The sequence below is a fragment of the Cannabis sativa genome, chromosome 5, assembly GCF_029168945.1.
Source record: "Cannabis sativa cultivar Pink pepper isolate KNU-18-1 chromosome 5, ASM2916894v1, whole genome shotgun sequence".
Classification (NCBI taxonomy): domain Eukaryota; kingdom Viridiplantae; phylum Streptophyta; class Magnoliopsida; order Rosales; family Cannabaceae; genus Cannabis; species Cannabis sativa.
In genome coordinates, this window is record NC_083605.1 from 2,560,927 (window position 1) to 2,618,835 (window position 57,909).

Sequence of the window (57,909 nt, forward strand, 5' to 3'; positions counted from 1 at the left end):
GCTTGGGACACTTCCAAACTAACTAGATTGTTCGATAGAGATACTGTTTCAGCTATTTTGAAGGGAGGCAATCCGTCGGGCCAGGGTATGGATAAATGGGGTTGGACCTTAGAGTCCAGCGGGAGGTTTACAAGTAAATCTGCGTACCTTGCTCAAGCTCTGGAAAGAGCCGGCCACTGTGAGGTGGCTCCTTCGCTCTGGAACAAACTATGGAATAGTAAAATCCAGGAGCGGCACAAGATTCTTTGGTGGTGCATCTTCTAATCGGCGCTTCCTGTCAGAGCTATTATTGGGAGGAGATTCCAAAATGAAGACTCCAGATGCCCCTTATGCGAACAGGGGGAGGAATCTATTGAACACCTCTTTTTAACTTGTGATGTGGCGTTACACTTTTGGCGATCTTCCCCTTGGGGCATATATCCGCGCAGTGACAATGGAATTCGTGTTTGGGACTGGGTGAAGTTTCTCTGGAGTCTTAAAAATAGGGGTATCCGTGAAGATGAGGTCTTTCTCTCTGCATCGATAGTAATGGATACCATCTGGAGGGCGCGCAATGAAAAAGTTCACAATAATCTCTCCCCGGATGTTTCAAAATGTATTGACCTTATTTATACTTCTTTTGCAGATTTATATGCTTCTCTAGTGTCGTCACCGACTCCGACTTTGACAAAAAATTGGAATCCTCCACCTGAGGATTAATTGGATCAAACTTAATTGTGACGTTCGAGTGGGCCTGGCAAGCATGTGCACAGCTGTTGTTGCTAGAAACCACCTGGGTGAAGTGATTTGGATCCACACAGCTCAGTTGGACTTCTCAGATGCTTTGTGTGGAGAAGCAGCGGCCTGTTGTTCAGCCATTTCTCTAGCAATTGATTTAGGTTTAAAGTTTATTATTATTGAGAGTGACTCGAGACTAGTAATCAATGTCCTCAATGGGAAGGAGTCCCATTGGGCCCTTGAGAACTATGTCTCCTTTTGTTCGAGATCATCTCCATCTTTTTCTAGTTGTAATTTTTTGAATATTAGTAGACAATGTAACTTTGCTGCCCATAATGTGGCTAAGTGGGCGTTTACCCACCAGATATTTGGTTGTATTCCGATCTCTGCTTTGCCGGAGAACCTACTTTGTAATGACCGAGAGATTTAGCTTTTGGATTCAATGAAATTCTTCACGCTATTTTTCAAAAAAAAAAAAACAAAAGAGTCATGAGGGGTACATCTTTTTCTTAATAAATATTTTATCACCATTTAACTAACTTATAGTACTAAAGGACAAAATGCATGCCCTTACTCTAGAAATTGAATATTTTTCGTATTGAAAAATTAACTTTGAAAAGATGAAAGACTACCATAAAACTATATTTCATATCTTTCAGCTGGAGTCATTGATCATAATATATATATATATATATATATATATGTATATATAAATTTAATATCAATTATGTGTATTATATACATAATTCTAGCCATGTAGTGACATGTGTGTGCTTTCTATTTTACTTCTAGAATGTATTACTTCTTCTTTATAATAAATAAATACATAGCAGTAGTACCACCCTCACATTCATTAACCTAGTTTTGACATTTTCTTTAATTCAAAAAAAAAAATATTGTTGACATGATTGAATTTATTTATTTAGTAAAATATCATTTTAATCCTCTTTGTTTTAAATAATATTTATTTAATGTCTAGTACTTAATATATTTAATAAGTAGACTTGCACATTACACATAGTACTCTTAGAAATTTAATATATAAATGAGATAAACCAAAATAAATTACAATTTAATTACAAAAATAATATAAAAATTAAAATAAAAGATTAATTACACAAATATTATATTATATAATATATACAGTAATATAATGTGTGTATATATATAGCAAGAGAAAAAAAATTATATATATGGTGTAAATTAGTAGGAATCACTATGATTTGAACAAGATATTAGAACTTTATTTAAAATTTTATTTTCCTTATCTCTAAGCACTAAAAGAACACGTAGAGTTCCCTTAGTGCATAGTGTGTAGTGGTCAACAAAGATAAATATATATGGAGGAACCAATCATAATCTGTCTTCCCATATTATTATTTTAAAAAACTTTCAAAGGGCAATGAAGACCATGACAACAAAGGTCTGTCTATATAAAGAAGGCCTCCTTCCATGGATGCCATTATAATTAATCCATAGCTGCATTATCAGTATCCATGACTATTCATATGACTATTCATGTTACAACAATGATTATGTTTTTCATGTTTCTGGCAGAGGTAGCTCTTATGGGGAATGTTTTTGGCAATGGAGTAGGAGAATCCAACATACTCTGCCATGAAAAAGAGAAGCAGGCTCTTCTGAGTTTCAAGAAAGATTTGGTAGATGATTATAACAAATTGGTGTCTTGGAATGTTTCTGAAGAAGAAGATTGCTGCAAATGGGCTGGAATTTCTTGCAACGCTCTTACTGGCTGAAATTCCGTATTTTAATATTCCCAGTTTGATTATTTAATTAAATGATTAATTAAATGCGGAATAATAAAACTGGTACTGAAAACAGTTTTCTGTAGTTACAGAATGCAACTCTGTAACTCCAGAGAAACCCAGAAAAACAAACAGTGCATAAAAGTAAAAACACACAAGATTTTTGTACGTGGTTTCAACAATCCTTTCAGATTGTTACTAGTCCACGGGGCCACGCCCAGAGATAAGATTCATTAGATCGGTATCAAAAATACAAAGTAATTGACTTATGCATAAATAGACTCCCTCTTATTGTATGCCGCAAGCTTGATGTATTCCACCTACTAACCGAATGTTGATAAAACTCCAAGTGCTCGAACTCCCTTCGATCACCTTGAAGAGTGCTTGAATCCTCCCGATTCAAGGCTTAAAGGCTATCTCCCGAAAGCCTATACAACCATCTCCCGAAGGTTGTGTGCTTGTATCCTCCCGATGCAAGACTTCAAAAGCAATCTCCCGAAAGCTTGTAAATACCCTTCTCCCGAAGGTGCACTGATGTTCTTCTTCGTTGTAGACTTGAATACAGACTCAAGACAATACAAACAACAAATAAACAGAGTAAGAGTAGAACAACTCTTCTCTACAAAACAAAGACACTCTTTTCTTATGATATGAAAGTGAATAAAAGAGTTAACATAACAAAGATACTCTTTCCTTAAGATATGAATATAATTCTAAGTGTGTGAAAGAGATGCAAAACCTAGCTACTATAAGATGTAAAAATAATGAATATACATCTCATAGACAGCTTACATTCGGTCTGAACAAGACCTCAACCCACTAGAAACTTCCCTAAAATAATTCTTCAATCAGTCCAGGAATTTTCGTTTCTGTACCTACAGAATCGTGGGCAGTAACTACAACTTTCCTTTTATAGAAAAGGAAAGTCTAGCTCCGGTTTTCTCTTCAAGAAACCTGATCTAAGAAAATGGGAAACTCAACACAAGATCAGATTACACAGCTGGTTAGATAAAAACGAAATGGGTAACCAAACTTACCATTTTTACCTTTTTTCCAAAAATAGGAAAGCTAGACAACTTTCCTTTCAAGTTTGAATACACCAAATAGGAAACCATATTAATGTATACCAGCCGAAAATATACAATAAATAATAAAATATTTTTGTCAATTAAATATGCCAAAAATGGAATTAACAATCTCCCCCTTTGGCACTTTGATTGACAAAACATTTTATTATGAGAAAACCTGCATCAAGTGTTAGAAACCAAAGCAAATAGCTTTTTAAAGATACAAGAGTATAGAAAATACTCCCCCTGCATGAAAGCTCTCTAACACATAAAACATAGAACTTTTTTTGGACGGAAAAGCTTGCAAACCGAAGAACACAACTTTTTAAACGGAAAAAGTGTTAAACCACAAACAAGCAACTCCCCCTAAAACCAAGGGTCCAGAGTTGTAACAAAGAGTTCAATGAATCCAAAAAAAAAAATAACTACTCCCCCTTTTTGTCTATCAAGGAGCCAAAGATAACAAAAACAAACATGGACAAATTCATAAGTTCAAATAAACATTAATAAAAAAGAAAAAGATAAAAGATTGAACCACTTATTCATCATCATTGGGTCGGAAGTATTTCATGATGCTGTCCATTTTCCTAAGAAGCAAGGCCTGACTTGTCTCCATTCTCCCCAAACGCAAGTTGAATTCTGCCATTTCTGTAGGAGCAGAAGTGGAAGCAGATCCAGCAGCAGGATCATTTGTAAGACCAGGGGAAGCAGACCGAGCCTTTCTTTGAGCAGCTTTTCCTTGAGGAGGCTTCTCAGGAATTTTGAAAGTGGTTCCAACAGCAGGCATCTCAATTGATTCATTCTCAAGAATCAATTCCTCTTGATCAGATAAAATTTTATAGATTAAGTGAGGAAAAATGAGATTGAGCCTAGGTTTCTTACCCTTTCGAAGAGAGACAATTTGCTCCCAAATCATGTCAGCCAAATCAATTTTAGCACCAATTGAAACTTTATACAAAAAGAAAGCAAGTTCATTTGAAACATTTACCGGATTGGAGCAAGGAAACCAATTGGATAGGGCAAACCTCATGAGAGCAGCACGTTGATAGGTGAGTTGAGACATATGCATGGTGTCGGAGAGTTCAATTTCATTATCACCAGAGAGATAACCGAACACCTTTTGACGATCAAACTCCACATCAGTTGGCTCAATTCCCATAGGCAAATTGAGAGCCTCAGCAACATCCTTCACAGTAAAGGAATACCAGTGTCCTCTGACAAAAACTTTGCCAAACATGAAAGAGTCCTCATCGAGAAACTCATCAGTGATGTTAGCATAAAATTCCTTCACAATTCTATCCACATACCCATCAAAACCGATCAAGGTATCTACCCATTGTCTTTCTTTCAACATGTTATACACTCCAAAAGGCTTATGAGCAATAACATTAAAATTTTTCTCCACAGTAAAATTCCTATTCTCATAGAATTTCATATCTCTAGCATGATCATTATAACAAAAATAATGAGAGTGGGGCTTGAAGTTATCAAGAGAAATACCAGAGGGCCTCTTTCTTTTCTGTGGAAGAACAGGATTTGTAGAGACAATGGGCCTTTTTCCTTTGTCCTTCTTTGGAACAGCAGGAGGGACTGGAACAGATTCTGTAGTGACAGGCTCAGTTTCTGGTTCTTCACTCTCGGATCCAGTATCATCAATAACAGGAAGATCTTTGGGCACAAATTCTTCACTTGAATCGGACAAGCCCTCTGAATCATGATCCTCCTCACTTTCTTCTGGTTCAGAATCCGAGGAAGAGACCGAAGGGGGATTCTCCTTGAGATTTTTGCCTTTTGAAGATGAAGAAACCACCTTTTTCCCTTTGGATGCAATTTTAGGTTTAACCACTTCAGGCTTTTTAGGAGTGGAAACCTTGGACCTAGTTCGTGGGTTTTATGCCCTAAATAAAACTCATTTCAATATAATCAGATTTACTTATTAATATAGATCAGAAATAACATTTAATGTTGCATGGTTCACATGATTTATTTCATGATTATATGTACATAATGTATAAATTCATCTGAAACCCTTTTCACATACTTGATCCTGTTTATTGTGCCGTCAACACATTGGAAAGTAAACATGACTATGTGAATAAAGTTTCCTAGATTTATCAGACACAGGGTTTTACTGATATGATAATCTACAACAAGAGTTTACTTGCATTTGGAGAAGTGCTATGTTCTTTCCAGAGCATTGGTTAAAGTAAAGCTCAGATTGGATGCATGGAGTATGCATCGGAAGGGACCGATATTGAACTTTGACTTAGATTTATTAAACTTACCGTAATATCTATTCAAGTCAATATCGCCTAGTTGATCCTAGATCAAATGATCTTAATCCAGATATGATTAGGCTCAATCTTGAAAGGCTATTCGTGTTCTTTGATTTGTTAGTTAAGCCTACTTTTAGGTCAGGGTGATACGTACATTTTGGGAACACGGTAGTTCAATTGAGTGGGAGCGCTATCATAAACATGGAATCTATAGCTTCTATCTGGCGAATAGTAAGCAAAGGATGATCTCCTTCGAGCTTGACCAAACGAACATAAATGGTGGAGTACTCATTTCACATAAGCTGAAATATCATTTATACGGGGTCAAGTGTTTTAAGGAATAAATACATTGTAGGGTGTAACGGTAATTTAATCCCTTTACAGTGTAGATCATTCATATAGAGGATCATTGATCAAATTAGGATTATAACAATGGATAACTAATGATGTGTCTATATGGTGGAACATATAGAGCATTCTATATACTGAGAGTGCAATTCTAAGTTCTATGCGTGGATTCAACGAAGAATTAATAAGTTAGTGAATTTTAGTGTTAAATTCTTGATCTACTTATTGGAAGCTCGGTTATATAGACCCATGGTCCCCCCACTAGTTGAGATAATATTGCTTGTAAGACTCATGTAATTGGTTTTGATTAATCAATTATAATTCTCAAATTAGACTATGTCTATTTGTGAATTTTTCACTAAGTAAGGGCGAAATTGTAAAGAAAGAGTTTATAGGGGCATATTTGTTAATTATGATACTTTGTATGGTTCAATTAATAAATATGATAAATGACAATATTATTTAATAATTATTTATAGTTATTAAATAGTTAGAATTGGCATTTAAATGGTTGAATTAGGAAATTGGCATTTTTGAGAAAATCAGATACAAAAGGTGTTAAAATTGCAAAATTGCAAAAAGCAAGGCCCAATCCACTAAGTTTAGGGCCAGCCACTTTTGTAGGAAATTTAAACTGATTTTTTTCATTATTTTAATGCCATATAATTCAAATCTAACCCTAGTAGGAATGCTATAAATAGATAGTGAAGGCTTCAGGAAAATTACACTTTTCTTCTGACTTTTTCTATTCAGAAAAACTGAGCCTTCTCTCTCCCTATCTTTAGCTGACCACTCTCTCTCTCTTCTTCCTTGATAATTTCGAAATCCTTAGTGTATGAGTAGTGCCCACACACATCAAGTGATACCTCAATCATAGTGAGGAAAATCGTGAAGAAAGATCATCACCAAAGGAGTTTCAGCATCAAAGATTCAGAGAAAGAGATCCAGGTTCAGATATTGATAATGCTCTGCTACAGAAAGGAATCAAGGGCTAGATATCTGAACGGAAGGAGTCATATTATTCCGCTGCACCCAATGTAAGGTTTCTTTAACTTTATATGTGTTTAATTTATCGTTTTAGAAAGTTCATATTTAGGGTGTTAATAAACATACTTGTGAGTAGATCTAAGATCCTGGTAAAATAAATTTCCAACAACTGGCCTCAGAGCCATGGTAATTGATTTACTTACATGTAATTTGGACTTTAAAACGATTGTTTGTATGTTCTTTGGATGGTATCATGTTGTATTGAGTGTTATTTGATGATTGATTGATGATTGTGAAATTTTCGTGAAAAATAATTGTTATTTCGGTTCTGGCATTATTTTTATTGGATAGTATGGAAAAAATTAAGCAAGTTAGCCTTTTACAGAACTCAATTTGGATTTTATTTGAATTAGTTATGATTTTTTGAAGATTTGACAAAATCGGGGCTGTGCTGATAGTTTCCTGCGATCGCAGAACTGTCCGTACAGTTTCGAATTTTTTCAATTTTCTTCAATTTTTCATACTTTTTCATGGAATTAACTTCCAATTTTTTGTATGGTTTTGTATATATACTATTACTATTCCTAATTCAATTCTAATTATCATTTTGAATTAATTTAAATTTTTTTAATTTAATTCAAGATATTAGTGTAATTTGAATTTGAATAGAATTAGTATTTATCTTTTTGCTTAAAAATCTATCTTATTTTTAAATTTGATTATATTTTTTTTAAATTTAAGGTCAGATATTTTAAGATATTTATAATATCTTTTAAAGATATTTATAATATCTTTTAAGATATTTTAAAAATATCTTATCTTTTAAGATTTTTTAATTAAATCTTTTTAGATATTTTGACCATATTTAAATTTAAAATAAGATATTTATAATCATGTAATTTTAAATAGATATAAGATATTTTGCTAATTTTTTAAATTTTGTTATTTTATTTATTTAAATTACATTTAAAAATTTGAAAAAGATATTTATTTATCTTTTCTAATTTTTTATTTAATTTTTATTTATAAAATAACATTTAAAATTTAAAAGTAGTTAGCAAATTTTTGAAATGATATTTAGGTTGGTTGAAACCTAATTTTTCAAAAATTGTAGGTTTAATTTTAAATTTAAATTTTTTAAATTTTCGAATTTTTTTATTTTTTTTAAATTTTCGAAAAATAAATATTTTATTTATTTAATTAATTATTTCGAAATTAATTATTTAATTTAAAATTAAATAAATCCTACATCCAACTATCCAGCTAACCTTGTTGCAGGAGTATGTGTTTTAGCTTATGTGTAAGTTTTTAAAACCTATTATTACTTGATTGCAAATAGCCATGGTTACCTTTTGCCAGATCTAATGATCTGATGGCTCCCTTGATCAAGATAATAATTTGTAACAGGTATATTTACAATCTTCTTTCATCTGTGTATGACCTAGCAACATGATAGGACCCATCCAAAGTGTGTCTGTGTGAGCCTATGTGTTTAATTTTATTATAGATGCATATAGGTTAATGTTGCTAAAATAAATTATCATAGTTATTGATAGAATTTATTTAGGCCCATTTAGTTTTTGGGCCTATTCAATTAATAACAGTTGTTCTTATTAAGGTTAAATTCCTCTCTTTTGGGCCTTGTGTGAGAGTTGGGAGCCATAGAAGTGGGTACGACATACTGAACCCAGCACCCCCTCACACAAACTACCCCAATTGTGAAGGCCCATTTGCCTGATTTGAACAACTGTACTAGGTTAATTACACTAGTTTAACCTAATAAAATTGATTAGCAACATAATTAATTTCATTTATTTTGAAATTAATTTAAGAAAATTATAGTTTAAAGAATTTTTATTCTAAGCTAAACTATATGTATTTTCTTGTATTTAATTAAATATAGAATTATAACCATCTAGATTCTTTCTGGAACTTAATTTAAATTTTTCATTAAATATTCTTATTTAAGTTGATATTTAGTTATCTACAACATACCAACTTAAATCTGAATATCTTTTGAATTTCAAATTTCAAAATTAAGTTGAGGAATTTTAGGCATTGGTTATTAAGATTCTTTAGATATTTTTTAAGTTAATATCTTTTCGAATATTAACTTAAAATGGAATATTTTCAAATTAAGTGGTTACAACTTAATTTTTGATATTTAATTAAATTTAAATTTGAAAAATATTTAAGTTCTAGATTTTTTCTAATACAACTTAAATTAGATATTTTTTCAAATTTTGTGGAAAAGATACTTAGTCAAATAAGATATTTTCTAGATAGTTATTTCTAGACTACTTATTATTTCTAATATTAAATAGGAAAATATTATAAATTGTGAAATTAATTATTTAATTAATTTTGGTGCAATTTATTTTAAGTATATTTTTCCTAGTATTAAACTAGAAATTAATAATTAAGCCTTCTCTACACTTAATTATTTATTTCTTGAATTTAATACATTTAATTAATTTGAAAATTAAATATCTAAGTTGATTTTTATCATCATACTTAAATATTTCTTTTTTCATGACATTTAATTAAATAGAAAATTATTTTTAGTTGAAATTTATTTTTTCAACTAAATTTAAATAATTTTCAAAATATATTTTTTTTATTAATCAATTTTCGAAATTGCATTTCTTAAATGCTAGAATTTCGAATTTTATCTTGAAAAATAGATTAAGTTGTAAATTAATTATTTATTTTAATTAATTCTTGGATCAACTTAAATCAATGATTTTTCATTTATTGATTAATTTAAAATAAATTAAATTAAAGTATATTATTAGAAATTGAATTAATTAGTCAAAGGAAAATCTAGATAGATGATATTTTTGCTTGAAGTATTTTTCTAGTGTATTTAATTAAATAGAAAATTAATATTTAAGTTGATTTTCATCATCATACTTAAATATTTGAAATTTTTCTTATATATTTAATTAAATAGGAAAATTATATTTTTTGTTGTAAATTAATTTTATTAATTAATTTTGGGCCAACATTAAATTAGAATAATTTTTCCAGGATTAATTTTTTATTTTAACATGCATTTTCGAAAATTGTATTCTTAAATACTTTAATTTTTCGAAATGCAATATATATTTATAGAATATTAAATTTGAGTTGTAAATTAATTTATATTAATTTTGTAACAACTTAAATTGAATATTTTTCTAAATATTTATTGGAAATTATTACTAAGATGGAAATTATTCATCTAAGTAAAATTTATAAATATTAAATTAAAATTTATATTTAGAATTTTTCATTCTAAATTGGAAATTTTAAATAAATGTATATTTAAAATAAATAAATTAAATAAAGAGAATCAAAAAAAATACAACTCACTTTAAATAATGAGCTTGATTATTATTAAGATATTCGATCTCCATTGTTGGTCTTACAAAAGTTAAATGTTTTCAATATAACCTCGAGACGCTAGACTTCGTCCCCCTATGGATGGTTATTCGTTGAACGCATTTAACACCGTAAGATTTCATTTGATAAGTGTTTTGTAAGTTTTCGTCTCTATTAGACTCTCCCCTACGGTGACTACTTAGAGATAAACTTATGAAACATGAAACAATGGTAGAAGCTCATAAAATGAGAATAACCTTGACTCTCGCCTACCGGGACAACGTTGGATTCTTATTTTGATCGAATAAAAGGTTGCTAGAATGGTTTTTATTTTAGATGAGTCGACAACTCTATTCAATAAATGATGCTTTGACTCTCGCCTACCGGGACACTGTATCAGTTTATTGAAAACCTTGGAAATTATTTAGGATTGTATGTTTTAGTATTTTCACTAGTCATTCTTACTTGCTATATGTTTATAATTTCTGAATTGTGTATGAATTTATATTGAACCATGTTAATTTCTGTTATTAAGTTGTAGTTTAATTTCGAATCTTCATTGTTGGTCTAACATGTTTGTTTTTCTAATGAGATAAATCCCTAGTGGATTTTCACCATTAGACATACATAATAGTGTAAGATCTCGAAAGATAAATATTGTATATGCGACATCTAGCTGTTCATCAATTGATGACACCTTAGACTAGTATTTTACGATATGAAACAAGAAGATTATATAAATAAGATTACTTTGACTTTCGCTAATCGAAGCATCGTTGGATTCTTATTTTAAACGAAATTATCCTAATTCCTCTTAGCTTATTCATTTCGAATTAGCTTTCAAAACATATCATTGGATGAATGGTCTATAAATCATTTCATGTCATTTTATATGACGCATATGATTATAATCCCGAAATTCTATTCCCAATTGATATAAATCCTCAATCTTAGAAATCTCCTACTTGTATGGGCAAATCTGACTTAGAGTTTGTATTAGTAGTGCTGGTCCAAGATAGAATTACTCATTATATTTGGTATAAATTTAAGTCTTTGACTTTAATTTTAGATTCCAAATAGAAATTTTCTTAAATTTCTAATTCCAGAATACAATACAGTTACACTTTCTCAAGTGTTTAATATCCATCTTTTATTAATGGATTAAAACTGTATGGAATGTGAGTTAGGTATTCTGTGACCAGGATCCACTTGAAGTATTCTAAGAACTCTTTGATGTAACTAAACCTATATCATCCAAAGACACTACCATTTTTTTTAATCTATGGCATTTGTATCTTGTTCATAGTGGTTTTGACAAGATCAATCTCTGCAAAGAGTTAATATGCCTATATCCACTGAAAGTAGTTCATCTCATTCGCAGATGGATGTACATTCAGGGGTGGATATGAGTTTTTCGTTGTATTCTTAAAACGATAACTCTAGATTATACCTTATGCAAAGAAATTTGAAATGTTTGAAAAATTTCATTAATTTCTAGCAATAGTTAAAACCATTAAGGTAAGTGGTTAAAGATCTTGCGAACTGATAGGGGTGGATAAATAGTTAGTAGATATGCAGTTCAAAGATCATTAAATTGATTTTTGAATTATATCCAAACTTACCTCCCCAGAAATTTCGATTTGCATATTGATGATTAGTTACTAGTCGTTGCCTAAGTCCTTCTATGGTAATACAATTTCAGAATGATGTAATGGTTGTATACTTAATGTAAATCATTACTAGATTCATGGATGACCTAATCAAAATCTTAAGAAAGGCTAGAACTGTTAACCATGGTTTGTTAGCTTTTCTAAGTGATTAGGGGTGGACCATCCCATTGTCAATAGATAAGAAAGTGTTTGTTCAAACAAATACTACTTTTCTAAGAAAATGACTAAGTCTGAAAAACAAGTAGCAAATAAAGGAGATATTTATTCTTGATTCCAAAAGTGTTCTATCATCTTATATAACATATGATGATCCCACTGCCTCTGTTGTCTTGTCACAACCGAAGAGATCAATACCATTTAGTTTTCTTCGACATAATTCACGGTACCTTGTCGTAGTGGGAGAGTTTCTAGGAACTCACCTTCTTATGACTTGGGAGACACAAGTGATTAAAATCCATTGTGAGTTTAAACAAGTAATGGATTGTCAAGATAAGAAACTAAGAAGAAAGCCAATAGAACTATGGTTTAATCCATTCACATGGAATGACCTAAAGTTTTCTATTACAAGGACATAAAAGGAAATTTTCGTTAATAAGTCTATTCTATGGACTTAACAAAACTTCCTGTTCCTAGTATTATAGGTTTGAGATTATCTAAACCTATGGCTTGTGGTATACACAGTAATTACTTACTCTAATGCAAGCAACTTACTTTAGTAAGATGCTGAAGCATTTTCTTTCTAATGGCAATCTATAGAAGCTTCACAACTTCTTAGGTATAGATTTTATTTATCTAAGGAAAAGTCTTAACTATTCCAGAAAAGATAAAGCCATGAAAGAATTTCTTACATCAACAGTGAGAGGTCTTAGATATGCTTTTGTATGCCTTAGACCAGACACCTGCTGTTGAGTGGGAGTAATGAGTAGGTATCAGATTAATCCAGGAGAAGAACATTGGAAGACAATCAAGTAAATTTTAAGATTAAGAAGAGGAACTATATGTTAGTCTATAAGGGTGTGTTTAAAACTCTTAGACTACACCATATCAGATTTCGAAATTTGCCTATGTGCTAGTAAATATTTCTGATAAGATGGTGATTACTCTGGGGTGGAATAGTGATTTTGGAGAAGTGTAAAAACCTATCTGAATTCTCTAAGTCTACCCAGAGAGAGACTGAATGTTAAAGCTGCAGGAAAGTTACTTATTCAGTCTAAGGAAAGTTCTATACATCTTTGGCACCATTCCAAATTGCCTTAAACTACTAGTGTTAATTTCCTGATTAACCAAAAGTAGTTGCCAAAGGTATAGAATCCAGTATCCCAAGAGAGTAGACATATAGAGAGGAATTTCACATTATCAATGATTTTGTGATTAAAGGAAGAGTAATGGTGGAGAAAAGGTTGTGGTTAATTCAATCTTTCAGATCCTATTACGAGGAGTTTACTACTACTACACTTGATTTGTATATCAAGGTGTTGAGATTATTTGAAACGCACTTTTTGTTTTATATTAGTGCAAGTGGGAGTTTGTTGGGTTTTATGCCCTAAATAAAACTCATTTCAATATAATCAGATTTACTTATTAATATAGATCAGAAATAACATTTAATGTTGCATGGTTCACATGATTTATTTCATGATTATATGTACATAATGTATAAATTCATGCGAAACCCTTTTCACATACTTGATCCTGTTTATTGTGCCGTCAACACATTGGAAAGTAAACATGACTATGTGAATAAAGTTTCCTAGATTTATCAGACACAGGGTTTTACTGATATGATAATCTACAACAAGAGTTTACTTGCATTTGGAGAAGTGCTATGTTCTTTCCAGAGCATTGGTTAAAGTAAAGCTCAGGTTGGATGCATGGAGTATGCATCGGAAGGGACCGATATTGAACTTTGACTTAGATTTATTAAACTTACCGTAATATCTATTCAAGTCAATATCGCCTAGTTGATCCTAGATCAAATGATCTTAATCCAGATATGATTAGGCTCAATCTTGAAAGGCTATTCGTGTTCTTTGATTTGTTAGTTAAGCCTACTTTTAGGTCAGGGTGATACGTACATTTTGGGAACACGGTAGTTCAATTGAGTGGGAGCGCTATCATAAACATGGAATCTATAGCTTCTATCTGGCGAATAGTAAGCAAAGGATGATCTCCTTCGAGCTTGACCAAACGAACATAAATGGTGGAGTACTCATTTCACATAAGCTGAAATATCATTTATACGGGGTCAAGTGTTTTAAGGAATAAATACATTGTAGGGTGTAACGGTAATTTAATCCCTTTACAGTGTAGATCATTCATATAGAGGATCATTGATCAAATTAGGATTATAACAATGGATAACTAATGATGTGTCTATATGGTGGAACATATAGAGCATTCTATATACTGAGAGTGCAATTCTAAGTTCTATGCGTGGATTCAACGAAGAATTAATAAGTTAGTGAATTTTAGTGTTAAATTCTTGATCTACTTATTGGAAGCTCGGTTATATAGACCCATGGTCCCCCCACTAGTTGAGATAATATTGCTTGTAAGACTCATGTAATTGGTTTTGATTAATCAATTATAATTCTCAAATTAGACTATGTCTATTTGTGAATTTTTCACTAAGTAAGGGCGAAATTGTAAAGAAAGAGTTTATAGGGGCATATTTGTTAATTATGATACTTTGTATGGTTCAATTAATAAATATGATAAATGACAATATTATTTAATAATTATTTATAGTTATTAAATAGTTAGAATTGGCATTTAAATGGTTGAATTAGGAAATTGGCATTTTTGAGAAAATCAGATACAAAAGGTGTTAAAATTGCAAAATTGCAAAAAGCAAGGCCCAATCCACTAAGTTTAGGGCCAGCCACTTTTGTAGGAAATTTAAACTGATTTTTTCATTATTTTAATGCCATATAATTCAAATCTAACCCTAGTAGGAATGCTATAAATAGATAGTGAAGGCTTCAGGAAAATTACACTTTTCTTCTGACTTTTTCTATTCAGAAAAACTGAGCCTTCTCTCTCCCTATCTTTAGCTGACCACTCTCTCTCTCTTCTTCCTTGATAATTTCGAAATCCTTAGTGTATGAGTAGTGCCCACACACATCAAGTGATACCTCAATCATAGTGAGGAAAATCGTGAAGAAAGATCATCACCAAAGGAGTTTCAGCATCAAAGATTCAGAGAAAGAGATCCAGGTTCAGATATTGATAATGCTCTGCTACAGAAAGGAATCAAGGGCTAGATATCTGAACGGAAGGAGTCATATTATTCCGCTGCACCCAATGTAAGGTTTCTTTAACTTTATATGTGTTTAATTTATCGTTTTAGAAAGTTCATATTTAGGGTGTTAATAAACATACTTGTGAGTAGATCTAAGATCCTGGTAAAATAAATTTCCAACATTCGAGAACTCACCATGGGCAAAGTCACCAAAGTTTGGTCGACATTAGGAGCGCCATTCGAAGAAGAGGACTTCGACAATGTGTGATCGGATGAATGGGATTCATCATGATCACCCAACCCAGGTGTTGGAGAAGCAATAGGAGAGGCACCAACAAGAGGAGATGAGAATTTTGCCACTGATTTTCGAGCTTGGGTCTTCGATTTCTTGGCAGACTTCGTCAGAGCAGAAGACGAACCAGAAGCTCCGGTTGCTGGTGCAGGCGGCACAGGCGGAGTCACCGGTGAAGCAGACGCAGATCCATGAGTGGGCTTCTTGGATGGTTGGGCATTCTTAGTTTTGGCCATTTTTTCTTTGAAACCCTAGAACACAAACCCTCTTACACTTTGAACAATGTTAGACCTTTGAGAAAAAATAAAAAGAGAAGAGAGAGTGGTGATCGTGGGATTATGGGAAGTTGAGAATATATAACTTTCAATTTTAAATGCCCAAATTGAAAAAAAATTGAAAAGGAAGGTAACTTCCTTACCTTTGACCCACGTGTGGAGAGGAAAAAGGAAACCAAAAAATGGTTTTTCAAGATTTTGGTCAATGTTTCCTTAAATGGAAAAAAGAAACCAACAATTCCCACAAAATCTAAGAATTTAAAAACCCTTACCAAAACCGAAATAGCCACCAAAAAAGAAACCAAAAATAAAATTAATTATTTAAGTACAAGTTTCCTATAAACACCAAAAAGACCAAATCTCCACAAATAAAGGAAACATTCTAAATAAATACAATTAAAACATGTTTCCATGAAATGAAAAAAAATAAAAGAAAAAAATATTTACAAGAATTCGAAAATGAATTCGAAAAGAAAAATATGCCCCCCTTTTTCTTTTACTTTTTCAAAAAATGCCCCCCAAAGAAAAATTGCAAATAAAGAAGAAGAGAACACCCTAAGACACAAAAGCACTAATCACCACTTAAGAGCAAAAATTGTGTCTAAGAACATAATGAAACATAACAAAAAAATAACAAAATTTTTAACAAAGCTCACTTGACAACTCGATCACGAACCTTTTTTATTTATTTTTTATTTTTTATTTTTTTATTTTTTTATTAAAAGACATAAAAATAAAATAACCTTGATATTTTTGCAACTAGAATTCACAATGTCCATTTGTCTTTGTCCCTGATGAAAAAATCAAACTCATAAGAATAGTCAGAAATTATTTTATCAAACTAATGATGTAATAGAATGAGGTCATACCGGTTCACAGGAAAAAAAAAATTGACTCCGTCACCAAGAATATTAAAGCACATCAAACAGTATGTAACAGCTTTATAACACCATTTTCGAGAAGAAACAATTTTTACCACAAACTGTGTCAAGCATTAGTGTGTGAAAGTGTAAGCAGGGAACATTGCCCAATTTGTCAAAAAGACTTTTTCTGATAAATTGTACCCATAGGAGACGCTGTCACACTACCTCAATGGTAGCCCTTTTCAATGGTAGCGTATCTTCTACATAACTCCTAATTACATAGTTCCAACTTACTCAGAGATGGCTTTCACACATTGAGATAGGTAGCTCTATTCATCCAATGGAGCTTGAACACACAGTTTTTGAACAACATTATTCGAAAATGGTAGCTTACATAACACTGTTTGATGAACCTGAATATTCCTGTGAGGAGTGAACAATTTTCCTGACAAACCTGTATGACATCATAATATTACAACATTAGCAATAAAATAATGACTGAAATTCTTATAAGGTTGAAATTTTCTTCTAGGACAAGGACAAGACATTATGAACTCTAAGACAACTCAAATATCAAGGATTATAGAAAAATAAAAGCATTAAACAGTACAAACCCCTAAGGATTTCCTTAGAGAAATAAATCGGACCGAGTCAAGAGCTTTAGTAAAAATATCTGCAATTTGTTTGCTAGTTTCAACATATTCTAAGACAAGAATTTTATTTTCCACAAGCTCTCTAATAAAGTGATGACGAATGTCTATGTGCTTTGTGCGAGAGTGTTGAACAGGATTCTTAGAAATGTTTATAGCACTAGTGTTATCACAAAAGATGGTTAAAGTTTTCAAATCAAACCCATAATCTGCCATCATTTGTTTCATCCATAACAATTGGGTACAATAACTACCCACAGCAATGTACTCAGCCTCTGCTGTGGACAGAGAGATTGAGTTTTGCTTCTTGCTATGCCATGAAACCAAATTGTTTCCAAGATAGAAACATCCACCACTAGTACTTTTTCTATCATCTGCATTACCTGCCCAATCAACATCACTAAAGCAAACAAGGTTAGAATTACTGTCTTTTGAAAACCAAATCCCAAAATCAATAGTGCTATTTACATAGCGAATGATTCTTTTCACAGCAGAAAGATGGGATTCCATGGGATTTGCCTGATAACGTGCACAAACACCAACACTATAGCAAATGTCAGGACGACTAGCAGTAAGATAAAGCAAACTACCTATCATACTTCGATACAAAGTTTGATCTACCTTTACTCCTTGTTCATCTTTGCTTAATTTCAAAGTTGTGCTCATGGGAGTGTTGGTATGTTTGGCTTTCTCAAGACCAAACTTTTTCACCAAGTTCTTTGCATACTTGCTTTGAGTAACAAAAGTTCCCTCATCTGATTGCTTCACTTGAAGACCGAGAAAATAAGTGAGTTCACCTACCATACTCATTTCGAACTCCTTTTGCATTTGGGAAACAAAAACCTGCACTTCAGAGTTAGAGGTAGAGCCAAACACAATATCATCAACATATATTTGAGCAACAATCACATCAGAATTAATGTTTTTGATGAAAAGTGTTTTATCAACATTTCCTCTCTTGTAATCATGAGAAAGCAAGAATTCAGTTAGACGCTCATACCAAGCACGTGGTGCTTGTTTTAGACCATACAAAGCCTTGTCTAACTTATAAACATGATCAGGAAAGTGTGGATCCTCAAACCCTTTAGGTTGCTCCACATACACCTCTTCTTTTAACAGCCCATTCAAAAAAGCGGATTTGACATCCATTTGATACAATTTAATACCAAGAATGCAAGCTATGGATAGAAGTAACCTGATCGATTCCAGTCTAGCTACTGGAGCAAATGTTTCATCAAAATCAACACCCTCAACTTGAGTGTATCCTTGGGCAACCAACCTTGCCTTGTTTCGAATGATAGTGCCAAACTCATCACTCTTATTTTTGAAGATCCATTTGGTTCCAATGATGTTCACAAACGGTGGTCTTGGAATCATTTTCCAGACTTTGTTTCGAACAAGCTGATGAAGCTCATCCTGCATAGCTAAAAACCAATCTTCATCCATTAAAGCTTCTTTTACAGATTTAGGTTCCAAAGAAGAAATAAAACATAAAAATTGAATTATATTGGCATATTTTCTTCTTGTAACCATGCTCTCATCCAAGTTTCCGAGAATGAGATCTGAAGGATGATTCTTTTTAACCCTGGAGGATGGTTCCCTCTGTATTGGATCAGTGATTGAATTTAAAGGATACTCGGATTCTTTTGTTGTTGGATTTTCTGTAGCAACAGATTCCTGCACAGTAACCTCGACGACTGCTTCTGAAGCTTCGTCAGGTTCCTTTTCCTCGACGACGGGCTTTTCAAGCAAATCTTCAATCTGTTCTTCTGTGGAAAACTCAGAAAAATCTTTTAGATCATCAACAACAACATTAGCAGATTCCATAATAGTTTGGGTTCTCATGTTATACACACGATATGCCCTACTATTTGTGGAATATCCTAAGAAAACACCTTCATCACTTTTATAATCAAATTTACCAATGTAATCACGATCTCGTAAAATATAACACTTACATCCGAACACATGAAAGTGACTTACATTTGGTTTCTTACCTTTCCAGATTTCATATGGTGTTTTGTGAGTACCTGGACGCAAGAATACTCTGTTGATGGTATAGCAAGCAGTGTTAATGGCTTCGGCCCAAAGGCGCTTTGTGAGCTTCTTGCTATTCAACATTACTCTAGCCATTTCTGTTAGAGTACGATTCTTTCTTTCAACCATTCCATTTTGTGGAGGAGTTTTAGGAGCAGAAAATTCATGAGAAATACCGTTAGCTTTACAAAATTCATCATATACAGTATTTTCAAATTCCTTACCATGATCACTCCTAATCCTAACAATTTTGCCAATGTTACAATCTTTTTCAACTCGTAATTTCAAACACAGAGATTGGAAAGCTTCAAAAGTATCAGATTTTTCTCTCAAAAAATCCACCCATGAGAATCGAGAAAAATCATCAACACAAACAAAAATATACCTTTTACCATTTAAGCTTTCTACCTGGATTGGACCCATTAAGTCCATGTGCAAGAGTTCGAGAACTCTAGAAGTATTCACATCTGGGACACTCTTGTGAGAAATTTTCAGTTGCTTACCTAACTGGCATGGACCACATTTTCCCAATGACTCTTTACCTAATTTAGGTAATCCTCGAACAATCCCTGAAACAGATAATTTTCTCAGATTTTTAAAGTGAATGTGCCCAAGTTTTTCATGCCATAGGTCGGTAACATTTTCAATGACGGAATGACAAGTGGCATGCGTAGTGAGAGTATAACAATTATCACTAGATCGCGGCCCTTGTAACACAATTTCATCAAGAATATTATATACATAGCAATGATTGCTATCAAAGCTCACAAGATAACCCCGATCACAAATCTGACTAATGCTAAGTAGATTAGCTTTTAGTCCTTCAACCAACATGACATTCTTTAGTTTAGGAAGCCCTTCGAACTTGAGAGTTCCCATTCCTATGACTTTACCAGTAAGACCGTTACCAAATGTAACTTCTCCACAGTGCATTGGTCTTATGTTCACAAGAAATTCTTTTTCACCGTCATGTGTTTGGAACAACCACTATCAAAATACCACATGTTAGAAGCAACAGTTTTAAAACAAGTAGAACCTACCAAGCATTTGTTTTTGACAACCCATTTTTGTTTTTGTAAAACATGTTTATTTCCAATGTAATTAGATTTAAACATGTTATGCATGGTTATGCATTTAGGTCGAATGTGACCTTTTACTCCACAAAAATGGCAAATAGGAATGAAACGTCTTCCTTTCCCTTTAAAATTGTCAAACTTACCGTGCTGCTTCTTTTCTGTAACAACAGAGTGCTTTGCTGTCGAGACAGAAACCTGCGAGGTAGAAACAGTTCTTCCAGAAACAAAACTATTAGTGGTATTAGACACAGGTTGATTTGGAACATAACCCTTGACCCGGCATGATTGGTTTGGCCAGATTTTTGAATTTTTTCAAAGATGGTGGAACCTGGATTTAACATTTTAACATTCTTTTTAATGTTATCAATTTCCTTGGTTAAAGAAATAATTTTTGACTCTTTTAAAGACAATTCAGATTCACAACATTTGAGTTTATCTTCCAACTCATTAATGTTGTTACACAAAATTTTATTATCTTTAACCAGGGAGCGATTTTCAGCACTAGTTTCCAACCACTTACCAAACATTACCTTGTAGGATTCAATCATGGAATCCTCATCAATTTCTGACTCATCTGATTCGGATCTGGATTCTTCCTTGTTGTCATTGATCAGGATATTGTTCAAGCAAATGCTTTTTCCTTTTTCCTGCAAATTTCTTGACAAAACACTTGTTAGGACAACTTTTTCTTTTTCATCCTCACTACTCTCAGAATCATCACTCCAAGTAACATTCAATCCCTTTTTATTTTTCTTTAAGGTATTAGCACATTCGGATTGAGTGTGACCAAAACCTTCACATTCTCTACATTTAATACCCTTTTTATTGTTAGATGGAAAAGGTTTAGAGGGAATGATACCAGAAATGTTACCTTTTGGGTTCTTTGAAAAGAACTTTTTATTTCCACCAGATTTCATGAATTTTTGGAAATTTTTTGCCAATAGAACCATTTCATCATTATTTTCATCATCAGAAACAATATTTTCAGAAGCATTAAAGGCAATACCTTTGCTTTTCTCATTCGAGAGATTTTGCTTACTCTTTTTCTTGATTTGTTGATTCAACTCAAAGGTTCTTAAAGATCCCATGAGTTCCTCAACCTTCATTTTGCCAAAATCTTTTGCCTCTTCCATTGCAAGCAATTTTGTATCAAACCTGTCAGGAAGAACTCGAACAATTTTTCGAACCAAGACAGATTCATCTAGTTTTTCTCCCAAGGCAAAAAACTCATTAGAAATATCAGATAATCTTTCATAGAAATCATTTAAAGTTTCAGTATCTGACATTCTCAATTCATCAAATCTAGTTTGAAGCATGGTAAATCGTGATCTCTTTACATCAGCAGTACCTTCAAATTGAATTTGAAGGATTTCCCATGCTTCTCTTGCAGATTCACGAGATGAGATTAATTTAATAAAACCTTCACCAACACCATTAAAAATAGCATGTAAAGCCTTATTATTATAACCAGACAGTTTTTCATCTTCAGTGGTCCAACTGAGTTCAGATTTTACCTGAGTATTACCTTTTTCATCATTTTCAGTAGGTTGAGACCAACCTGTAAGAATAGCTCTCCATGCTTTCTCATCTTGCGATTTGATGAAAGCTCTCATCCTGACCTTCCAATAAGGATAATTCGACTCATTCAATAGAGGAGGTCTAGAGATGGAACTTCCTTCTGCAAACAAAGACATCTCACTCAAAACAAGTTAAACGGAATAACCTCAAGATCTCACTAAGAATTTAGTGACTTGCTCTGATACCAATTGAAATTCCGTATTTTAATATTCCCAGTTTGATTATTTAATTAAATGATTAATTAAATGCGGAATAATAAAACTGGTACTGAAAACAGTTTTCTGTAGTTACAGAATGCAACTCTGTAACTCCAGAGAAACCCAGAAAAACAAACAGTGCATAAAAGTAAAAACACACAAGATTTTTGTACATGGTTTCAACAATCCTTTCGCAGTTGTTACTAGTCCACGGGGCCACGCCCAGAGATAAGATTCATTAGATCGGTATCAAAAATACAAAGTAATTGACTTATGCATAAATAGACTCCCTCTTATTGTATGCCGCAAGCTTGATGTATTCCACCTACTAACCGAATGTTGATAAAACTCCAAGTGCTCGAACTCCCTTCGATCACCTTGAAGAGTGCTTGAATCCTCCCGATTCAAGGCTTAAAGGCTATCTCCCGAAAGCCTATACAACCATCTCCCGAAGGTTGTGTGCTTGTATCCTCCCGATGCAAGACTTCAAAAGCAATCTCCCGAAAGCTTGTAAATACCCTTCTCCCGAAGGTGCACTGATGTTCTTCTTCGTTGTAGACTTGAATACAGACTCAAGACAATACAAACAACAAATAAACAGAGTAAGAGTAGAACAACTCTTCTCTACAAAACAAAGACACTCTTTTCTTATGATATGAAAGTGAATAAAAGAGTTAACATAACAAAGACACTCTTTCCTTAAGATATGAATATAATTCTAAGTGTGTGAAAGAGATGCAAAACCTAGCTACTATAAGATGTATTTATAATGAATATACATCTCATAGACAGCTTACATTCGGTCTGAACAAGACCTCAACCCACTAGAAACTTCCCTAAAATAATTCTTCAATCAGTCCAGGAATTTCCGTTTCTGTACCTACAGAATCGTGGGCAGTAACTACAACTTTCCTTTTATAGAAAAGGAAAGTCTAGCTCCGGTTTTCTCTTCAAGAAACCTGATCTAAGAAAATGGGAAACTCAACACAAGATCAGATTACACAGCTGGTTAGATAAAAACGAAATGGGTAACCAAACTTACCATTTTTACCTTTTTTCCAAAAATAGGAAAGCTAGACAACTTTCCTTTCAAGTTTGAATACACCAAATAGGAAACCATATTAATGTATACCAGCCGAAAATATACAATAAATAATAAAATATTTTTGTCAATTAAATGTGCCAAAAATGGAATTAACACTGGCCACGTCTCGAAGCTCTCTCTCAGGGATGGTTCCCTTACAGGCAAGATCAATCCCTCCTTGCTTAATCTCACACATCTAGCCAACTTAGACTTGAGCTTAAACAATTTTGAGGGAATTCAAATTCCAAGTTTTGTGGGTTCTCTTGTGAGTTTAAGATATCTTAACCTCACATATGGAGAATTCAAGGGAATGATTCCCCAACAACTTGGAAATCTCTCAAGTTTACTCTATCTTGGGCTTGGACATAATTTAGACTTATATGTTGACAATCTTCATTGGGTCTCTAGTCTTTCTTCATTGGAATCACTAGACTTATCTTATGTTAATCTTAGTAAGGCATATGATCATTGGCTTTTAGCATTAAATATGATCCCTTCCTTGCAAGAATTACGCTTGTCCTATTGTTATCTTAGTCATATTCATTTTCCATCTCACATAAATCTTACATCCCTTGAGACACTTGACCTGAGTTACAACTCTCTTAAGCTTGGAGGTTCAATTCTTTGCACCTTTCGAAATAACATGAGCCTTTTAATATATCTTGATTTGTCTAGCAATAACATAAACTCTGTCATTCCCAATTGCTTTTATAGTTTTTCCAATCTTGAACACCTCCACCTTTCTAATACTAATCTGCATGGAATTATCTCAAGTGATGTAGCAAATTTGACCTCTATAGTCAATTTAAACTTGAGGGGTAATGCTCTAGCAGGAAAAATCCCTTCATTTATGGGAAAACTATGCAATTTGGAAGAATTTGATTTAGCAGGCAATAATTACAAAGGCAGCGTCTCAATGGTTTTCGAAAGCTTGTCAGGTTGTCTTTCTAAAAGTTTGAAGTCATTGAATTTGGGAGGAAATTCGTTTGATTCATTCACTGGCCAAATCTTGGAAACTTACATGAGACATTTTAAAAAATTACATGTTCTTTCACTTAGAAATAATATATTTTCTGGTCCCATTCCATTGTCAATATTTGGAAACTTAATATCCTTGAAGACATTAGATCTTTCTTCAAATAATTTCAGTGGACCTCTTCCAGAATTCCATGCTTCTCTCTCAAAGTTAGAATCCCTTTCTATTGACTGAAACAAATTAAGTGGGTCAATTCCAAAAAGTCTTCAGTCTCTCTCAAAATTAAAACACCTCTCCATTTCAAATAACCAATTAAGTGGGTCACTTCCAACAAGTCTTGGGTCTCTTGCAAATTTAGAAATTCTTTGGATCGACTCAAATAATTTCAAAGGTGATGTGTCTCAAGTTCATTTTGCCAATCTCACAAAGCTCAAGTTCATACTTGCTTCTGGAAATAAACTAAGCATGAAAGTAGGTTCAAATTGGGTTCCTCCCTTTTCTCTCCTGGTCTTGGAATTGAGAAATTGGAACTTGGGTCCTCATTTTCCTATATGGCTAAAATCACAAAAAAATATTTCTCAAATCGACATCTCCAACACTGGAATTTCAGGTGTCATTCCTCAATGGTTTTGGAATAATTTTGTTTCTAATCATTTTATTAGAGTTGACATTTCTGAAAACCAAATCTATGGGGAAATTCCTAATTTTCCAAATGATGTTTCATGTTTACTAAACATGAGTTTCAACAAGTTGACAGGTCTAATACCACGTATTCCAATTTCGGACATGTTAGATCTTTCAAATAATTACTTGTAGGGTAATATTTCTAATTTTCTTTGTGATCCAACATCTTATCAAAGAGAGGTATTAAGACTTTATCTTAACAACAATTTTTTATCAGAAACATTTCTGATTGTTGGATGTATTGGTCGAAATTAATAATGATAGACTTGGATAACAATAATTTGAATGGAATTATTCCAAGCTCTATTGGCTTTTTAAGAAATTTAGAATCATTGCATCTTCGCAATAATAGCCTTGTTGGAGAAGTACCAGAATCTCTTAAGAATTGTTTGGCTTTATCTGGACTTGATCTTGGTCTTAATAAGTTGGTGGGAACTATACCAAGATGGATCGGAAGTCTTCCAAGCTTGGGCCTTCTTGTTCTCCGTTCAAACAACTTGACAGGTCTTATTCCAGCCGAGTTGTGTAAGCTTCTCATACTTCAAATATTGGATACTGGAAATAACAATTTGATGGGGAAAATACCAAGATGTTTCAAAAATTTAACTTCATTTTACTTTAGTGTTGATACTCAAGAGGCTAGAGAGAATGTGAATCTTGTTGTTAAAGGAAGGGAAGGACAATACAACACCATCTTATTTCTCGTGCGTGTCTTAGATTTCTCAAGGAACCAATTATCAGGTGAAATCCCAGAAGAACTTACAAGTCTTCAAGGATTACAATCGTTGAATTTGTCAAGAAACTATTTGAGTGGGAACATTCCAATAGAAATTGATAATATGATATGGTTGGAATCTCTTGATCTCTCAAGGAACCATTTGTTCGGTCACATTCCTAAAAGTTTGTCAAGTTTATCATTCTTGAGTCACTTGAACTTGTCATACAACAACTTGTCGGGACAAATTCCAATAGGCACGCAATTGCAAAGCATGGATGCTTCTAGCTTTATTGGCAACAAATTGTGTGGACCACCGCTCAAAAAGTGTATTGAAGATCATGACACAACGCATTCAAATGGAAGTAAGGAAGATGGTGAATATTGGTTCCGATTGGGCATAGGAATGGGGTTTGGAGTGAGCTTTCTTGGTGTTATTGTTACGTTAGTGGTATGCGAATTTTGAAGACGTGCTTACTTTTGGTTTTTCGAAGAGTATTTGTGGAATAAGTTTGTGGACTATTTTATCAAAATAAAGTACATGTTTTGAAAGTATTTGTGTCAATCATGTTTTAAAGTCTTTTTTTGTAATAAGGAAAGTGTTAGTTTTGTCTTCTTTTTTTTTTCTTTGTAAGTTTGTTTCAGGTATTATCATTTTGGGAGATATCCCCATTTATGGTTTCAAAAAGTTTTAAGAGTTTAATAAAAACATTGTGTGTTTTGCAATACTTGCTTTTCTCATTCTTTTTTTATGTGTTCTAATTATTTTGTATAGTTGATTACTAATAATAATGTGTTTTTGTTTGCTTGAGCAAAAGAAATGTGTATTATCGCTTTTGAAAATGTATTGTGGTTAGGAATTTTGTAGACTTGTTTACATATCTTAATATATCATTGCATATATATATATTAATATATATAGAGAGAGAGAGAAGAAGAGTTATAAATGTATATATGTAAGCAAATTGAAAGTGTTACAAGTATCGTCCTATTAAATCCTGTGAGTTGCGAACCACTAGGCGACAGGTCCCTGTCTGTGAGCCCTATAGCTGTGAAGGCCTCTTTAAAATAGATATACGGAGCTCCCTTTATCTACAAGTATTTAGCCACGACTTTATTTGCGAGGTTTTCGGCAACCAATTAAATGAGATAATGATGAGAGATTTGGAATAATTAATGCAGATGATTTTTACGTGGTTCGGGCATTAATAAGCCGTAGTCCACGAGTCTTTTTTATTAATGAGAGCTTTTATACAGAGAATGTTCTTGGTGAGTTTCTCTCTCTCTCTTGTTTTATTTTTTTGATCGATCTTGGCCCCCTTCTCATTTTGTTCAGGGGTATTTATAGAGTTTGGTAATAGTAGCTAAAAAGGGATAACTTGTCTTTGAGTGCCAATAATGTATGAGCACAAGTTCCCAGGAGATACAAAATAGGGAATGCATGACCTATGTCGTAGGTATCATAGGGATTATGTGAGATTAATCTTTATCGTTCTTTGATTGATGTGATTCTTCATAATGGAGCCGTCACTAGCCCCTTTGATTATCGTGTAATCACCGTAAACTATGCTTACGTTGTCTGACATGTTCTCTTTTGGGCGTTCCAAGACAATTTTCACATGTTGTATTAAATGTGAGGTGACTGTTTGAATAGGTTCTCCTACTCCCGGAGATGCTTCGTTATATTTCTAGCTCCCGGAGAGGAAGGACATGCTTTATGTACTTCTCCGGGGGCTTACTTCCTGAAGTACACTTATCCGTCTATATATGTCAGCTAGTTCTCAATTGAGGTGTCTTTTTGATCCACGTGTCATACGCAGCCGCGGCTACGTATTTTGAGAAAAATCCGAGACAACAATCAAAATAGATAATTTTATTTATTAGTTGATCGATTTAATTTTTGGTAAGTACACCCTAACTATTTATTTATTCTGATTAAACACCACCAGTTAATTGTCCATATAATTATAAAATTTCAAATAGATCATTAAGGGTTCGTTTGGTATGCCGTATTACACCATATTCTATTGTATAGTATTATATTGAATTGTATTTCATGCAATATTTTTATGTAAAAATATATATAGTATTGACTTGTATGGACACATAAATATATAATATTTTAGTATAATTAAAGTTTAATATAGTATTATATAAAAGGATGATATATAATAATCCAATTTAATATATTAAAATACAATACAACTTAATACAACGTACCAAACGAGACCTAAGAATATTTTTAAACCCTAAAATTGTTAATCAAGAACAAAGCTTTGATCGGAAGGAATCGTCCATTATTAAATTCTGAATAATAAGGTAGATGGTCATAGTGTCAGAAAAGATAATAATAAATTTAAGATGAATTTGTATACTAATATAGAATATGATGATATATAATAATTAAGTATGTGTAGCTGATTGATTCATAGTAATTATTATAATATTTGATAGTGCAATACTATCAACTGAATCTTTATCTCCAAATCTCTAAATAAGGATAATTTTTATTTATCTCATTATCAAAAGGTATATAATTATGATGAGACAATATGTTTTATAGAGTTAGGGAAGGGATTTAGCTACATAATTCTAGTTAGACTGGATCTGTTAATCAAAAGTTTCAGTTTATTAAAAAAGCTCACACGTTTACTTCAACTAACTTTTGCGCACACAAATACTAAGCCCATCAATTATTGATCACTAACAATACAGCAACAAACTATGCAATCACGCTAAATAAAAGTCTAACACAGAATAGGAAAGAATTTATAATCAGTGTTATAATACCGGATAAACTTATAAATACGTATATAATATATATTCATATGGGTATTCATTATATATAATACAGAGTTGATGATATTGTAGACGTAATAGCAAAACTGAGTCCAGGAGAGATTAAAACAAACAACTCAGTCAAAGATACAAATAATAATGAATTCGATTATTAAACTAAATACATATATAAAGAAATATCGGTCATATATATGTCAATATTATATTTCTCAAGATTTTAAACAAAAACCAAAATTTGAATATTTCTCAAGTTGACTTTTGACGAATTGAAGGGTTGATGGAGCAGAGTACGTACTAGGGGTGGTTTCGAAATGGAACATATAATTTACGATTTATTGGTAATTTTGAAATGGAACCTCATCCTTAAAGTATAACATAAAATAGATTAAGTGAAATTATAGAGTAGAAAAATTTTGAATGTTGAACTGGACTATATTAAATTTAAGTAATGATAATGATTTGAATTTATACTAAACATAATTTGTCAGATTTTGAGTGGCTAAACAATATATATATATGTAATAGTATTTGGGAATACTATGTAATTGTGTGTGTAACAAGTAATCAAAAGAAAAGTGCTAACGTAATACAATACTATAATATTTTAATTAATGTCATTATTAAGGTTGTTTCGGAGAAGAAGAGACTTCCCACATCAATATATATATATAGAGAAGTTATCAAGTTTATACATCTTACTATATATCCTTTAAATTATCAATCTTTAATTACAAGAAATAACCATGCATTATTATTATCAAGTTACACTCATTATAATTTTATTATATGTAATTGTTGCAAAGGGAGACACCAACTCCAACTCCACACTCTGCATTGAAACAGAAAAGCAAGCTCTTTTGAGTTTCAAGAAGTATTTGGTTGATGATGATAACAAATTGGTGTCGTGGAATGTTTCTGAAGAAGAAGATTGCTGCAAATGGGCTGGAATTTCTTGCAACGTTCTTACTGGCCACGTCTCAAAGCTTTCCCTTAAGGATGGTTCTTTTACAGGCAAGATCAATCCCTCCTTACTTAATCTCACACATCTAGTTAACTTAGACTTGAGCTTAAACAATTTTGGAGGGATTCCAATTCCGAGTTTTGTGGGTTCTCTTGTGAGTTTAAGATATCTTAACCTCACAGATGGAGGATTTAGCGGAATGATTCCCCACCATCTTGGAAATCTCTCAAGTTTGCTCTATCTTGGGCTTGGAGATAATTATGACTTATATGTTGACAACCTTCATTGGATCTCTAGTCTTTCTTCGTTGGAATCTCTAGACTTATCTAGTGTTAATCTTAGTAAAGCATCTGATCATTGGCTTTTAGCAATAAATATGATCCCTTCCTTGCAAGAATTACACTTGTTCTATTGTTATCTCACTCATATTCATTTTCCATCATCTCACATAAATCTTACATCCCTTGAAACACTTGACTTGAGTTACAACTTTCTTGAGCTTGGAGGTTCAATTCCTTGTACCTTTCGAAATAACATGAGCCTTTTAAAATATCTTGATTTGTCTCGCAATAATATAGACTCTGTTATTCCTAAATGCTTTTTTAGTTTTCCCAACCTTGAACACCTCCACCTTTCTAATACCAAACTGCAGGGCATTATCTCAACTGACATAGCAAATTTGAGCTCTTCTATTGTCAGTTTGGACTTGTCAATTAATGCTCTATCAGGAAAAATACCAACATCCATGGGAAAACTTTGTAAATTGGAAGAATTTAATTTGGCACTCAATAGATACAAAGGTAGTGTTTCAATGATATTTCAAAGCTTGTCAGGTTGTCTTGCAAAAAATATGAAGTCGTTGAATTTCTTTGATTCCTTTGATGGTCAAATAGTGGATAAAATAAAAGAGTTTGAGAATTTAGGTGATTTTTTTCTTCATTCTAATAGATTTTCAGGGCCCATTCCAAATCTAATATTTACAAACTTAAAATCATTGAAGTCATTAAGTCTTTTTTCTAACCGTTTCAGTGGACCTCTTCCAGAAAGCTTGGCCTCTCTCTCAAAGTTAGAATCCCTCGATATTTCAGATAACCATTTAAGTGGTCCTCTACCAAAAAGTCTTGGGTCTCTCTCACAATTACAAACACTAACAATTTCCAATAACCATTTCAGTGGTCTTCTACCAGAAAGTCTTGGGTCTCTCACTCAGCTAGAATCCCTCCGTATTTCAGATAACCATTTAAATGGTCCTCTACCAAAAAGTCTTTGGTCTCTCTCAAATTTAGAATATCTTTCTATCGCATCAAATTGTTTCGAAGGTTATGTGCATGAAGTTCATTTTTGAAAAACTGTGTTTTTGCAAATGTCAGTTGTATATAAGAAAATATAAAAACTGTAAGCGTTTGCAGCAGCAGAAAGTAATTCTGCTACAGCAAAACTGAACAGGCAGAATATAAAATATTTGCAGAAAAATAAATAACTTGACACAAGAGATTTATACGTGGTATCAGTGTTCTCACGAACACTCCTAGTCCACGGGGCCACGCCCAGAGAATGAAATCAATTAATAAAGTATCAAAATTACAAAGACAATTGACTTAAACAAGTTTAGACTCCCTCTAAAGTATTGCCGCAATCCTTTGTAATCCACTTTATGAATCTGACTTCTTGAAACACCTTCAAGCCCGAACTCCCTTCGTCTTTGAAGTGTGAGTGCTTACTTCCTCCCGAAGTAAGGCTTTAGCAAGTCTTCTCCCGAAGACCAAGTGCTTACTTCCTCCCGAAGTAAGGCTTTATCAAGTCTTCTCCCGAAGACCAATCTCTTGTTCAGTCAAGTAGTTCTTCACAACCTCTAGGATAGAGTAAGAACAGAAATAGAACAACTAGAACCTAGGTGAACAACTAGGCTCTCACAAAACAAAGAAACACTCTCTTCTCTCAAAAGATAAATGTAGAAAATGAATAATGGAAGAGGTAATTCGAATGGTTGCTCTCTAGGCTCTATTTATAGATCATAGAAACCAAAGAGGCAACCACAAGTTCGAATTAGCAGCTGTACAAAGACTTTCCAAAAACCAACACGATCTGCTACAACAGATTCGGTTGCTGACGAACGGATACGCCCGAAACGGAAACTTACTAAAATCGGGTCCGATCTTCTTTCAAAGCTTGATTCCTGCCAAAAACAGATTAGATATTCTGATTGTATCAAGATACAATCGAAATTAATAAGGAAAAGGCAATAATCAAAGTTTCCCTTAAAATGACAACTTTCCAAAAGAGAATTCCTTCTCTTTTGAGAAGTTTTCAACAAAGGAAAGTTCGAATTTGAAAGTGCAACTTTCCAAACAAGGAAAATGGCAACTTATAACCGAATAAAAGAGGTAAGATTTCGAAAATGAATGCATAGCAATCTTACCATAAAAAGGAAAAATTATTTTGTCACCTAACTTGCCAAAAAAGGACTTTACAATCTCCCCCTTTGGCACTTTAGATGAACAAAATAATTTTTACCATAAAGTACCTGCAATGCAAAGTTAGCAAGAGCAACCTATATTACTCCCCCTGAGTAACACAATCGATTATCACAATAAAAACAAAGAACATGCTAACTTTAAATAATAAGGAACATTAAGTTCACAGGTACTAACAAACCACAACTCCCCCTGAAAAAAGAGTCCAGAGTTGGGCAACAAAAAAATAATATCTCTCCCCCTTTTTGTTTATCGGAGTGCCAAAGTAAACAAAGAACAAAAATTAACCAAAGTTTAATGAAAAAAGAACCAAACGAAAACACTTTAATTTTTGTAGAGTTGAATCAAGGTGGACAGTTGCCTGGACATGTCATGCTGGACATCAGCCATTGCTTCAAGACGAGTGTACACATTCTGAAGTTCAGACTTGACTTCCAGGAGCTCTGCACGGCGAGCACGAACTTGCACCGGCGAAGCGACGACGTACCAGCCTTTGGCCGTTTTTGGAACACACCATCAAAATACTCAGAAGGTTGGAAAGTAGGGCCAGTGATGGGAGGCTCAAGTGTTTCATGTGCTTGGGCCACATTCTTCTGAGAGGATAAAACCTTATAGATTAAATTTGGAAACACAAGTTTGAAGGTTGGCTTTTTACCTCTTCGAAAGGAGACAATCTGGTTGAGAATATGAGAGGCTAGATCAATGGAAGTTCCAGATGTGATGCGGTATAGGAGTGTAGCCACTTCTTGAGACACCACGGTCTTGTTCGAATTTGGAACCCAATTGCTTAGTGCAAACCGCATAAGGGAAGCATGAGCAAAAGTGAGGTGAGTAATTCGAAGACTCTCCCCTGGTTTCAATTCTGAACGTGCACCAGTGAGTTCAGAGTGCATCAAGTCACGATCCATGGACATCACAGCATTGGAGACATTCTCAGGCAGTTGCAGGGCCTGAGCAATGTCCTTTTCAGAAAATGAGAACCAATGACCCCTAACATACACTCTTCTATACAGTCTAGAGTTCTCATCAAGGAAATCATCAGTAAGATTAGCATAAAACTCTTTAATAATGTTAGCAATGAATCCAATAAAACCAGTAAGAGTGTGTTCCCATTGATGAAATTGAATGAACTTTACAATACCATACACACGATGGGCATGCAAATCATAATTCCTCTCACTTTCAAACTTACGAGTTGCATAAAGATTCCAGTCACGCTCATTGTCTCGATAGTAAAAAGTTGGACAGCCAGAGATAGAGGAAGGGATATTACCAGATGGAGGATCTTCCATGGGCTGCTTGCCTTTGGCGACGGCAGAGGCCTTTCTTTGCGAAGCGAGTTTTGAACGAGGAGGCTCTGGCTCAAGTTCTGTGTCCTCACTGTCCTTCTCAGTATGCAGAGAAACTGATTTGTCTGAAGAGACTTCCATTGGATCCTCTTCTTCTGAACTGGAACTCGAGGAAGCCGAGGGAGGATTGGTCTTGAGTTTCTTCTTGGCTGGAGGAGCAGACTTCTCTCGAGATTGAGAGGCTTGAAGTTCTTTCTCAGCCGAGGCTTGCTGGGCTCGAGTTCGAGTGGAAGGGCCTGTTGGAGTGGTGCCGGCCATTGATGCGGCGGGGAGGAGGAACAGCCAATGGAGGAGGAGATTCCTTCGAGGATTCAGAAGAGGAAGTCCAGGTGCGATAGGGCCTTACAGATTTGCGAGCCACTTGCTTGGGTGGACGTTTTGACTTCACGGCTTGAGATTCACGCTGGGGAAGCGATGAATCTCCAGGCTTTGCAACAGCAGGAGGAGGAACTGAGGCAGCAGGGGGTGCACTAGAAGGAGTTGGGACGGTTTCTTCTAATTTTTTTGAGTGCCCTAGATTCTTGGTTCTCACCATTTTGAAACTGAAAGAGAAGATGAATAGTGTTTGACAGAGAAACAAGAAAGGGGGTTCGGGTAGGTGGTGAAATAAGTGACAAAATTTGGTTTATATAACCTTGGAATCAAAACAAGAAAAAGGAAACCAATTTTGAAAATTCAAAATGAAACCGCCAGCCCATGAACCAAAAGAGGAAACCGCCCACTTCTCAACTCCTTTCCCCTTTTTTTTTTAAAAAAAAAAAATAAAAGGAAACTAGAAATGCCAACAAATTTTTCCAAAAATAAAGCAATCTTTCAAGAAAAAAAGACACATTACCATATAAAGATTAATCTTTACTTGGAAAAATATCATAATAAATCAAAGAAAGAATGAATGTTGATACTTACCATTTATGCACAAGATTTTCCTTGACCCATGAAGCAAGTCACACGCCTCCCTCTTTTTTTTTTTTTTTTTTTATTTTAAAATAAAATCGAAACAAAACAAATAATGTGTACAGTGAGTATATGTGATTCGAATCAAGCAGAGAAATCAAATATCATTGACAATTGACAAAGTAGATTACATGTTATGCTTTCAAGGAAAATAACTAATTAGAATCTCATGAGATGATCATACTTAATTGATGTTGAGGAAAAAGATATGCATGTTACTGAGAATTGTGAACCAGGATTATTACTTTAATTTTAATAGAGGAGACTTACAGAGTTGAACACACTTATCAGACATAAGTGTGTGCAGTGAAAATAGGATCATTGTCCTTGGCATGATTTTTTATTTTCGCCTTTTTCAAATTGATCCCGCAACTGGATGCTTTCACACCATACTGAAGGTAGCCCTTTTCTATGGTAGTGCATCCTCATCATAGTTGCTAATTACAATGTTCCAGCTTACTCATCAGATGGCTTTCACACTTCAGTATGGGTAGCTCTATTCCAGCAAGGGGCCTGACAAGCATGAAACAAAAATTGCTCAACTCTGTATAAGAACATTTTTTAATCCCAGACACAAATAAAGAGTAACATGAATCTTTTAACACAACATCACAAAGTATGATCAGACAGAGATCCTAACTAATTATATTCCAAAAGCATAAACATGATTTGTCAAAAACAATGATAGAAGAATTAGAGCTAGAGAAGAATCACACAACACTATTGTACACGAATGATGAACGGATAAAATTAAACAATGCAAACTCCCAAAGACTTTCTGAGGGAGTCAAAGCGACTTGCATCTAGGGCCTTTGTGAAAATATCAGCTAATTGTTTTTCAGTATCAACATATTCTAATTGCAATGATTTATTTTCAACAAGTTCCCTAATAAAGTGATGTCTTATATCAATGTGCTTTGTTCTAGAGTGTTGAACAGGATTTTTGGAAATATTTATGGCACTAGTATTGTCACAAAAAATAGTCAAAACACCCAAATCAAACCCATAATCAATCAACATTTGTTTCAACCATAATAGTTGAGTGCAACAACTGCCAGCAGCTATGTACTCAGCTTCGGCAGTGGATAAGGAGATGGAATTCTGTTTCTTGCTATGCCAAGATACTAGGTTATTCCCAAGAAAGAAGCACCCTCCACTTGTGCTCTTTCGATCATCAGCATTTCCTGCCCAATCTGCATCACTAAAACAAGCAAGATTTGAATTGGTATCTTTCGAGTACCAAATTCCATAATCAGGAGTGCTATTAACATATCTAATAATCCTTTTTACAGTTGATACATGAGATTCCATAGGATTACTTTGATATCTAGCACACACTCCCACACTGTAACATATATCAGGACGACTAGCAGTTAAATACAAGAGACTTCCAATCATGCTACGATAGAGTGTAGTGTCTACCTTTACTCCATTCTCATCTTTTGTTAATTTCAGAGTGGTGCTCATAGGAGTACTTACCTGCTTAGCCGATTCAAGGCCAAATTTCTTGACAAGGTTCTTAGCATACTTGCTTTGAGATACAAATGTACCTCCTTCCATTTGTCTCACTTGAAGACCAAGAAAGAAATTAAGCTCACCAACCATGCTCATTTCAAATTCACTTTTCATTTGATCAACAAATACCTGCACTTCATGGTTAGATGTAGACCCAAAAACTATATCATCAACATAAATTTGAGCAATGATAAAATCAGATTTTATATGTTTGATGAAAAGAGTTTTATCCACACTACCTCTGTGATAGCCATGAGAAAGTAAAAATTGAGTCAACCTTTCATACCAAGCTCGAGGAGCTTGTTTCAGACCATACAAAGCTTTTTCAAGTTTGTATACATGGTCTGGAAATTGAGGATCTTCGAATCCTTTTGGTTGCTCAACATAAACTTCCTCATTCAAAATACCATTAAGGAAGGCAGATTTCACATCCATTTGAAACAATTTAATATTGAGAATACAAGCAATACATAAAAGTAAACGTATTGATTCTAATCTTGCAACAGGAGCAAAAGTTTCATCAAAATCAATACCTTCTACCTGAGTGTACCCTTGTGCCACCAAACGAGTCTTGTTTCTTACAATTGTACCGAACTCATCACTTTTATTTTTGAACAACCACTTTGTTCCAATAACATTTATACCTTTTGGTCTTCGGACCAAAATCCATACCTTGTTGCGAACAAATTGGTTGAGTTCCTCTTGCATTGCATTGAGCCATTCCTCAAAGGTCATGGCTTCCTTCACATTTTTCGGTTCATATTGAGAAACAAAGCAAAGAAAGCTGATTAAATTAATATACCTTCTGCGAGTTACCATGCTTTCTTCAGGATTTCCAAGGATGAGATCTTTTGGATGATTCAGTTTGACTCTGGTGCTTGGTTCTTTCTGAATAGAGTCAGTGATGATGTTTGGATGAGTCAAGATAGGCGGTTACGGTTCTCCGGTTTCGGTTGCGACGACGGATTCGTCATTTGCGGCATCGGCAATGGGTTCTGTTTGCATCGGGATCTGCCGTTACAACTTTTGGAGGAGTATCCATGAGACTATCTATCTTGGCTTCTGTGGAAAATTCTGAAAAATCTCTAAAATCATCAACAACCACATTAGCTGATTCCAAAACAGTTTGAGTTCTCATGTTATAAACACGATAAGCTCTACTGCTTAAGGAATATCCAATAAACACACCAACATCACTTTTTGCATCAAATTTACCAATATGCTCACGATCTCTATAGACATAACACACACATCCAAAAACATGAAAATGACTTACATTGGGGCGCTTACCTTTCCAGATTTCATAAGATGTTTTTGAGGTACCTGGACGAATAAACACTCTGTTTATTATGTAGCAAGCTGTGTTAATAGCTTCAGCCCATAATCGCTTAGTCAACTTCTTGCTATTTAACATCACTCTTGCCATTTCCTGCAAAGTTCGATTCTTCCTCTCAACAACTCCATTTTGTTGAGGAGTTTTGGGAGCTGAAAATTCATGAGTTATACCTGTAGACTTGCAAAAATCATCATACACAGAATTTTCAAACTCCTTACCATGATCACTTCGAATTCGAACAATTTTTCCAATATTACAACCTTTCTCAACTCTTAATCTCAGACAAAGAGTTTTAAAGGCATCAAAAGTGTCAGATTTTTCTCTTAAAAAATCTACCCAAGTAAAACGAGAGAAATCATCAACACACACAAAGATATATCGTTTACCATTCAAACTTTCAACTTGTATTGGACCCATTAGATCCATGTGAAGCAATTCCAATACCTTTGAGGTATTGATATCAGACACAGGCTTGTGAGTGATTTTTAATTGCTTCCCAAGTTGACACGGTTCACACTTACCTTCACTTTCCTTACCAAGCTTGGGTAGACCTCGAACAATACCTGCATTTGACGGTTTTTAGGTTTTTAAAATTAATATGCCCAAGCTTGGCATGCCACGAATCCGTGGTGTTGTTGATAGCCGAGTGACAAGTAAACACGGGGGTTAGAGTGTAACGGATTATCATTGGATCGAAATCCTTGCAATATACATTCATTGTCATCATTCATAACATAACAATGATCACTATCAAAAGAAACGATAAACCCTTGATCACAGATTTGACCGATGCTAAGTAAATTAGCCCTCAGTCCTTCAACTAACATCACATTTTTCAGTCTAGGTAACCCTTCAAAATTTAGAGTTCCCATACCAACAACTTTTCCTGATAAGCCATTACCAAAAGTGACTTCTCCACATTGCATAGGCCGAATGTTAGTCAAAAAATCCTTGTCACCTGTCATATGTCTAGAGCAACCACTGTCAAAATACCACATTTGAGATGCAGCAGTTTTATCAGAAAAACCAGCTAGACACTTCTTTTTCACCCATATTTGTTTCAAACCTTTATGTTTCTTTTGAGATTTTTTCAAATTATCAAAATAATTTGTTTTAAACAGGTTGTTCAATGTGAAACATTTAGGTCTGATATGTCCTTTTCTACCACAAAAATGACAAATGGGAACAAATCTTTTTACCTGAGATTTTACCTTTTTCGAAAATCCTGGAGATTTTGCAGCATCAGAAGCTGTTCTTGCTGCCACAGGCTGTGAAACTGTTACAGTAGAGTGTGTAGCCTCACGGTGATTCGTTGGAACACTAGATTTTACAAACTTCGTGACTCCAGAACTTTCCATTCCATTAGAACCAAGGCCTGCAAAACCTCTCTGACCTGCATTCTGAGCTTTTTCAAAAATAGAAGATCCAGGATTAAGCATTTGAACATTTTTCTTAAAGTTTTCAAGTTCCTTCTTCAATAGAGAGATTTTTTCATCTTTATCACAAACACTTGTCTCATATTCTTTTATTTTCAACTCACACATTTCAATCTTATGAGACAATTTTTTGTTCAATTTATTCAACTCTCTATTTTCAGAAGCAACCTGAATCCATTTTTCATACATGACTTTGTATGATTCAGCAAGAGATTCTTCACAGATTTCAGACTCATCTGAATCTGATTCCTCTTGTTTGGTGGTATTGTTCAGACATACCAATCTATCTTTCACCTGTGAATCACACAACACATTAGTCATAACAGAGGTTAGGGCAACATTTTCAGTACTATCTTCATCACTTTCGGTTTCATCATCACTCCAAGTGACATTGAAACTTTTCTTATTCTTTTTCAAAGTGTTTGCACACTCAGATTGAATATGCCCAAAACCTTCACATTCCCTGCACTGAATTCCCTTTTTGTTAGAGACAGATGGTTTAATGAAAGCATTACCTTTTGAACCTTTCGAAATATTCTTTTTATTTCCCATCTTTTTCATATATTTCTGAAAATTCTTAGTTAATAAAGCAATCTCATCATCACATTCACTATCAGAATTTTCATTATTAGCAACTTTCAAAGCAATACTTTTACCTTTATCAGTAATGGATTTGGGTTTGTCCTTTTGTTTAATCTGTTGATTTAATTCAAAAGTGCGTAAGGAACCCATCAATTCTTCCACTTTCATAGTGCTAAAATCTTTAGCTTCCTCCATTGCCAAAAGTTTCGTATCAAACCTCTCTGGAAGAACTCTAACAATTTTTCTCACAAGAACAGAGTCATCAAGCTTTTCTCCAAGAGCAAAATATTCATTAGCAATGTCAGATAATTTTTCATAGAATTCAGTTAAAGTTTCATTATCAGACATTCTAAGCTCATCAAATTTAGTTTGAAGCATGATAAATCTAGATCTTTTCACATCAGAAGTTCCTTCAAACTGAGTTTGAAGAATCTCCCAAGCTTCCTTAGCAGAGACACAAGATGATATAAGTTTAATGTAACCCTCACCTACACCATTAAAGATAGCATGCAAGGCTTTGCTATTGTAGGCAGATAGTTTATCATCTTCAATAGACCATTCCAGTTCGTATTTTATAATAGTATTACACGAAGAATCGTCTCAACTGGAGGAGACCAACCTGATAGAACCATTCTCCACGCCTTCTCATCTTGAGATTTGATGAAGGCTCTCATTCTAACTTTCCAGTAAGGATAGTTAGAGTCATTAAGCAATGGTGGTCTAGAAATAGAACTTCCTTCTGCAAAAAATGACATTCTAACAAAAACGTTATAGGATCACACTAAGAGTTTAGTGTCCCGCTCTGATACCAATTGAAAAACTGTGTTTTTGCAAATGTCAGTTGTATATAAGAAAATATAAAAACTGTAAGCGTTTGCAGCAGCAGAAAGTAATTACCTTTCTGCAAAACGAACGGGCGAATATAAAATATTTGCGAGAAAAATAAATAACTTGACACAAGAGATTTATACGTGGTATCGTTGTTCTCACGAACACTCCTAGTCCACGGGGCCACGCCCGAGAGAATGAAATCAATTAATAAAGTATCAAAATTACAAAGACAATTGACTTAAACAAGTTTAGACTCCCTCTAAAGTATTACGCAATCCTTTGTAATCCACTTTATGAATCTGACTTCTTGAAACACCTTCAAGCCCGAACTCCCTTCGTCTTTGAAGTGTGAGTGCTTACTTCCTCCCGAAGTAAGGCTTTAGCAAGTCTTCTCCCGAAGACCAAGTGCTTACTTCCTCCCGAAGTAAGGCTTTATCAAGTCTTCTCCCGAAGACCAATCTCTTGTTCAGTCAAGTAGTTCTTCACAACCTCTAGGATAGAGTAAGAACAGAAATAGAACAACTAGAACCTAGGTGAACAACTAGGCTCTCACAAAACAAAGAAACACTCTCTTCTCTCAAAAGATAAATGTAGAAAATGAATAATGGAAGAGGTAATTCGAATGGTTGCTCTCTAGGCTCTATTTATAGATCATAGAAACCAAAGAGGCAACCACAAGTTCGAATTAGCAGCTGTACAAAGACTTTCCAAAAACCAACACGATCTGCTACAACAGATTCGGTTGCTGACGAAGCAGATCTGCCCAGAAACGGGAAACTTACTAAAATCGGGTCCGATCTTCTTTCAAAGCTTGATTCCTGCCAAAAACAGATTAGATATTCTGATTGTATCAAGATACAATCGAAATTAATAAGGAAAAGGCAATAATCAAAGTTTCCCTTAAAATGACAACTTTCCAAAAGAGAATTCCTTCTCTTTTGAGAAGTTTTCAACAAAGGAAAGTTCAGCTGAAAGTGCAACTTTCCAAACAAGGAAAATGGCAACTTATAACCGAATAAAAGAGGTAAGATTTCGAAAATGAATGCATAGCAATCTTACCATAAAAAGGAAAAATTATTTTGTCACCTAACTTGCCAAAAAAGGACTTTACAATTTTGACAACCTCACAAAGCTCAAGGAAATAGATGCTTCTGGAAACAAATTGAGCATGAAAGTAGGCTTAGATTGGACTCCTCCCTTTTCTCTTAATGTCATGGAATTAAGAAATTGGAACTTGGGTCCTCATTTTCCTACATGGCTAAAATCACAAAGACATATTTTTAGAATAGACATGTCCAATACTGGAATTTCTGATGTAATTCCTACTTGGTTGTGGAATTTTTCTTCTGCTTATGATATTGACTTGTCCAGAAACCATATTTATGGGGAAATTCCTATTTTTCCAAATGATGGTTCTTATATGTTAAACTTGAGTTACAATAAGTTAACAGGACCATTACCTCGTATTCCAATTTCGTACATGCTAGATCTTTCAAATAATTACTTGTCTGGTAACATTTCTAATTTCCTTTGTGATCCAACGAGTTTTGCAAGAAACGTTTTGGCCCTGTATCTCGAAAATAATCTTTTATCAGGAAAGATTCCTAACTGTTGGATGTATTGGCCATCATTAAATTTGATAGATTTGGATAACAATAATCTAACTGGGAAAATTCCAAACTCTATGGGATCTTTACTTAGCTTAAAGTCATTGCATCTTCACAATAACAACCTTATTGGTGAAATACCAAAACCTATTAAGAATTGTACAGCCTTAAATGGACTCGATCTTGGTTTTAATAAGTTGGTGGGCACTATACCAAGATGGATCGGAAGTCTTCCAATGCTGCGTTTTCTTGTCCTTCGTTCTAACAACTTCACAGGTCATATTCCAGTTGAACTCTGTAAACTTTCCAAGCTTCAAGTATTAGATGCTAGTAATAATATTTTGACGGGAAAGATATCGAATTGTTTCAATAATTTAACAGCTATGACGTCTAAATCACAAAAAGATCCAATTTATTATTATTATGGCGTCAATGATCAAAGACCTAGAGAGAATGCAAATCTTGTTATCAAAGGAAGGGAAAACCAATACAACACTATCTTATACCTCTTAAGTACCTTCGATCTATCTAGCAACAAGTTATTAGGAGAAATTCCAGAACAACTTACAAGTCTCGATGCGTTGCAATCATTGAATTTGTCGAGAAATTATTTGAGTGGGAGCATTCCTAAAAAGATTGATAGTATGACTGACCTGGAATCTCTTGATCTCTCAAGGAACCGTTTGTGTGGTCATATTCCTACAGGTTTGTCAGGTTTATCATTCTTGAGTCACTTGAACTTGTCATACAACAACTTGTCGGGACAAATTCCAATAGGCACGCAACTACAAAGCATGGATGCCTCTAGCTTTATTGGCAACGAATTGTGTGGACCACCGCTCAAAAAGTGTATTGAAGATCGTGACACAATGCATTCAAATGGAAGTGAGGAAGATGGAGAAAGGGAAGATGATGAATATTGGTTTAGATTGGGCATAGGAATGGGGTTTGGAGTGAGCTTTCTAGGTGTTATTGTTTCGTTAGTGGTTTGTGGATTTTGGAGGCGTGCTTACTTTTGGTATTTCGAAGAATATTTGTGTAACAAGTTTGTGGACTATTTCATCAAAATAAATTACATGTTTTGAAAGTATTTGTGTCAGTCACGTTTTAAAGTCTTTTTTTTAGTAAGAAACGTGTTAGTTTTGTCTTCTTCTTTTTTTTGTAAGTTTATTTCATGTATTATCATTTTGGGAGACATCCCCACTTATTGTTTCAAAAAGTTCTAAGAGTTTAATTAGAACATTGTGTGTTTTGCAATGCTTGCTTTGCTCATTCTTTTTTTGTAATTTATTATTTTGTATAGTTGATTGTGTTTTTACTAATAATACCGTGTTTGTGTTTGCTTGAGCAAAAGAAATGTGTAGTATCGCTTTTGAAAATGTATTGTGGTTTAGGAATATTATAGTTCTAGACTTGTGTACATATCTTAATATATTGCAAATATATATAGAGAGAGAGTTATAAATGTATGTATGTAAGCACATATCCATACATTTCTCGGTGGATTATTGCCCTAAAATGATCAAAAGTGCTTGGATATATGCTTGTTCCCATGTTAGTGCTTTTTATGAAAATAATAAAGGAAAGAAAATCATCTTAAAAGAGGTTTGACTCAAGACAAAGACAAGAAATAAAGTTACTATATATAAAATTAAGAAAGCATCTTGTAACTTGTCAATAAACAAATTTGTATTTAAATAAGAAATGAAGAAAAAGCAATACCATAATATTTTGCATGTTCAATTCACTATCCCTAATTAACACAGTTCTAATATAAATATTTTACACTTATTTTTGAAAGCTTATTGTGTTCATCTTCACCTAATTAATTGTATAATATCAACAATAATTTGAGGAGCAAGAGGGGCATCTACCTTTAATATGTTTTCGAAATCACGAATTTGAAGCAACTCCAACTGCCATGTCAAAAGAGTAGAGGCCATGAAATGTTATCCTTCTGCAGCTCTTTTCTCTAACCGAACCGCATGCAAGCACCTCAGCCGAAGCATCCAACAAAACAAACTTCACAATATATTGTTGGTGTCATAGCTTTGTGGCACGTAGTTTGGATCAGCTGATCGAAGAACTTCCCTGTGTATCGCATTTGCAGTGCTGAACATCCGAGGATCACACTTTTCTTATCTTCTAAACATTGTCTCAAGACATCTCGAAGTGTTTTGAGCCATGAAATCCTGTCTTCTTTTGTAAGAGGGATTCCATTCTTTATTTTTTTCTGTGTTATTTGAAGGAACATAAACTTAATTTAGTAAAGCTATTAACATAAACATGGATAATAGGATATGTATACCCAAGAGAAGGATAGCTCAAATGGTCATACCAGGCTCGTTCCAATTCTATTAGGGTCTCCAGCCGGAGAAAATCTAATTGGGGTTTTTCATTATATTTATATATATTTATATATTAGGTGATTGTTACGTGACAAGCCACGTAGTGTTAGTTTTATTTAATATTTTAGTTTTTTATTTTAATTAATAATTAAAATAGTATAATTATTTGAACGATTTGTTTTATTAATATAAAATATGTGTCAGTATATTTAGTAAGTAAAACATAGTTGTGTTATAATAATATACGTTATTAATAGTAAAATGTACATTAATCTTCTAATTGAAAAAAGTTTTATTATCTCACTTCATATCTAATAATAGCTACACAACTATATATTTATAGACTTTCACATTCTTTGTAAATTACTAATAAGCACCAATAATATTTTCATATTCTAATATTTTTCAACCTTCTCCTCTTGGTGGTAAAATTAAAAATAAAACTAAAAATAAGCACAAACATATATGGTAAATACTAATTACAGCCCATTTCATCTTCTTTTTATTTTTTTAAGCCCAAGCCCAAAAATCTCTAAGCCAACACAATCAATCTTCTTCTTCTCCGATAGCAATGAGTTGCCCCTTCTGTAATTATTTATATTATTTTTTTTAATTAAATTCTCTTACATATACAATCTCACATATATATATATATTTATCTATACATTTTATTTTTTCTAGGTAATTACAGAATGGGCAACTCATATACAGTCTCACATTTATATTATCTTTTCTAGATATTTTATCTATATTTTTCTTTTTTAAAAAATAAATAAAAAAATTATTAATATTCTCTCAAGGTTTGTTAGAGAGATACGTGGCTAAGATGATTTTTTTAATTTAAAAAGAGATTATTAATATTTAAAAGATTGTTTAATTTTTTGGGTTTAATTATTGGGTTTATTTGTTAACGGGAGATCAAATGTAATCGTTAAATTTAACAGAATATTCTTTTATTTTTAAGTATATTCTGTTAAACCAAGAAATGCCGTTAGATAGGAACTTTTAATATATAAAGATATATATATATGGGTATATATTAGATAAATGTTTTTATTTTAGTTTTTAGTTTTTTTTTAAATCATAATTTTAAAATTAATAATATTTAATGTAGTAATAATCATTGAAATTTGAAAGCATGATAGTGATTTAAATAAAAACAAAAATTACTATTATACTTTGTAATAGTAATTAAAAAAAATTATTATTCATCCTAAATTTATCTTCGGAATTAATGAAATTGCTCATCTGGTTAAACTATCAAAACATTCAAATTTAATTTCAAATTTAACTAATTCTATAAATATCAAAATTTAAAAATAATTTTTAATAAAAAAAAAAACAATATGAACAAATTTATTATTAAGTGCAACACTTTAGGTGGATTAATTATATATATTTAAGTTTAAGTAACTACATGGATGTTGAACTCTTTATGTGGCAACATATAATAATTTGTTATTTTTTTTATTTAAAAACAAAAATTAATCCAATAATTAAATTAAATTTTTCTATATATATTTTTTAACAAAATATAATAGTAAAAATACAAAATATAACATATTTAAAGATCAAATTGTGGGCTTTTATATTAAAAAATTTGTTGAGCCTTGGACATGGGTCGAAGTTGTCCCACCCTTGAGTCGGTCCTAAATCATTTGTGGTTTGGTCCTACAAATTACTACAATGTGAGTCTTTAGAGGTTGTTTTTTCAACTAAATTTAAAGGAATAATTGCATAACGTACTATTTTTTGTAAAAAAAAAATTACAATTTTACGTTTGAATTTTTTTTTTTTTTACATTTTTACGATTTTCTATAGAAATAACATGAAAACAACAAAAAAACTACATTAAAGTAACATGAAAATAACATCAAAATAACAACAAAAAATATCCATGGAAATCGCGCACATTTGTCGTTTGTGCAACTACATGGCGCACAACATTGCAAAGTGGGCAATGATGCATCAAAAAACTGAGAGAATTGGAATTGAAGATATCCATGGAAATGTGTTGGATGACTTCAATGATTGGGACCCAGGTTCCTGTAGTCCCTTTGTAATTTTTTCTGGTTTTTTACTCTGTTCTTTGTTTGGTTGGGGAGTTTTCCTATTTGCTGCTTTTTTTTTCCTCTGTTTGTACTTTCCCTGTTGTTTGTTTTGAACTCGGCAAGCTTTTGCCTTTTAATGAAAGGGTGTTCTTGAACACCCCTCACTTCATCAAAAAAAAAAATAACAAAAAATAACATACAGATAACAAAAAATCAACAAGAGTACAACATAAAAAGACCGTATTTTCTGTAAATAAAATCAAAAAAATCGTAAAAATATTTAAAATTTTGTGAAACCGTATTTTTGTAATTTTTTTGTTATTTTTGTGTATTTGTGAAATTATCCCATTTTTAAAAAAGGGAAGCTAAAGGATGTAAAAATATCCGCCTAGCTCGAAATTGGCATTTAGAGATAGTTTTTTGATAAAAATTGTAAGTATACAAATTTATAATATCTATACCGTTGGTTGGGGGTTGAAAATTTTTTAGCCTATTTTATAACACCTATGGTGTCGGTTATTAGGGAAATAACCGACGTCATATGTGTATGTCAGTAAACTGTGCACATATGGCGTCGGTTATTTCCTAATAACCGACGACATCGAGTGTATATATACACACTTTGGCTTCCTCACTTCCATCTTCTTCCTCATACGTGAACCAGCAGCCATATACCAGAACCCATACCCACGGAAAAACTCTCGCCAACCACCATGAAAAACCCATCATTCTCCCTCATTTTTTCACCATTTTATCCCATTTTTGTTTTAAAATCTTCTATTTTTAATACCTAAGCCTATACTATAAAAAAGTTTGGTTTTTTTTTTCCCTCTATCACTATAACCGAACCTATTAAAAAAAAGGTAGTGGTATAATTCTGGCCACTGATTTTGGTGGAGAAAACGTCGAATCTCAACGTCCATTAAGGTATACATATGATTTCTATTTATTTTATTAATGTACATTGCTTTATTTTTCGTTTTTGTAAATTTTTTTGAGAATTTTTCTATTTTATTAATATTATGTTGTTTTGTGTGCATGGCCGAATTTTTGTTGTAATTTGTCATCGGATTATTTTTATAAGGTAAATATTTATTAATTTGATATATAATATATATGTATATATTTTGTGTTTTATTGAATATGTGTTTATATATATTGTGTGTATAAATATTGTGTATACATTATTTGTGTGAATTGTGTAATTGTATTTTATATATATTTTAGTCACAATATTAATATTTTGTGCCTAACTGTGATTTTTAGTCACAACAAAAAGTTACTTGTGACTATAATCTAGTATTTAGATACAAGTTGTCACTAATTTAGTTTTAGTTACAACAAATATTGTGAACTAAAACATATTTAATTACAACAAATTGTAATTTTTGTGATTAATATTTTTAGATGTGAACATTTTAATAACAACATAAGAATAATAATTTATAATTATAGTCGTAACTTTTTTTACTTTTAATCGTAAATTTTATAATTATGTGATTAAAATAAATTTTTTTATAATAATGCTACCAAAAAAAATGCTAGAAAGTCAACAAAGATATATCGATAATCCTTCCCCTCGTATTTTCCACAGAATATTTCTCATTTTTGAATAAAACACCATTTTAATTGGTTTAAAAATCTTTGAAAAGGTCCAATGAAGACCATGAAACATCATTTTATATATTTATAAAATATATTTATATTTTTCTTTTATATATATATGTTATTTTTATTTTTTAAGTGATATTTGCAAAGAAAAATATATACCTAAATTATGACTTTTTAAGTGGTATTTTTTAAGTGCATGCAATTCGTGCATCCATTGCATTGAACCATATGTGGGTTCAAAAAAGTTTAGCATGCTATATGTATGAATATATAAATGTTTATTTTCCTACTTTGGCATATATATAATTAATATATATTTTGTATGGCTTTTTTTTTTTTTTGTAGCTTTTAATATATCACAATGGTGCCTATATGCCAAAGAAGAAGGGGATTTAATTACATAAAAAGTTAAAGGGTACGTTGATTTTTCAAACTCTGATTTTTCTTGAATGAATGTACATGTCAATTTTTATTTACAATGATGTTTAACCAAATAATTAAAGGGTACGATGATTTTTCAAACTCTGATTTTTCTTGAATGAATGTACATGTCAATTTTTATTTACAATGATGTTTAACCAAATAATTAAAGGGTACGTTGATTTTTCAAACTCTGATTTTTCTTCAATTTTAATTAATTTTGAAATCATAAATGACTCTATGAAGTGACTTGTTTAAGTCAAGCATCAAATATTATCATTTTTATATATGCAATAATAATAATAATAATAATAATAATAATAATAATAATAATAATAATAATAATAATAATAATAATGGTTGACTGACTAGGAAGACTTGGAAACAGTACTTACGTCTCTTATATATAATCTATAAAACTGAAAAAGAAAAAGTATGCAATTACTCTCCATTCCCATTTTGTTATATCAACATGGCTTTGTATTCACTTAATAAACTCACTATAACTCTTCCCCTTCTTATTCTCATTTTTATGTTGCATGTAGAAGCAACTACCAAAACTAAACACCATAATGATGATCGTGTACTCTGTGTTGAAAGTGAGAAGCAAGCTCTTTTGAGTTTCAAGCAAGACCTTGTCGATCCCTTCAACAGGCTAACTTCATGGGCTGCCAATGGAGATGATGATGATGACTGCTGCAACTGGACTGGAATTATTTGCGACAGCATCACAGGCCATGTCAAACAACTTCAACTTGCTAATACTTACAAGGATTATGTTGATTTGGAGAATAAATATGGTGGTGGACTAAGTAGCAAGGTAAACCCTTCCTTACTGAATCTCACATATCTAACTCACTTAGACTTGAGCTACAATAATTTTGGTGGCACTCAAATTCCCCATTTCATTGGTTCTTTGATGAGTTTGAAATATTTAAACTTTACTCGAGCTGGATTTGAGGGAAAAATCCCCCACCAACTTGGAAATTTGTCAAGTTTAAACCATCTTATTCTTCAAACTGATTATGATTTGGACTCTAGCCGTGACAAATTATATGCTGATAGTCTTCATTGGGTCTCTGGTCTTTCTTCACTAGTATATCTAGAGATGACAGCAAACCTTAGTGCAACATCTGATCATTGGCTACTCTCTTTAAACAAAATCCCTTCTTTGTTGGAATTACACATGTCCTTGTGTGGACTTACCCACATTCATTCTATATCTGATGTTAACTTTACATCTCTTGAGTTTCTTGATATATCAAGCAATGATTTTCAATATTCTTCTATACCTAATTGGATTTTCAATCTCAAAAAGCTCGTTCATCTCGATTTATCATATAGTTTCTATTCAGGTGATTTATTTCCTAGAAATCTTACTAATCCTAAGAGCTTCCCTTCTTTAAAATACCTTGATGTTTCTGATAGCAATCTTAATTCTCTACCAGATTGGCTTTTTGGTCTTAAAAACATGGAAACTTTTATAGGTCGAGACAACAATCTTGATGTTTCCATTCTATGTCGTTTCCATAACATGACCTTTCTAAAACATCTTGATATATCTGGTAATAACATTGATCAATCCACCTATATTCCCAGTTGCCTTTATAGTCTTAACAACCTTGAAATTCTTGACCTTAGCTCAAATAAACTGTACGGAGTGATATCCAGTGCCATTAAAAATTTGACTTCCATCGTTAATCTTGACCTATCATATAATTCTTTGGAAGGAAAAATACCAAAATCTATTGGAATCTTGTGCAATTTGCAAAGTATTTCATTGAGTGGAAACAAATTGGAGGGTGAAATTTCAGATGCCCTTGAAAGTTTCATTGGTTGCAACCCAAAAGGAATTACATCATTTTCTTTGGATGAAAATTTATTTTATGGTCAACTAAAAGATGAAGTCATTGAGAAGTTTAAAAATTTAACGTACTTTTCTCTTCGACTTAATAAGCTTTCGGGTCTCATTCCTCCTTCTCTTGGCAAACTATCAGCATTGACTTATCTAGATGTTGGTTTTAACCAATTCAATGGATCTTTACCTGAAAGTTTTGGATCTCTCTCTGCCTTGGAAACACTTGATATTTCTCATAATCTTTTGGAAGGTGTTGTTTCTGAAATTCACTTGGCAAATCTCTCAAACTTGAAATATTTACATGCTTCAGGAAATTCATTAACACTAAGAGTAAGTCCTTATTGGATTCCACCATTTACCCTTAGGTACATAGACTTATCATCTTGGAACTTGGGTCCCCAATTTCCAAATTGGCTCAAATCACAAAATCTTTTATCATCGATGGACCTGTCTCAAACTAGAATTTCAGATGCAATTCCCAATTGGTTTTGGAAATTATCCACCAATTTTGAATACCTGAATCTATCTCACAACCAAATAAGCGGGGGTGTTCCTGATATGCAGTTTCATTCTAGATTTTTCTGCATGATATACCTGAGTTCCAATAAATTACAAGGTCCTCTACCTCGTATATCTTCTTCCGTAACAGAGCTAGATCTTTCCAACAATTTGTTTTCTGGTGATATTTCTCATGCTCTTTGTGATCAAAAAATTCATCATGTTGAAAATAAATTGAAAATTCTTCATCTGGGCGACAATAATGGTTTATCAGGAAATATTCCTGATTGTTGGGTGTACTGGCCATCACTGAAGGTGATAAATTTGAATAATGCAAATTTGATTGGGCAAATTCCAAACTCCATGGGAACTTTATGTAAATTGGAATCATTGCATCTTCGTAATAATGGCCTTTCTGGACACATACCTGTCTCCCTTCAGAATTGTACAATGTTAAGGGTTATGGATCTTGGTCTAAATAACATTGTGGGGAGTTTACCCAAATGGATGGGAACTAGACTTTCCAATTTGATGTTTCTCGGTTTTCGTTCTAACAAACTAAGCGGGAAGATTCCGCTTGAGCTTTGCCATCTTGATCAACTTCAGATTTTGGACATTGCTCATAACAATTTATCAGGAACAATACCAAGATGTTTTGGAAGGCTTAAAGGCATGATCAATAAACCAAGTTCGAATGGCATTGTCTCTTATTCCTTTTATGAGGGTGTATTCATTGAAAATGCATTTGTGGTTAGAAAAGGAAGGGAGGATCAATACAGTACAATCTTGACACTGGTGACTGGCTTAGACCTTTCAAACAACAATCTATCTGGAGAATTCCCACTACAGCTTACACATCTCCAAGCATTACAGTCTCTCAATCTATCAACAAATTCTCTCAAAGGAAATATTCCTAAGCAAATTGAAAATATGACGATGTTGGAATCTTTTGATCTCTCAATGAACCAATTATCAGGAAATATACCTCAAGGTATGTCAAGTTTAACTTTCTTAAATCACTTGAACTTGTCATACAACAACTTTTCAGGTAAAATTCCCACAAGCACTCAACTACAGAGCATGGAAGCCTCTAGCTTCATTGGCAACAAACTTTGTGGACTTCCACTTCCGAAAAACTGCACAGAAGATGAAGAGATAATGCATAAAGGTACTACAAGTTATAATACTAAAGAAGATGATGATGATGAAGAAGAAAAGTATTGGTTTCGATTGGGCATAGCTGTTGGATTCGGAGTTGGGTTTGTAGGTGTCATTGGCCCTTTGTTGGTGTGTGGTTTCTGGAGACGTGCTTACTTTTGGTTCTTCAATGAGTACATGTGGTATAAGATTGAGGATTGGTTTTTCAAAGTAAGGTACATAATGCGAAATTAGAAGATAAGTCATTTTATGTTCTATGATAGCTTTGTGTATCTTCTCTTGTTGTAGTTGTTTTGTTATTTGTGGTGTTGTTTCTTTGGATTTTAATAAGCACCAATGCATGCTTAGGTGCATATATATGTTGTTTTTCTTTTTCTTCAATCGAAGTTGTAATCATATATATGTCCTGTTTGTTCCTTTTGCAATACATAAACGAAGTATGGTTCATATATAATTACAATTAACATGAGCACATAGTATTATATTTGTTCAACAAATGTCATAATCCCTATTGATCAAATTCTTGAACGCTAAATAAATAGATACCACTATTTAATTAAAATGACAAACTAGCTAACTAGATTGAGATAGATATTACAACATCTTCATATGGTCTCTAATTAATTTCAATTGGTAATAAGTGGAGTAGATCATGTTCTTATATATGGATCAATACTTTACCATTTATTCCTGCAGCGAGACAATGTCCACAATATTCCCCTTCAAGATGGTAGTTATTTTTGCTTACCAATTTTGAATCACCTTATCACAAGCCAAACTATTTGCTCGCTTATTTTTGTTCGGATCTTAAGCATCTTTGCACTATCTGGATCTCGTGCGACTGATCAACCATCTAGATAGGTGTAGATCGAAATGCTTTGATGTCAAGAATCATTAGTTCCATCTCAAAAGTAATTGGGATGAGTGGAGTAGTCTATATTTTTATATATGATCAATACTCTACCATTTATTTCAATGAGACAATATCTACAATATATACATATAGACGTTAAACTATGCACTATATACACTACAAGAAATTGTATTAATACCGGCGGTATTATTCCCGGCGGAACAGATCCGCCTGTAATAGTAGGGGTATTACCGGCGGATTTAGTAATCCGCTAAATCCGCCGGTAATAGTTATTTAATAAAAAACGTTTTAAAAAAATAAATATTAATTTATTATAAATCAATTAATACCGGCGGATAGGACTTATTACCGGCGGAATCCCGCCTCGAAAAATGAGGGCGGGAATTTTACCGCCCATTTATTTGAAAACATTAATGTCGGCGGATTAATACCGGCGGGTCCCGCCGGTATTAAATTGGGATTCTGACCGTTTAGATTAATACCGGCGGAACCCAATTAATACCGGCGGGTCCCGCCGGTATTAAAACTGTATAAAAACCCCTCCCCATTTCAGAAAACCATTTTCCCCATTTCTCATTTCCACCTTCCCCATTCACCTCTCCCCCTTCCTTCAAACACAGTACCTTCCCCGTTCGACTTTTTTCCGGCACCGCCCGTGCGTCGGCCGTCCACCACCACTGCAGTGGCCGTAAGCTCCAGTGCACCGGTAATGTATTTGTTTTTCTTTTCTTATTATTTTTATATATTGTTTTTTTTTTCTTCTTAATATCTAATTTTTTTTTCCATCTTCAAAGTTTGAGATTAATAATCGGTGGGGAGGAGATTTCTGAGTAAAACGCCGGGATTGGTCGGTGGTCTAAATATTTGAAGGTTAGTTCTAACAATATTTGTGTATATATCTCATAAATTTTTTTTTCTGTAAAAAATATGATATATTTATGTGTTATATTTGAAAAATTTATATATACTCTTATATATTATATATTTGTAGAGATTTAGGATTTATAGTTTAGTGTAATTTTAATTGTTGTTTTGTGTATATTGTATATTGTGTATTATATATTTTGTATCTATATTGTGTATTGTATATTGTATAGTGTATATATTGTTAGTTTATACACTGTGTGTACAGTATATGCAGGGTATATAATGTGTATACAGTATATACACTGTATATACTGTATATACACAGTATATATACTGTATATACACAGTATATATACTGTATATACACTGTATATACTGTATATTTAATATAATGTTATATAATGTTATATATATATTATGTAATATTAAATGTAATTTATAGAGTTTAGTGTTTAATTTTCTAAAAAAATTTTATATCATTAATATTTTAGAACAATAAAGAACTTGTAAATATATATAAAATTGATATACAATTAATTATTTTTTAAAAAATGTAATAAAAAAATTAGGATAAATTTGTATTATTGGAAAAAATACTTATAAGTAAAATATTTATTAACATTAATGATTTAAATATAAATAAATATAATTAATTTTTATGAATATAAAACATAAAAAAAAATAAACTTTGTTACATAAATTATTAAATAAGATTTGATAGTTTTTTTTAATAATCAAAATTTAAGTTACAAAAAATTTTTATGAAATAAATTCTTAATAATTAAATAATTAAATATTAACATTTAAATATGTGAAAAATAAATATTAATAATAATAATGTATTTTTTTAAAATTAAAAAAATTTAATAAATGAAAATTTTAGTGTAATATTTACTTTAAAAATAAATATAAAAGGAAAAAAAATATTTTGATGTAAAGAATAAAAAATATTTTTTACGATTTTAATTACAATTTTATTTTAAAAAAAAAGTGTCGAAAATATTTTTAAATAATATTCCTTTAAAAGTTAACAATATAAAATATAATTAATAATGAATTTTAATATTATAATAATATATAAATAATTGTGTAAGTTATAATAAAATAATAATACACATTTTTTAATCAAATATCATAAGATATCATAAAATAGCATAAAATATCATAAACTTTTTTACATAAATTATTAAATAAGATTTCATAGTTTTTTTTAATAATCAAAATTTAAGTTACAAAAAATTTTTATGAAATAAATTCTTAATAATTAAATATAAAAAAGTAATTAGATAATTAAATTTTAACATTTAAATATGAGAAAAATAAATTAGATAATTAAATTTTAACATGTTCGGGCTTCCCTCACAGTCTCCTCCTATATTTTTTTCGGATGCCGCTGGAGGATCTCAGACACAACCTATGGTTGGTAATATTGGAGGCTCATCCCAACAACCATACCCTGTGTATGGTCAATTTGGGTCATTGTTGCAGCAACAACCTGTGTATGGTCAAATGGGAGGATCTCCACAACAACCTATGTATGGAGGCTTTTTCAGTGCTCAGAGTCAGCAACAACAGCAACAACCAATTTTGGTTCGCCCGCACCCTCGACAATATGTGGAGATCTTACCTACGCCGCTGACTGGACAACCTTATTACCCTGCCCCGCCTGCTCAATCCCGTGAGAATATTGATGGTTCAAGACTTAGCTCGAATGCAGATGAATTTTTAGAGTTTACTGATTTGAACAATGATAGTTAGGTTTTTTTTAATTATGTCAAGTGTTATGTTTTAAAGTTTATTTAAAGACAATTTCCTAATTTTATTTAAGATAATATATTTTTTATTGTAATGGACAAATTAATTTTAATACTTAATTTCTTAATTTTAATGTTTAATGCTTAATTTCTTAATTTTGATATTTTATTTCTAATTAATATATTTATTTATGAAATAATTATTATATATAAAATAATTATTATAATTAATTTAATTATATAAAATAATCAGAATAATGTTTTTTTTAATATTTAAAATATTATTGCCGGCGGATCCAATAATTGGGTCCGCCGGTATTAATCAATTTAATGTTTTTTTTAATATTTATTAAATTAAACATATATAAATATAACAACCCGCCAACCCGCCAACCCACCAACCCGCCAACCCAGTAAACCCGATTATTGGGTTGGCGGGTTTACTGGGTTGGCGGGTTGGCGGGTTGGCGGGTTGGCGGGTTGGTCGGGTTTACTGGGTTGGCGGGTTGGTGGGTTGGCGGGTTGGCGGGTTTCGGGTCACCACACCGCTATTAATCCGCCGGTATTAATATTATTACCGGCGGAATCCCATTTTCGTCGCTAATAACCATTTATAGCGACCAATTAATGCCGGCGGATAATTACCGGCGGATTCCGCCGGTATTAATTATTACCGGCGGTCTGGGCATTTATTACCGGCGGATGCTTCCGCCGGTAATATACAAATCTGTTGTAGTGATATATGTATGTATAGTATGGGACAAATGTTTATTTTTGTCATAATAATTAATATGTATCTTACAATTTGCTTAAGATATCTCATCGTCAATATATAAGTTTGATTTTTCAAAACATATCTCTTATAATGAAGATATATGAGAAATTTATTATGGCCAAAGATGAGGAATTGTCAATAAAAAAAAAGGGGGGGAATTATGTGAGATAAGTTACAACTAATTTTATAAAAAGAAAAATTCATCCAACACTCAACACTCGACCTTTAAGGCTGTGCAAAAAAAAAAAAGAAAATAAGCAAAATTTACAAGAATCGTGTATATGTGGTCTTAATTGACAAGAGATAAAATGAAATTATGTGGAAATTTCATGCGACAGTAACTAACTATTACAACATTTTAATTTGAATTTTATTACACCTTTAATTTACAACTACTTTGAAGTAACAAACACGATTTGACACGATTTTAGGTTGTGTTTGGTTTGAAAAAATATAAATATAAGAATATGAATTAGATGGAATAAAATTTAAAATGCATTAAAAAAAGTTGATAAAAAAATTATTAAATTTTCTTGTCTACATTATATTAGAATGGTCTTTCTTTTTATTTTAAAATAAAAAATAGAGTCATTCCAACAAAATAGTGAAAAGGTCATTCCATTAGAATGATATTTCAATACTTTAAAATGCAACTAAACAAATGAAGGAATAAAAATTATTTCTATTCTATTTCATTACCTTCAACTAAATGCCACCTTAGTCTTTGAGAGAAAAAGAGAAGGAAAAAAAGTGATTAATTTCACTCATTGATTAGTTAGTGAAAACTGTGCTTTTGAAAATGCTAATAATTTTACTAAATTTTAATAAAAATACAATTGTAACAGTCTGCACTAAAAGAATGCAATCCTATTACTACAGAACACAGATTTATAGAATCAACCAGAACTAGAAATAAAAAAATGTAGAATTTGAAAACTTGACACAGGAGAATTGTACGTGGTATCAGTGCTCTTTCAAACACTACTAGTCCAGGAGACCACGCCCAGAGAAAGAAATCAACTAGTAAAGTATCAAATATTACAAAAGCAAGTGACTTAAATAAATTAAGACTCCCTCTAGTGATTAATTTGTCGCAACCTTTTGTAATCTACCTTGTTAATTTGATCTCTAAAACATGCTAAGTAGTGAACTCTCTTCAGCTATTGATGTGTGTTTACTTCCTCTAAGGCTTTATACAAATCTTCTCCCGAAGATATATGCTCACTTGCTCCCGAAATGAGACTTGGAAAAGTTTTTTCTTGAAGACTCTCACTTGTTCAAAGCTTCTCTTCAACCTATTCTATGAACAGTATCATAATAAGAAAACCAAAATCTAGATGAACACTCTAGGTTTTTACAAATGAGACACTCTTCTCACAAAGAAAAATATGAACAAATGAGACTAGAAGAGATAATAATCATTTGGATGCTCTCTAAGTCCTATTTATAGAACATAACAACCTTAGAGACAGTCACATAAACAGTTTCCTAATTGTACAAAACTTTCTTAAAAAATTTCCTGATTTGCAACATTAGAATCGGGCTCTACAGTAGCAGATCAAGACTAGAAAAGAAAATTTTTAAATTGAACCAAGATCACAAATTTAGACTTTAAACCTGTCAAATAAAGTTTATTTGATCTGCTAAAAACATATCAAAACTGAATTCATCAATTAGAAAAAGAGAAAGTCAAGTTTTCTAAAAATACGCAACTTTTCATAAAGAGAAATTCTTCTCTTGCTTTAAAAGATTCCCAAAGAAATGCAACCTGAGAAAAGAACTTTCCATAAAGAAAGGAGCAATTAGAGGCATAAAATTAACACAATAAAATCAATTTAATTGCTCAATTAGAAGCCCTCATATACGCTCCTGAATGCACTCTTCCTTATACTGACGATGAGAGACATTGCTCAAAGAAGAGTTGGTTAAGTTAGTTATTGTCTAACTAACTTAACAATCCTACTTGCAGCCACTGACTTTAGAATCTTG

At 32.7% G+C, this 57,909-nt stretch overlaps 4 protein-coding genes across 4 annotated transcripts; all 4 read left to right on the top strand.

Moving 5' to 3' along the window:
- The first annotated feature begins 23,611 nt into the window (after window positions 1–23,611).
- On the top strand, window positions 23,612–25,201 carry LOC133037754 (putative receptor-like protein kinase At3g47110). The gene has a single exon (XM_061115223.1). It carries the CDS (start codon window positions 23,798–23,800, stop codon window positions 24,695–24,697), a length of 900 nt encoding a protein of 299 aa, XP_060971206.1. The 5' UTR covers window positions 23,612–23,797; the 3' UTR covers window positions 24,698–25,201.
- Window positions 25,202–25,404: 203 nt separating this feature from the next.
- Window positions 25,405–30,967, top strand: LOC133038073 (receptor-like protein EIX2). Its single transcript, XM_061116118.1, has 2 exons — window positions 25,405–26,313; window positions 29,465–30,967. The coding sequence occupies exons 1-2, from the start codon at window positions 25,405–25,407 to the stop codon at window positions 30,965–30,967; spliced, it is 2,412 nt and encodes an 803-aa protein (XP_060972101.1).
- A 10,423-nt stretch (window positions 30,968–41,390) lies between these two features.
- LOC133038074 (receptor-like protein EIX2) lies at window positions 41,391–42,823 on the top strand. The gene has a single exon (XM_061116119.1). The coding sequence runs from the start codon at window positions 41,391–41,393 to the stop codon at window positions 42,789–42,791; it is 1,401 nt and encodes a 466-aa protein (XP_060972102.1). The 3' UTR covers window positions 42,792–42,823.
- Window positions 42,824–48,608: 5,785 nt separating this feature from the next.
- LOC115716585 (receptor-like protein EIX1) lies at window positions 48,609–51,884 on the top strand. The gene has a single exon (XM_030645413.2). It carries the CDS (start codon window positions 48,609–48,611, stop codon window positions 51,882–51,884), a length of 3,276 nt encoding a protein of 1,091 aa, XP_030501273.2.
- Window positions 51,885–57,909: the final 6,025 nt, after the last annotated feature.

What these genes read in the sequence shown, in the direction of transcription:
- LOC133037754 (XM_061115223.1), top strand. Translation starts at nt 23,798, where the DNA reads ATGATTCCCCAACAACTTGGAAATCTCTCAAGTTTACTCTATCTTGGG.
- LOC133038073 (XM_061116118.1), top strand. Translation starts at nt 25,405, where the DNA reads ATGATAGACTTGGATAACAATAATTTGAATGGAATTATTCCAAGCTCT. An exon ending in GTGTTATTGTTACGTTAGTG is followed by an intron (nt 26,314 to 29,464) that starts GTATGCGAATTT and finishes ATTGTTGCAAAG; the next exon opens with GGAGACACCAACTCCAACTC.
- LOC133038074 (XM_061116119.1), top strand. Translation starts at nt 41,391, where the DNA reads ATGTCCAATACTGGAATTTCTGATGTAATTCCTACTTGGTTGTGGAAT.
- LOC115716585 (XM_030645413.2), top strand. Translation starts at nt 48,609, where the DNA reads ATGGCTTTGTATTCACTTAATAAACTCACTATAACTCTTCCCCTTCTT.